Raw genomic sequence first — 72,089 nt, 5'->3', positions numbered from 1 at the left:
GCTTAAGTCTCCGCCGGTACTCGGCACCCTTGTCAGCGCCATTCCCGTCATCAACATCGTGCACAACCTATACGATGTGTGTTTTCCTTCAACACCGTGGTGTATTTTAAGAGAGACGTGCATAGACATAAGGGAGAACTTCAACAAGGTCCTTAACTCTCCCATCATAATTATTTTCGTTAAATGGGATCTCGCTTTTGTTAATGGATTAATGCATTTTTGAAAAAAACTGGTGACAAAGCAGTCAATGTGGATTGCTCATCCTGCTGTAAATTGGTACTTTGGACTGGACCGAGCAAAATGAAAACAAATGAATTGTATGCGAGGGTAGAAAATAGGATAGGACGGGGGCAACATAGCAAAGATGCCCCCTTACTCTAGGAAGATTTTTTACGCTGCAATGTATTAAAATGCTTATCTTAACACTTTTAAAGTCCTTATCGTTCGGCGGGAGGGGGCAGCCCCCTCGAACACGCTCCAAAGATCGGTCGCTCTGCTCACTCGCAATGTGTTCCCCACTTCCCGAACTTGTTGACGCACTTTCTTGTATATTGTAAAGAATAAAATACCTACTTGATCGTCATTTTAGATATACATTGTATCATGCTTAGTTTAAAATTGTATTATACTGTAAGCTCATAGCTTTTATGGAAAAGTTTTTCGGGGTCTTTCGACAAAAGGGATCATGTGTATATTCAGTCCATGAAATAAAACACCTAAAAGCATACTCAATATTAAAAGATTCGAGGTATAAAATGTCTTTATTTCGTATACTTGAAAGAATGTGGTTAAATGGAATGCAAAGACACTCAAATTTCACGCAACCTGAATGGAAAAAAATTCTTTCAATACCTGCAAGACGATGTTAATTATGTAGCTAATCAAATTATCTAATGAGAAGGATGAGAACAAGTCATACAATGTAAGCATGATTCATAGAAAATGTATTTTCCAATCAAAAGGGGGATGCCTTTGTTTCTAAGACATGGATATAATTATCGGCACCATCCTAGATCCGTAAAACAAGCGCTGGAATGACGGGAGTGTGCGAATTTCGTTCTTTTATGAAAAAGACCTGAAAGCCCCTCTAAAGTATTGTGTGCCCCAATTTACCAAAAATATGATGGCAAAATTTCACTCAAATTGTATCATAATGTGAAAGAGGATGTAATTTATGATACACTTCTGCAAAGATTCCTCCCCAAATGTGTTTAAAGACAAATATTGATATAAGAATATATAATTTGGGTTTTCTGTTGTACGCAGAAAACCTAAATGTTGTATTCATATTGTTACAGTATTCTTTCATCATATTCGACTTCAAACACATTTATTTTGAAAATCCTTGCAGAAATATGTCTTCAATGACATTCTCTTTCACATTATGATAGAAGGTTAAGTGACATTTTGCAATCAAATTTTTGGTGCTCTCCACAATTTAGAGCGACTTTAAAGATTATGTTTTGAACGAGTGATTACATTGTGAAAGAAGCTGTCCGGAAATAATAATTTGGAAACGGTTGGTTATGTAGGAGATAATATTTGATGTATACTATGGAGTTTGGGAATCTAAAACAACATTGGACATGCTCTTCCTGAGTATCACAGATATGGGTATATTACGGGACCACACACAAATGCGTGATCTAATCTTTTCCGATATGTCATATTCCTTGTAATAATTCAATTATTCGGGTCATTCATTACTACTTTGATATTCTCATCTCATAAGATTTGAAGTATACCATGAAGTTTTGGAATTAAAAAAGCAAATGGACATAGGCCTACTCTCCCTGAGAATCACAGATATGGGTATATGGGACCACACACAAATGCGTGATCTAAAGTTTTCCGATATTTCTTGTCATATTTAAAATACAAGGGTATTTTAAGAGATTTTTTTTTTGAAGGAGACATTACTTCTATGATATTCTTCCGATGTCATATACTCAGAATGACAAAGTTCACAAATTATTTTTCATTTTCACCATGACAGTGCTCAAACTTCCCTTTAAGCGGGGTACCGAAAGGTTGATTTTAACCCCTTCATCAATATTCTTCCGCGGCTCTAATCATTAGACCAATGATGAGTTCCCCTGTCTCCCGGCGAAATTAGCTGAACTAATTCATAAATTCCCCTGGAATTTAATTACTATTAATTTGGAAACAGAGTGCGTCACTTAAGTAATTTTCCTGGCCCGGTCGACCGGCTGGCCGGCCGGCCCGGCCCGGCAGTCTTACGCGTTTCTCCTTTCATTAAGCAGAATTGATGAAATAATAATAATGCCATTGGCGTTTACATGAGGATCCATCTCTCCCTCCCTATCTCAGTATCGTTATTCTAGTACGAGTCTACAGATATTTGCATGCAGGCACACCCACAGGCACACCCACATACGCACACGCACACGCACACATACATACACGAACACACGCGTGCGCACACACACGAACACAATTTGTAGTACGTTAAGTAGACGGATGGATAGCTTAAGTTCCTCCATCATTTTCATTTTCAAAAGTAGCTCCTTATTATAATAAAAACAAATATTATTTGTTTACCTTTTGAAATAGAGAAATTCCAGCATCCATTTAATATCACTGGATGAAATCAACTGTCATAAAGCTACGTTAAAGCAACTTATAAAAAAGGTAATAAGAATTTCAACATATATCATTCTAGACATGATATAGATGACACGGTTTTCATGTTATGGTTGCTGAAACCTATGAAAATATAACGAAATAATAAAATCTTGGTCGACATCACAAACAGACTTTAAAAAAAGACAACACAGATCTCTCACAGATCGATAATTGTGATGCTGTTAGACAAAATTGTGTAATTGTAATTTAATGGCATAATTCTGAATGGCTAATAATAAAAGTATTGAAGAAAAGAAACACAAAGAAAGAAAAGCATATATATAGACATATTTCCCCACAATCTTTAGTATAAGAAAAATATTGTTGAACTGATTACAGTATCGTCTTTAGTAAATGGTACATTTTCTCCAATCTTTGTTCATTTTGAAAATTGAACCACGGAGTAATACTGTCCCACGGCATGTTTAATTAATGTCCTGAAATCACGAAAAGGCCCTAAAAAGCTTTAGACTTAATTTCCCTTTGGATTTAAAATCGAGGGAGAATAGCGGACACTTATACGAAGAGAGAGAAAATGAGAGATAGAGAGAAAGAGAGGGAGAGAGAGAGAGAGAGAGAGAGATAAATAGAGAGAGAGAGAGAGAAAGAGAGAGAGAGACAACAAATTGGTAACCATCTTTGGAGATAAAAATAGTTATGACAAAATAACTGCAATTTCGTTTGTAAATACAACGACTTGTATGACAAGAGAAAGAGACAAATAGAGAAACAGAGAGAAGGCGGGAGGGAGAGAGGTAAAGAGAGAGAGAGAGAGGGATGGAGAGGGAGAGAGAGAGAGAGGGAGGGAGAGAGAGAGAGAGAGAGAGAGAGAGAGAGAGATGGAGAGACGAAAACAGGAAACCCCTTGGGAGAAATACACAATGCACATAATGGCTCAAATAACTGTACAATTTTGTTTGTAAATACAACGACTTGTAATACAAGAGAAAGTGAAAGAGACAGACAGACAGGCAGAGAGAGAGAGAGAGAGAGAGAGAGCAGGAGAGAGAGAGAGAGAGAGAGAGAGAGAAAGAGAGAGAGAGAGATAGTGAGAGAGAACAAAAAAGAGAGACATGGAGAGGAGAATATTGGAAACCCCCTTGGGAAACAAAAAAAAAATCACATTATGGGTCAAATGAACAGAGCAATTTGGTTTTAAATTTGCAACGGATGGTAATACAAATACTTAGATTTGCCTTATATAATATATATGTATATATATATAGAGAGAGAGAGAGAGAGAGAGGCAGACAGACAGAGACACAGAGAGGGACAGAGCGAGAGAGGGAGACAGGAAGAGGGTGAGAGAGAGAGAGAGAGAGAGAGAGAGAGAGAGAGAGAGAGAGGATGGTATCAGGATTAAGAAACCATTATCGTGAAGCGCGCAAATTGAGGTATGTTACCGAGTGATCAATAATGTAATCACAATCCTTACAATAGGAAGGGAATCAACCTACAAGAGGTGGAAAAAGGGACATGAGAAGCTCAACTCAAGATGAGATTTCGGCCATTCACTCCAGATATTTCCTTCCGCTCAGTACAATGATGGCAGTATGAATACCCAGTGGCGGATTAAGTTTGGAGGGAGGGGGGGGGGGGTGGGGGTGGGGGGATGCACAACCATCCCGTGCCCCGCTTTTAAGCCTAAATGGCATTCAGAAGGCCTTTACAAAATGTAAACATGTCTTATATGTTTGATGTTGATGATGATAGTTGCTTTACCTAACTGATAAGAAAGCACGTGTATGCTTGTAAGTAAGCGACCAGGGATCGACTACTTTAAGTCATCTCCGAGAGACTTGGCAATGAGGAATATTGCCTTACTAATTGGCACGAGCAAATTGACTAATGTATTTAATATATTTTAAATAGTCAATTAGCACCTAGAACTATAGAGCGTAATTTTTGAGGGGGGGGGGGGATTTGTTCAAGATTTTTCGGGAATGTGCCCCATCACCCCTCCCCCTTAAAAATAACCGCAGGTGTGAACTCCAATTAGGGAGAACAATAATGTATATTAGATGCACTCGTCAATTTAATAATATAGCAGGCTATACATAATATATATTTGTTTTTTTCTCTAATTAATAATATTATTCTATGGAAAGTACTGATAATGATAGAGTAGATTAATACTAAACTTTACAATCGTAAATGGAAAGAAACAACTTGAACAGGATCGAAATAGTACCTATCACCTAGAAGTCAAGCTTCATTTGAATGCAAATCAAGAAAACTAACCCACCATGGGACCGACAAAAGAGAGATGAAATGGCCCGAGATGATTATGACTTGCTACCATCTCGCTCTCTCGATCCACCACGTCTTTCGTGTCTTTTACACAAAAAAGTATCTTCACAGTTTTGTGTGAATATAGATCGAGAAGCGACGAGGTATTTTCTTACAACGAAACGCATGCATTTGCAATTGACCTGAATATTATATGCTCTTCCCTTTTGTCCTTCCTTGTTCCTGCTTATTTTCTTCTGGGGTTTATTTTTAGCATCTCCGTTCCCCCGCCGGGATATTTTTGGCACTTTCTTGTGGTTATTATGCAGATCGAACTGCGTGTCTTGCATGAGATCGAGATTCTACTGAAGGTCGCGGGCACACAGCCGTGACATCGCTTCACTATAGGGGCGGATCCAGGAGACTGAAAGGGGAGGGGCGCTCCCCCCCAATTCCACAATTTCAGGGGCAATTGTTTGTTCGTTGTTGTGTATATACTTGAAGTATACCTACTGGTTTTTAAGGGAGATGGCGCAGCCAGTATTGTCTCATTACATCTATACTCTTACAACCATCTAGTTGGTTTTTAAATTTAAAAACAACAGAACAAAAAAGTCTTAAAATCTTCCTAAAAATAACTGTAGTTGTCGATAGGCATATGGGTATGGGTTATGGGTGTGTGCGTCAATGTGTGTATGTTTGTTTGTTTGGTTTTATTTCCGCGTCCAAAAAGATTTGAATTCAACCTCAAATTACACAAATTCGAACAATAACAAATACAATGAATAAAATGTTTACAAAGTAATTGAATAGAAAATCATGAACAATAATATCATACCATAAACATTATACATATATGATACGAAATATAAAGTAAATATGTAAAGATGGGTGTGCGTTGGTAACCTGTCTCCGTGGGGTAGGGGGGGGGGGGTCACCCCCTCCCCTCCCCGTGTAGCGACACCCTGATGTCGCCATGACTATAGGGCATTAAAATCGGTCAGGGTCGAATTGTGTTCTTGCTCTGATCCCGGTGCCTTGTACGATATTAGTCACACTGAGCTGACCCCTTAATTATACCAACTTGGCCGAAGTGTCTACTTCCCTGATCATCAATAGTCATACGTGTAATTCAAGGTGGCGCGGATTTCTTTGGTGAATAGCATTCCCAAAATAGCCCGTGCCTTCACAAAATAAGGGCCTTAATAAAGAGAAATAATGCATTATAAAGTGTTGTCTTTTATACAAACTTTTTTTAACACTTTCTATAACTATAGAATCCTTTTAAAATTGCATAAGCCAAGTCATCTCTTTTAAGGTAATTGTCTTGACTTCAAACTCTAACACTAACTTATAAATTATCCAAGGTTTATATATTTTTGCAGGACACTGTAGCAATGGTAACTTATTAAAATAAGGGCTCGTAATAAACAGAGCAAAACAAAATCTGCCACCGCCTGCAGCATTGTCTTTCACATAACGCGTATTTCAATTAATTTCGGACGTTATCATTAATTTACAGATGATTCGAAGTGGCGGTATTGTTGGCGAAACCCTTCTAAATGGATTCATATCCCTTGACCCGATTGGGAGAGCTTTAATAACGTAATATTTTGGGATCGTCACCTCACTTGTTGTCCGTCATATTAAGTTTACTTCACACTTTACTACTCGTAGATGGACCTCGCAGCAGAGTGCATTGTGTGAAACAAGTTTATCTAAAAGTCTTATATTACTACTACTACTACTACTACCACTATAATACTACTTCTACTACTACTACTACTACTACTACTACTACTACTACTACTACTACTACTACTACTACTACTACTACTACTACTACTACTACTACTACTACTACTACTACTACTACTACTACTACTACTACTACTACTAGTAATACTACTACTACTACTACTACTACTACTACTACTACTACCACTGGCACCACTAGCACTGGGCATACTACTTCTACATGTCATGTTCTACTAACATGACTAATACTGGAGATTCTTCACCGAGATTTTCTTTTTAATACAGGGTTTACTCATCGGGATAGATCTACACCGTTCCTTCAACAATAAACTATACTCTTTACTTTGGAAGTAAAGGGGGAGAGGACCCAAAATACACATATAATGTTCTAATACATATGAATGGGAGTTGATATGTGTAAGTCATCGTGATTTATTAATTTTCTCCTTATTTCGTTTTTTTTTTTTACAGAATTATTGTCACTGTCCTAAATACATAAGTGTTGACAAACCAGCGTCACATTAAGTTGGGTCCCGTGTGGCCTCTCTAATAACTAATTCCCCATGACACATGAGCCCATTTTAAAAGATTTTTTTAGTAAAGGTTCTTAGAATTCATACTTTTTGCCGGAAAATATGAGGGACTATGAAATTTATTTACAATTTTATCGATCTCGTTATCAGGATATTATTCATAAGCACTTGGAACAAACTTGAAAATGGGGAAACCCATTCTTAGGACAATCGTAAGTCGTTTAAGTACTTTGTTCTATACATCCCTGTCATGATATCAGTCTCTTTCTTGTCAATCTGTCTGTCAGTATGTACGTTCTGTTGTTGTTGTTTGTTTGTTTTTCTACCACTGCGTAAACGTGCCAGGTATGGTTGTCCTTTTCGACAAATTTTGAACAACGAGATAATATATATATATATATACATGTATAACTATATATTTGTGAAGAAGAAATAATGAAACAACTAGCGCAGGAGTTACAAAATATACGAATTACTTGACAAAGGCCTAAAACCGAACATTCGTGTATTTTATATCTCCTATACGGTTGTTTTATTATTTCTTTTTCAGTTGTCTATTTTTCGTAAACCGCCTCAGGACTATTCTTATTCCTTTAACTAAATAAGGGCCTATATCTATATTTTTGGAATTTTGTTTAATCTTAAGCAACAACAAAACAACTTTAGAAATGAATACACTGAAAGAAGAAGACGGATAAAACTTAAGAAGACAAGAAGACAAAGAAAAGAAAAGAAAAACAAACATGGTCGAATAAATCATTGGGACAAACACTGCACATATCTATGAACAAGTGATGCACCTTGTTACGGATGTCAGTATACGTCCCATATATCATAAGACAATCATTTATTGTTATACTATATATTCAACCCTCATATAATTATCTTATAAACCCAAGGCCTATATGTAACGCATAATAATAATAATGATAACTCATACATGCATAACTTTAATTGGTATTGAATGGCCCATTAAGATTCCTGCGGGTATGGAATGTACTATGTTGAACAGTGGTGTATCCATGCAGGACGGGGCACAGGGTTCATGACATGTCCTACCGGTGAAATTCAAATCTGGCAACATTTTAAGTACACACTAATTAAAATGACGTCTCTTAATAGTGCTACAACCCCTCTAGCAATGAGGAATGTGGAGAAAACAATTGCCACTTTGCTTGTTACATTAGTTACATTTTCTTCTTTTTCTTTTGGACATGTGCCGCTACCAGCCAAAAGAATCCTTTTAAAACCGGTATAGATTAATCTTGCACTGGAAACACTTAAATAATCTTGAAAGCCTTAGCCATATATATATCCTATATATGTTAAATACAATTTGGCACAGTAAGGTCACTTGTGAGGGATAAAGAGTTAAGAATCAGGAGAACAGATGGCCCGCACTTTCTTTATACTCTTTCTTTAAATGCACTCTTTATAGGGTAAAAAGTAAAAACTTACGCTAATATTCGGACCACCTCATCGGATCAAGCAACCATGACGATTGCGAGTCGTGCGTAAAGACCTTATTATCAACTCAAGGATAAGTACGCGAGATAATAGATATGTCCTCATCACTTAAACGGTTGACCCACCCAACAAACAAAGTTTGGCAGGGGCGCATTTTGGTATAAATGAAGACAAGTGTGGATTCTAAGATGTCTTTGAAGTAATGGCCTCCAAGAGGATTTCTCTTGGGATAGTTGATCAGGTAAAATCCAGCTTAAAGGGATTGGGTATCCTTGCCTCAGATTCTAAACTAATCCTGAATTTAGCTCATGCAGCAATCATAATTATAAATCTTTAGGTCAGTCAGGAATCCCATGACTTATACAAGCCGATCGCCTATCTGATTAGCTATATATATATGATTGGAAATCGAAATTTCGAAAACCGTTTTCCCAACGGTTTTTACAACACTACAGTCTTTTGGGGAAATGTGTGTGTAAAACCGGTCACTTACTTATTTGAGGCACTGCATAATTATTTTGAGGCGCAATTTTGTTAGGGCTTCAATATTATTACACCATATCACAGACACTTATAACATGTAGGACCATGCATCTCCGAATTGTGAAACTGGAAAAATTGTTAAACGATTCCCATTAAATTCTGAAAGAGAAATGATCTCACAAAGAATACGTCACAATCGACAAGCAAGAAAAAAAATGGCATGATCAGACTGTTTGCGGATACCAAGGGACTATGGCAGAACAAACAAACATTACAATCAAACAAAAAAAACACAGTATATTTTCTTTTAAACAATTAACATGAGCATAAGAATACGCAATATCTAGTTTTCTTCCACTTTTCTTCGTAACGTAGTGTTTATATAGCTACTGTAGTCATGATATTGGCATTCCAAAATATATATTCTAACACTTCTACCACAACCATAACATTAACCCTTGCAAAGCTAATATTCATGTACGATCATTATATGCTACCATCATATAAATAACGCAAACCGCATTATGATTTTTTTTTTAAAACACGTCCCCATGCGCGTCTCATAATTTATTGGCAACAGTTATGACAGTGAATTTTAAGGATTGAATATCTATAATGGTACACGCTTGCTAGACTTGGGTTAAGAGAGGCAGTTTAGTGTAACGTCTTGTCAAACGCCAACAGTGCCATTTGGGGCTTGAACCCTCAACCCTCGGTGATTCAACCAAACATAGCATATTTATATCAGAACGAAAAGCTAGTGATCAACTGCACTACCACCCATCCCTCCAAAAACATGGGAGGGTGGGGGTGACCCGTAGCTTCTGAATGGAGGGCCTTACATGCGATACCCGACAGAAAGTTCCTTTAAAGGGCAATCCAACCCTTGTAATAAGTAGATTTCTATGAAAGCAAAAAAAATAACAGAAACAGAATGACAGTTTAAAATGAATCGGATCAATAGTAAGAAAGTTATAAATGTTTGAAATAGGAGATCACCAAGTCTATGCGAATCTCGGATTGGTAGTTTGGTTAGTGGATTGTGACGTAGGACGTAAATAACCCTCCCATTTGCCGTGTACACAAATATCCCTAATTTCTGTTTGTCTTGTAAGTTCCTTCTCCCTTGGGGCACTACTCAAGATATATTATAGATAGCATATTATCATAGGTCCTCTAAAAAGAATAGACCCTCCTGAGCCATGAATTTTTGAAAAATTTAAATATTAGTCATTTCATATGTTGGAATAGATGGGAAAGTAATCTGGAACTACATCACATTGAGATACCGCTTCAGCCAATTTGAAGTGCCCATACGTATAATGATTACAACTTTAAAAACTTCATAACTTTCTTATATTAAGTCAGATTTAATTGAACTTCTATCAGTGTGCTTCTCTGATTTTTCTGCTTTTTTGGGGGTAGTTGCCTATTTGGGTTGGATTTCCCTTTAACTGTAACGGACAGAAATAGAGAGGTATTGATCCGTCTCCCGTGGGATCCTAATCCCTTGATTACAGCTCTTTTGATCCGTGACGGAGATCGATTTAAGCCAGGGTTGGACACCGGTGTTCCAATTAATCGTAGCCACAACATCCATGTCAGACAACCAAAGATAGCAGTCAGACGTGTCGCCTTGAATCAGGAGAATAGAGGGTTGTGGATGAGATACCGTAACAGACATTTACACGGTAGCCTACTTGATAATAACAATAGTAATAGTTGCAATTTATATAGCGCATTTAGCACTGGATACAAAGTGCTTTGAGATGCCATTCGTGAATCAGTGTTGTTGTATATACCAGTTACCAAGTAGTGACATTGTGAGTCAATGCGTGCATATGGGGTCTGAATGGATATGTCTTCAAACTTTGTTTTCATTTTTCTACTGTAGGTGATGATGCATGCCAAATTACGACACTTGTTAAATTATAATCAAAGAGTATAGGAATTGATTAGATCAGTTTTTCCCAATTTGTATCATTAATAATTGTCTGTTTTCACTCAAACTTTCAGATTATCTTTAATTGCACATCTAGCATCGACGTCACTACCTAAGCACCATTTTATCTCATCTGAACAATGTTACCAAGTCCCTTTATTGAACTTTGAACTTTGAACTTTGAACTTTAAGGGCGCTTTATTACTTTTACGTTTATTTATATTATTTCCCCCGAGGTTTTTTCCAAGCTTGACAATGCAGTTTTATTTTACTTTAAAAAACACCCCTCAATTCTAATCTCGTCTTAGTGCAAAAAGTCATATTCTTCACCAATAATGGTGGAATCAACTTAAAATGCTCACTAATTGTTACGGAAAGAAAATGAAAAATGTGAAATTGGATCAGATATATATCTCTATAGCGATTCCCTATCTACCCCATGTCCACAGTACAACATGTGGAGTACATACTTAGCGTATAAAATGTATAAATTGCTTCATGTGGGGCCACTAATTTGCACCCAGTGTGCTATCTAGGGCAGTATGTCACTCGGTGGTGCACATCAGCATGTCTACATCTACCAAAGACATGCAAGACGACAGGTATCTCGCAAGGTCGGGAGAGTGAGTGGAGGGGAACGGGAGCAGGTTACATGGGAGAAGATGTTATTATATTTCGTACTGGAGGATAGTGGGAGGGGAGAGGGGGAGAATGGGGAAGACAAACGGAGAATTGAAGAGAAAGACAGAGAGAAAGGAGGAGAGGGGAAGAGAGAAAAAGAGAGAGACAGAGAGGGGAGGAAGAGAAAGAGAGAGTGGGAGAGTGGGGGAGAGGGATGAGGGAGATATATATATATATATATATATATAGAGAGAGAGAGAGGGGGGGGGGAGAGGGGGGAGGGATCGGGAGGGGGAAGGAGGAGAAGAATGACAAGGTTAGGGGAGAGGAATAAAGGGAAGGGATGAGGGGAGAGTTAGGGGATGAAATGAAGGAGAGGGAGGGAGGGAGGTGTAGGAGGAAAATAAGGGGTGGAGGTGAATAAGATTGGAGGAGAAGAAGAGGATGTGAGAAAGAAGAAGAGGTAGAAAAGAGGGGAACATGAAAGAGGAGAAGGAGAAGGAGAAAAAAGGGAGGGATATAAGAAGAGGGGAGGATAATGAAGAGGGGTGTCTGGGCCGAAGCGAAAGTAAAAGGAGACAAATTACATGTTTGAAGTACATGACATTGTTTGTTTACTTAGTTCGAAAATGCACATTGATGCCATGGAAAAGACAGGCTATGAAAAGTACTAAACAACAACTCTATTATGTTATCGCTATATAGAATTAGAGACTTTCCCAACTTTTGAAAAAGAAAAAAACTAACAGATTGGTGAAGTTAGACCAATGAGGTCAGCCTGCGTCACCTTCGCTATAAATGGACCACAATGCTGAAGTTGTTCAATGCAGAACTCAAACTAACGCCATATGGATTATAAAGAACTAAGCACATTCCCCACTGAATTAAAATCCGTTTTTTTAATCAGGTTCCAATCTGAATGCGATACAATTTTAAAATTCACCCGAGGTTAAATCTCTTATTTGTCGTTGAAAATTCTAAATTCTTTGACGTTGAGGGAAAGCCCCCTTTTCTGTCCGGCACGATGATGATGTCATTATATTGTTCCGATTGCGGACTCAGATGTCCCGTGTATCTATATTCATCGATCAGAAGGCTTCTGAAGCACGGTGATATGACAAGTTACTGTTAGCATAACCTATATCAGACTGATTTTACTTTGTTAACTTCTCAACATTAGCCCTAAAGCAGAATCCGCTTGCAGTCGGCTATATAATCATGGCATTGTGATTTTTTTAATTTTGTGAAGTATAATACGTCATGACAGATAATCATGACTTCTGCTTGACCTGCATTTCCACACATTCAGGGATTGCTTACTATGCGTTATATTGATTTATTTTTACCACAAAAAGAACGACACCTTGCTAAAAATAACAAGCACTGTAAAGAAATGCCAAACATAATCCTGCATCTTAGGAGATGCGGGTAGTCTGTCGGTATTGCATCGCTCAGGTGTTCTGCCAGAGGCGGGTCCAAACAACAGAGTCTTCTTTTATTAGTTCTTTCTCCATCCTCTCTATCTTTAGCCTTCTTCTTTATTATGTCGTATGATCTGTCACCTATACAACGTCTGACACCATTCCAAATCTTTGTCTTCATCCTCCCCGTTTATCATCCATCTTCCCTTCCAAGATGTCCCAGAGCATGTTATCCCACCCGTAAGAATTGATGTGGCATCTCCAGTTTTTCTTCCCTCTCCAGATTTTTTTTTCTTCAAGCTCCTTTGTTTATCCACTCTATCCGGTACTTTTTCATTGGTGATCCCATCCCTCCAACTAATTCCTTCCATTTTTCTCCATAGCCACATTTCCAAACTGTCAATCAACCTTTCATCTGCTCTCCTGCTCGTCCAAGTTTCAGAGTCATACACGTTAAAACAGAAATTTGACAAGTCTCTTCCCGAGATTTGCATACCAGGTCAAATTCACCATCTTTCAAAATCTTTGTACAATTTATTCTACAAGATAACGTGAACGGGATCTTGTTCTTGCTAAAAAAATTGGGAGAAAAAAAGTAAGAGAGAAAATCATGGGAGAACTGAGAATATTTTGCATTTTGGTAATGTACGATGTTTTGTAATTTTGGAAACATGGTGTAAATTCGGTTAAGTACTGTGAGCATTGTTTTGGTTATTGCTGAAACCAAGAATGCAGCCGTATGCCTGTGTTGAAATGGTATATCTGTTTCATCTCAGCTCGTAAGATGACGTGAATTCGATCTCCTTTTTGCTCCGATTCGGAGAAAGAAGGGAAACGATGCTAGAATTTATTTCCCTTCGACATCCGACTCATCTCAACTATCTCTCTTCTCTTTTCGCACCTTTGTGACTGATTAACATCAATCAAAACCGAGCTTTCCCCGATCGACGTCTCCGTTCGATTTCCAGCAGCTCAATGAAGGGTTAGGAGCAAAGGAGATGGACGATGGGGGAAGAAGGGGAGGGGGGAGGGAGGGATGGAGGAGGGAAAGAGATGGACGACTGGGAAAAAAGGGAGGAGTGAAATGGACGGAGGAGGGGTGGAGGAGGGGTGGAAGAGGGAAGGAGAGGGAAAGGGAAAATGGTAGAAGGAAAAGAGAAGGAGAAGGAAAAGATGAGAGCAGGGGGGGGGGGGGAGAACGGAGGAGGGGGAAGGAAGGGTGGTTAATGGATGGGGGAAGATGAGGGTATAGAGGGCAGGATTGGAGGGGCCAAGGGGAGGAGGAAAGGGGAGGAAGGGGAGGAGAATAGGGATGAGGAGGGGGAGGGTGGCGAGAGGGAGGAGGGGAGAAGGAGAAAGGGGTGAGATGGAGGAAGCGGAGGAAAGGGACGAGAAAAGGGGAGGAGGGAGGGGTGGAGGGAGGAGGAAGAGGAGAGGAAGGTGGTTAAGGGGGATGATATGAAGAGTTAGAAAACTTATTCTTTTTTATTCATCTGCTGACAAAAATCATTTCAGTGTGTCTCGCACACAACAACATGGGCCCTCTAACCTCTCAATTTCTTTAATCCCCCCCCCCCTTCCCATCCACCACCCTCAGCTTCTTCAACCCCCTACCCCTCACCCAAATTGAACATGCGCTTGATATGATTTAGTAGGAGTACAACCAGATAACGGCTCCAATCTAGTGCATCATTAAGGGTTGTAATTGGTGCCATTAGAACAGAGAGGAGAATATGCCGGGGCACCCCAGCGACAAAATTACTAGAATTTTCCTTAAAGTGACTCGGTAACATTGCCTCATGCAGATTCTGAAACAAAATCCTGGATTTAGCTCATGCTGCAATCATAATGATAAACCTTTAGGTTTTTATAACACTACACTCTCCTGGGGGAAATGAGTATGGTAAAACCGGTCACTCAATGATCATTTTGAATCGCAATGTTTATCACAGACACTGATAACACGTAGGGCCATGCATCTCAGATTTCAAATTGTTAAACGATGCCTTTAATATTTGGGGTAGGCCTATATGATAAGGACCATTATCTTACACACACAACCGACAATACGCAAAGCACATAAGTTGAGTAGACTCAGACGCAAATACAGATCATATTATTACAATCATGTAGTCTGTATATACTGGAAATTCATTTGCATTAATTTCCAAGTAACATTCGTTGCTCCTTTCAGCATAAACCATTCAAAATAAAATAAGAAGTCATCAATATCTGTCACTAACTGTTCTGAGAAAGCTTTGACTAAAAAGAGTGAAATATTAAACAAATGGAAAACAAAAGTGTGAAATCGAATAATAATATCTCGTAATAAAACTGGACCTTTCGAAAGAAACATTGAAATGCAATATTGACCATTAGAGAATCATAGTATTTGGACCAGAAAAATGTTTTAAAACATTGTTAAAACAATTAAAAAATAACAAATGACTTCTGAAAACCCCCATAAAAACACAACTAGTATTGTTTACGTATGGGGCACATACTGTACTATGTTGTATATAGTCCAAATGGACTTCTCTCATCTAACATCGCTTTATTACTCTGCTATCATACATTTTAAATAAATTCGTTCGAGAATTCATCGTGCAAGCAGTTTCAATATAAAAAAGTAAAGATATTCATTACCGCCCTCCACAATACCGTCGCCCTATTTCATGGTGGAGGTTCACCTAATATGATTGAAAAACCACCCAAATCTAATTGTCCTTTTAAGCCGTATAAGTGGCGTTTTCTTTGCAAATCCTAAACATCACACCTTCATGAATACCAAATAAGATTGACATCAAGAATAAGAAAGGGTCGTTTTGAAAGGGGGTTCTTGGGAAAATCCACTTATCTTTGGGGTGAATGATGTAGTTTCTTGGGCCGGGGCTTGGTTAAACAGATTACGTCAATTGTATTTACCCGCTTTTATTTGGTTTTCAATTTGAGGCATAATTAACGAGCCAACGCAAACCAAAATAGAGGCCATCAGCAAACATAACACTCCACGAACTGGCAACAGCCTGACAGCGACTATTATATTTTACAGGGAATATTCACAGTTTGAGCTCATATGAAAATAGCTTTAATATCGCTCCTTTGTTTTCAAACATAAAACACTTTGAATAGTAAATTATTTTTGTCTTCATATTGGAAAACAAAATCCTTGTTGATTCATACATTTTGCCTTTCGCCACCTTGATTCACTTGTACTATCCCAGGGAGTGTTTCACACATACTATGATCGACTTTAAGTTGGACTTAACTATGGCAGGCCATTCATGCCATTAGTTGCCCTCACCATTGGTCTCTCAATTATGATCTTTAGATTATATTTTCTCTTCAATAATGAACTATCAAAAAAGGTAAATTCTGTAGATTTGTGACCAAGATTTGTACGTCCAATGAGAAACCAATGGAATGGTTAGAGGAACTAGTGGCGTGAACAGCCTGCCATACTTAAGTCCAACTTAAAGTCAATCTTAGTCTTTGTGAAACACTCCCCCAGGGGAGTGTTACCATTATACAAGCATTTAACCTTAAAATTGATAATTCTTTCCATTTTCTTCGAGTCGTATCCCGCTTCTATTGTTGAATGTAAATTTCTAATATGAAAAGGATAAAGTTATTACTGAATTTTTCAGAATTATTCTCCAGCTTTGGAGGATAAACATTTAATATTTGAGAGTGAGTGAAAATCACAAGCAATGTCTCTGCTCGAGAGTTGGGCCCCTCCCCGCCGCACTCGGAATTCGTATCGTTACAACCACCAAAATCTGCCACGCTGTTGTAAAATTACGTTGAAGGCTAATGCGCCCCTACCCTAAAAAAAGAAATCTAAGCGGTAGTTGAAACTTGAAAAGTATTCACTAAGGAAGAAGGAGGAAAAACCTCGACAAAATTCTCAAGATTAAAAAAATGGATAATGACGCCCCTGGTACTTCAGTATAACTAGATGAAGATCCAACCCCCATCAAAAAATGAAACAGCTGATGATCAAAAAAGCATGCGGTTAGACAAATAAACTAACGTATTATGCGGCTGGAAAAGTAAACGGAGTATGCGAGAGTCGAATGCATTTACCTCTACATCATCCTACTAAGAATCGAGTGTGGTTACACATAAAGAAAAAAGAAAGAATCGCGTGTGGTTTAAGTGCCCGCTACTCTATCTTTCAACAGGGGCGTAGCTCTCGAGGGTTGTGGGAATGTACCCCCGCCCCCAACACAACTACACTCAAAAATATGTTGGTATATCAGTAACTGTTTTAGATGAATCTCTAAGATTTGATTAGTGTTTAAATTGTCTTGATAGCTCTTTTTTTCAAAGGTTGTCCTTTCTTTGCTTATGGGGCACGTTAAGTTTGGTTCGACGCCCCCACCCATACCAATTTCCTGGAGGGATGTGGGTGTATGATCCTTACACGTAAACTCGGCACGCGAGTAGTTCATTTTCACCCTTGGCGACAAATTTAAATCATGTTCCTTCTTTGCAACTATTTTTTTTTGGAGGGGGGGGGGGGGGTGAGGGGAAATTTGGTCTCGTGTGACTACCCCCTATCAAACAATTCTCAAGACGCCTCTGATTCGCTCCCGAGAACTTCATTTTAATCGCCGTAGTCGTAAAAGACAGAGCCATCAAGGGTTCATCATCAATACTGAGAAATAAAAAGTTCGTCAAGTCCGTGACATGCACGTGAAACTGACAGGGTTAGATAATCGCATTTTAAATATACCCATCATCTCGCTTTCGTGTCTATTTTTAGCCGTCCATCTTGGGTTTTACTCTCGATCAAACATCACAAATGAGACCGCAGGTCTCTGGATTGTGCGACAAAAAGAGAAACCGAGACTATAATAATATAAAGAATTACCTTGGATTATTCTTGGCAAACAGTGTGGTTTTGAGTTAAGAACAAAATGATAAGAGAGAAAATAAAACCGCAAACATGGCATAGTGTGTCTGCAATGAAATATATAGTATAGTGGAATGATGAAGTGATTTTGTGGCAAATGATATATTCAGGTTCAGGTACAAACACAGTACATATAAATATATATCACACTTAAAAATGAATTTTATGCCAACGTTGTAATTTACTACAATTTTTTTCGGGGACTCCCCCTTTCCCAGGGATGACAAAGGGGATGATGAAGGGGGAGACCCCCGAAAAATAAAATTACAAAGTTGGCATACAGTAAATTTCAAGTGCGATCTCTCACACTGCCAATACGTCGATGAATCAACATATATGATTAATTTTTGAGAAATCGACGCCATGTTATCCAAGCTGAGCCTTTTGCACTTTGCATGATAATGTATGAACCACTTCTGTTATTAAATTTCAAAAAATCCTATTTTCACGGTACTGTAGATCAAAGTGCTATGGATATTTTAACTGAATAGTATTATAATTATGTTGAAGCTGAAAGGTACTTTAATCATGTTGAAGCTGAATATTCACATTCCAATATTGTATCATCGTTCCTCAGTTCCCCTAGAAAATTGTTTTCTTTTACTAAACTCCACGTATATTATGATAATATTAGTTCAGTTTATGTCTTTATAGGTTACTGATTACAAAATATGAATATAAGTTGACATCGAAAGTGTTTTTTTCTTCTTGGATATTCTATTGGTGAGTTTAGAAATGTCAGGGTTTTCATTGGGCATCCAATCTAATTTTGTATCGTATCGTCTAGTATATAAAACTCGCTTTAATTGTATTGTATTTATCAACATCTCAAAATAGCGATATAATGGATATCACTAATCAAATAAAGAATATAACATAATGAAATATAAAAAAATAACAAAAATTGGGTGTTGCGTTTACTGTAAATAGTGACGCGGAATAAAAACGAATCGTTCCCCCAATACAAAAACGGGGGGGGGGGGGGGAGGAGAAGGAGGCTAAACATACACGGAAGAGCGGTGCTTTTCTTTTTCCATTGAATCTTCTCATATGACAACTGTTTTAAAATTAAACATCCTTATTTTCCGAGGTCAACCGAAACAAGTTATAATTATCATGTTCAAAGAATAACAATCTTACAAAATGTAATATGAACACTGCTCTCGTAAATTCCATGTCCACTTTTGAAATCACAATCAAGCGGCGTCGTATGTGCGCGGCGTCCTAAAATTTCACCAAACCATGTAGAGCCCAGCAGATCCAGGGACTGTGTACAATGAATTATCAACCCCAAGACTGTTTCCGTTTAGGGCCTAAAAATAGTCTAAAAACTGAAACCGAAGTCACTCGATGTGTATTATTATTTCCTGCTCATTTCCCATTATACTGCTCACAATATATATATATATATGATTCGAAATAGCTAGAGAGCCGCTCCCATGTGGACGACTGTTTTCTATGAACAATAACTTCGTCTGTAGAAGTAAGTGCCTGGGAGATGAGCGGTTCTATTTTTAGAACATATTTGATTGATATAAGCCTGGGGGATACATAATGCGTCTTAGTCGCTATATTATGGTTGGCATTTGACTGTCGAGTATTCAGTATGCAAACTCGCTATTTAATGTGATTATCTGTATGCGGAAGTATCCTACGCTTTTCTCGTGCCCTGCCCTGCCTAGAAATGGTGCTTATGATCCGTATATAACGCTCTTTGCTCTTCAAGACAATTTGAAGGTATCAGCTGTTGAGAGGCAGAAAGGGCGTTAACTCTGTGTTGAAGCATATGAATAGATGGACTAAAACGTCCTCCTGGTTCCGAGGATATTATGGATAACCTATATAGTTAGAAGAATCCATTGTTTAACAATGATCACATCATGCATGCTTCCTGGAAATCACTTAACATAATGCTCTTAGAGTACCTTTTAAATGAGTATAACTTATAATAAACTGCTAGGGATTCGGTATTTGACCTCCCATACACTTATTTAATTACATTGTTTTGTGTGTGTGTGTGATTAGCTTTATATGCCACATTTCATATGTGTTTGTTTATTCTATTTTCTTTTTAGCCGGACGGTATTTTTCATTGTGTTTCAAGGTACCAGGCTCGACTAGCATTCATGGTATTTTCTGGTCCCCTTTATCATTTTATGTTTAATTGTATAAAACTGTTTACGTGGTATGCGTTTATTATTGGATAATAAATTTCAAAATCAAGTTCAAATGTAAAGATCATGATGTTACGTGCATGGAATGTATGTTGTGGTGTTAGAATACACTAGTCACATCGGAGGTGAAGGGTCATTCATCCAAAATGTTGCCTAAATTAAATGGTGATGATATACAGCTCTTTTTTCTTGAATGCATGTCACGGATATGTTGATAGGAATCAGTAGTTACTATTTGAGCAATTCTGTAACAAAACCGTCCACGTTACAAATATAGGCCCGTATTATACTACAATTTTGTGCAATATCGGACTTAACAAAGGAAGTTTGTCTGAGGTTTAACAGTTCCTTTTGTTAAACGGGAATTTAGACTGACGGCCGGGTTTAAAGGCCCCATCCGATGAAAATACAACTAGATACAAATGGAAAACTGAATGAATGTAGAATGAATGAATGTACAGATATAAAGGAATACAAAGTATTTAACCTTTCATTATAGCACAAAATCAAATTAAAACCTTATTTTCGGCACCCCTCAAATTACGGGTTCAAATTTGCTGAAGTTACAGTGGCTACATAATATGTGTCCACCTATATAGTTGAGGCGATGAGCCGTGCTTGAGTAATACAAAGTCATTGCGTTTTTTGGTCAAAGCTTTTGATTTTGAGTTTTCAGAGAGCTGATACTCCTCTGACAGACACTAAAATGGCTAATATAACTGATATTTTTGTAATCTATGGATTATAAGCTTTCCGTTGATATATAATTCATCCATTTCATTTTCAGTTCGGATATGGTCTTTAACTAAATTAGGACAATGCGGACATTGGAGCTAGACGGTTTAGGATAAACAGAGAAAACCCATATCATGGATCAGAGATGGTCAAGATCTGGTAAAGATTACAAATGTGTGACCTTTCTCTATTTTCAAAGTCAATTCAGAAGGACATTGCAGTAGAAATTTCCCCTGAAATGGACTGCTCTTCAAATGCTATGATGTCGAAATAATTATGGCGCGAAGTAGCTGAAAAGTTTGGACATATATTTCCATGCCACAATCTGTAGTTCAACATGTTCTCAAATCGGTGTGAAGTACTACCGCGATTTTCAGCTAGATCAAGACAGTTTATTCTCATTTTCATCATTCTATAAACTCCCATAATCATTTTTATTTAGCTACAATTATCACCATTTCCTATTTGCTTCCAGACAGGTGTTTTCACAATGTCATCGTAGGACCAGTTATTGAACTTTATCTTTAACCTATAATTCTCGCTGAAAATACGTTATGCATTATGACATGCATATTGAATTCTATATTTAGATGCCATTATACATTAATGCATTGGTAAATTAAAAGACGGATAACAGGAAGAGAGAGATAAAAATAGAAAGAGTCCTCTACTGGTTATGATGCGATCGAAAGCAATATTACCAGTAAAGTTTCCAATTAGTTTTAAATGTCAGTAATTACGGTTAGACCCTTTTCCCCGTCTCTTCGTTACACGGAAATGTTCCGCGGTTAAAAAATAAAATGGCAAAATGCCTATACGGAAAAATTCCCATGGTATACTGTGGCAACTACTACGATAATAATAACATTAAATCATACTGGTATAAAGGTGCTGTGTATGTATATATCAGATTCAGTCTACGTGTTGACATAAGATGACGCAAAATATGATGAAGAACAGACGATTCATGCTTTAAATCCAACAGTTTCTATAAGGTCACGAATTGTCAAAGTACCTGACGTCTTTATGAGGTGATTGTGAGAAAAATGAGAATAATAAGCCTTAAATATATAAGGAATAACTGAGTCATTTAATCATTTTATGGGGATTGATGCGCTATTTTGATGCATAACATATCATTACTTGACAAAGCCCTAAGGGCGAAACTTTGTAAACAATTTTTTCGTCTACGGAGCATCATTATTTGTTGTATTTTTGTGCATTTTCTCGAACTCAAAGCAGAAATCTAGACTTTCTTCTCTACATACATACAGTAAAACCTGTATAATGAACACCGCTCAAGGAATACAAGAAAATCTTTACAGGCAGGGGGTCTTTAAGTACAGGTTTCTTTAGAGCACGTTTCAATGAGAACCACTGTTAAAGGGAAACATAAATTGTGGTCTAAAGCGGGTTCACTGTTTGTAAGTATATATACATATTTTATTCTCTATTCATGAATATATAAAATAAAGAAATTCAGAACTACCGTTTACTACCCCTTTACAATATCATTTACATCAACATATTTCCAAATAGACCGGAGTTATCGTAGTTAATAATACTGTAAACACACTGCAAAGGCATATTAATCATAATTGTTGATTTCTACTGGCATATGACATCTTTATGCTCCGCTTTATTCAATTCTACAGAACAAAGTCTAACCTTAATCTACCAGTATGATTTCAAGGAGACTTGTAAACGATCTGTTATGAATATTTTTATTGGTAATTTCTTTCCTTGAACATGTCGCTTCACCTATTATCAGTGGTACTTTCCTTAAGGATATGCAATTTCCAAGAATCAAACTTCGAAAGAGACCGGCAAAATGATGCAAAGTTATTCATTTAAACGTTGTATACAAACACACAGGATTTAATATGCATGGCAGACAATGAATAAAGGTTATCTATGTAGTGGCGAAGCGCCTGTCCCGTCGGGGGAGGGGGAGGGGTCGTAGGGGTGCTATGCCATCAAGGGGGGGGGGGGGGCTAGGAACAAATCAATCAGGACTGTGGAACAAAATGTTGATTTTGTTAATGCTACAGGGCCATTTAGAAGTGTAATGTAATATTTTCTATAGCATTCCACCCTCTCTCTCTCTCTCTCTCTCTCCCCCCTCTCTCTCTCTCTCTCTCTTCTTCTTCTCTCTTTCTCTTTCTCTTCCTCACTCCATCTCATTCTCCCCTTATTTTTGGCTCTTAGCGGAGATATAAAGGGGAGTGTGCCACACTAAAGATATGGACTGGGCGGGTACCTGTAATTTGTATTGTGATGGATAATTTTTATGTGAGTATAACAAAACAAGTGTATCGAGTCAGAGTTTTGTCAGCCGAAAAAATTCGACAAAAATTCATGATTAAGGCACGACTGAGTGGGGCAAATGATCATTACGATCATTATGACTCATGATGATTTTATATTCAGTCTGCCGTGATCTATACAGCTCACATAAAGTACTCATAACTCGGCTAAAGATGTACTTAATATTTACCATATTCACTATAAGATGCATTTAAACATTGTACAGTGTACAGTTATTGGTGAGGAATAAGATTTAACTTATACTGTCTGAATTATGACTTCAGTTTTAATCATAAGCGTTTCAAGATCTTGATTTTGATTTTGATTTTGATTTTGATTTTGATTTTGATTTTGATTTTTTTTTTTTTTTTTTTTTTTTTTTGGGGGGGGGGGGGGTCGTCAAGCATCCAAGCCAATTATAGTTTTAGCATGGAAATTACAGACTCTGGGTGTTGCGGCAAATGCAGCCTGCTTCTGTCGCTGCTGCTACTAATACTACTACTACTACTAATACTACAACTATCATTACTAATGCTACTACTACTACTACTACTACTACTACTACTACTACTACTAATAATAATAATAATAATACTGCTATCACTGTACCACCAATTAATACTACTGCGTCTACTAGTATATTCTTATGATGTGTAACGGTAAATGCAATATTCACTTTTAAAAAATACATAGAAATAACATGTGTATTAAGAGCATGATATTCAGTGTACGCCAACGTAGAAAGTTGTTACTATAATAGAAAATGGTATGAAAAATGAAATTGATGTCCATGCCCTATCCCAAAGCATTCATTTCCACACCTAAGTATACTGCATACTCAATGTATTGGGAATGCAACATTGTAATATTAGTATAATATGCTTACCTCTGTCACACCGCCAACCAGACCACAAATCGACCGATAACCGACAGAATATTGCCCATTTGGGGTAATGTAATATTTCAGTTCGCTCTACCATCTATCTGGAGTCGGTCTTGTCGGTGTGACCGGGTTACCGGCTAGAAATATGGCCTCATTTGCACCGGAAGGAAGGTACCGGCTCGGTACCCGATCTCCGGAAACCGTCATTCAAAAAAACACCTAAGAACAACAGTTTCTGTGGCTTCACTATTATCTCACCAATGCATGGTGAAATAAGACTCCCCGTAGCCATGACGGATTAAAATGTGGTTAAAAAAACGGAATCAAAATAAGACTTATAAGGTTTATAAGTTAATAGTCATATCCTGTGTTACAAAATGCCTCCATTCCTCCCCAAGTGTTTAAAAAAAAAGACATTACCGACTAAAATTATTATTAGTTTAGAGAAAAGAGAGAACAATCATTTCCTCATGCTGCGTGATTTGTTTAATGTTATCGCTGACATGTTAAGCGATGTACAGAGCTGATCCTGCATGTTTTACAAAATATATTGGGCAAAGCAGAATTGTTTTACCGAGGATTTTGTTTTAAGGATGACACGGTATATTGTTGCATACAATACTTTTTATTGATTTCGTTTTGACATGATAGCTTACATTTCAGAGAGTTAAGCAAATTGAAAGATGGGATTGCGTCGAGAACTCTAGTCAACAAAATCTCTGCGCCCGAGCACAATGTATATGACGAAGTATATCCGCATACACCCATGTCTAACTTTGACATCATCTTCTACAATCTACAGGAATTATATATAATAGCATGAGCAACAGTACTAATCATAACAAAACTTTGTTGCAAATGAGTAATCTTGCATTCATATCGTCTGTTTCTTTCTCAAAGTATTAGAATAGGTTTCAAACATTACTAACATAATTATTCTGACAAAAAAGGAGTTTAACTCTCCAACTTTTAGAAGACGTATACATGTCTACTCGGGGGTAGTTCTAACGAGGACACCCTAGACAAAAATAAGATAACAAAACTTGATAAGTGTTCTGTTCAGGTGTTCGTCATGAGAGAAGAACGTTCTTGAGCTTTGTCGAATTGTGTCCAATTACATCGATTATCGAGGTTCGGCGCACATTACTGCCTTCATAATATTATTATCACGGTTATGTCTCAAACACGACGGGAGACAAGCTTGTTTACATAAACTTGTTCTATAAATACGACACATTCGTGAAATATGTTCTGTACATGTTTGACAAATATAGATTATGCGAAGGCATCAAAAGATTATCACATTTATTGTGATAAATATATAAAGTCCAATCTCACATGCAGACAGTGAGACAGATACCCTGCCAAACAAAACACACATACCCATAAACATCACAAGTTCTGGCTTATCTTCACAATCCAGGCACTGTCTAAAACACACGTCAAACAATGTTTACTTCCCTCCTCACAAATCATTATGGACTTTGTTTCTATAAATAGTCGTAAACAGCTTAATCAAAGTAATAAGCCTTCACAGATGTCGGAAATAAAGCTATGAAAGATATTTGTGCACTTACTGTGTTTGTCCCATTGGGCTACGTGTTGCGAGCCCTTCCCCTTGGACATGTCGCCCGACTGGTCCCTGCTAAATCGAAGACGAATCTGAGAAACAAGACAGAGAAATCAAGCTATCCAAATTATGTATCACTTATTAGAAGAAGGGGATGAAAGAGCACGTCCAAGATGATTAGGTGACCAGTAGGGGTCCAGTCCTGGAGCTAGATCGTCTGAAGATAGTCGTCGTATTAATCCAAGGTTAGAAGATGTAGGACTGGTATATATCCAGGTATTAAAACCAAGAGGCCGCTCAGGTTGTGCTGGAATTCCTAGGGATGATATCAAACTGGGACATAGGAGGTAATCAGCTGTGATATGTTGTTATAAAGAAGAAATAAAGAATAAGAAGTTGCTGCGAAGCAACCTGCGGATCGACGAAGCTGTCCTCGCCCGAGCCGCTCCAAGCGATCACTCACGGTACCCGTTCTATTGTTCAGTCCTCGGTTGCATGGTCGAAAGAACTCGAATAAAGGCAATGCTCTCGAGCAAACCTCACTTAAATTATATCAACAATAGCTCAAAGGGCTTTTCCTTTACCAATAGAAGACGGTATCATGGAGAAAGTGAAAGGGAAGATAAAAGAATAGAATTATACAAACCATTATGTATCTGCTTGTGATTGTAGTCCAACGGGTAATAACTCCATTCGCTGGCTTCTTTTCGTGGAATGACCGCACTTCGATGCGAACGTTTCTCACACACACCAAAATAGATCAGCTCGCTCGGTACGTTTACTAGAGCAAGTTCTTATCTCTCGTTGGTACATCCGAGAGAAAAAATGATAACCGAAAATAGTATAACAAAACTGTGATTAAAAACAAACAACGCAATCACACGTTTTTCGTAGATAATAATTAATGTTCATGCATTTGAATGCAATGATGAATGATAAGATCGAATGATCTATAAGTGATATGATAACAATTATCAAATATTTTTCTTTATGAAATCATAATTTGTTTCTTAATGACCTTTACATCATGACAAATCGGCTTGCGTTTATTGTGGAGTAGTCGAAATAGATATATAAAAAAAAAAAAAAAAAAAAAAAAAAAAAATGATTCAACAAAATTGTCGTATGGGGTTTGGGGGAGTGGGGTGGTGGAGAGGGAGGGGAGGGGGGGGGGGGGGTAGGAATGGGGGAGAAGGCATTGAATTTAATCAAGATATGAATGAGAACACATAGCCTGGCCTGAATACTAAGCCAATGAGGCTTTCAATTCTTTATTTTATTGTATTTATCTTTTTGTATATTATTGATTTCTATGTGGAGGTGTCGTGGTATAGTGGTTCAATCGATTGACTCTCAATGTAAGGGTTTAAGGTTCAAAATTCCAGCCCGTCTAGCGTGTTTTCGCAAGATATATAAATACACACTATTTGCCTTTTTCCATCCAGGTGTAAAACAAAAGATACACGTCAATAATGCAAGGGTAATACTGATTGCAGGTCTGCAGGGCCCGCAGAAAAAGCAGTATCAATACTGATGTAGTTATCCTGGGTAAACAAGACCCAAATTAGTCTTAATTAGCATATCCATGCGCATTAAAGTGACTTTAACATATTTTCTCCAATACATGTCATGTATATAAAATTACCCATCGAATGCATAATCAATACCAATAAGATGAACATGTGAGGAAGGTAACAGCTATAGCATGAAGCCATAAGTTCAAATAAGAAGTACAAAAGGGGGAGAGTGGCTTGTCAAGAAAGGAAGAAAAGGGGGGGGGGAACGTTGGTATCATAACGACAACAATGTTGTGGAGAAGACGAAATGGGAAAACAACAAAAGAACTTTTTTTTTATAATTTGTGTAGAATTCCGGGAGGAGGGGGGGGGGGGGGGGGAGGAATTGGAGAATTCGGGTTCAATCGAGGTCGTGCTGATAGAGCGGCTGATCGATGCAATTATGGACCCGAATCTAAAAATAGCTAGACTCTGAACCTGAATTTATTATTAAATAAACAAAGATAAAGTTTTTAGCCCCCGTGTCAATTCCGGAGCTGATTTATGATGGCAAGTGTCGTATTATCATGTCTAGTACATTGCATGCTTAGTGACCGTTCAGTATATTATGTCTAGGGAAATGTATAATAATGTGACTTAATGTCCGTGTGTTTATAGGGACTGGAATACAAAATCGAAGAAAAGATGTAAGCCCAACAAGCATACACACTTAACTTTTCTTCCAGGTTAAAATATTTAGGGTCTAAAGAGAGAGAGAGAGAGAGAGAAAGAGAGGGAGGGAAAAAAAAAGGGGTGAGAGAGAGATAGAGAGAGAGGGGGAGAGAGGGAGAGAGAGAAAGAGAGAGAGAGAGAGAAAGAAAGAAAGAGAGGAAGAGAGAGAGAGAGAGAGAGAGAGAGATGGAGAGGGAGAGAGAGAGGGGGCGGGGTAGGAGGGGAGGAAAGGAAGCAAGCAGACACCGATATAGCTTCTTCTTTATAAAAAAAAAAGGGGGAGGCACTTCATTTGAAGAGAGCCATTATAAACTAAAATGTAGACATTGCAACAAAGAGTATTTAACTGAACAGACCGAGGTTGAAAAGATGAAATAAAAAGAAGATGAACGCATGAATAAATGCAATACGGGTGAAACATGTCCTCCCTTTCTTTCAACAAGTGGATGTATGATACGTGATAATGAAGCAAGAACCAAGACATGGGCGGTGAGAGCCAGGGAAACTCATCACTGCGGTTGAATTACTCGTCAGCCCCTTGTCGCTTTGACTCCAAGAAATCGGCTAAATTCACACTGTCAAGCGTTGTGGCTTCGAAGAATTTCCATGGTGACTACAAAGTGAGTCAAAACTTTAGGGGAGGATGTTTACAATTTGTTTGTAAGTTTAATTAATTGGTTGTGGTCAAAAAAATAGTTTCCATGGTAAAATAGAAAAGTTTTACGGAAGGCTTTTTATTATCCTTGACTTGGGTGAGATCATTCTTGTGTTTGTATTCGATAGATCACGTAAACATGTTCGCTCCTTTCTTCAATATTTTGCTATAAAACAAACAAAACACGACAACAAAATTTAACACTTTATCAGTAGCAAATATCAGGGGGAGGGGGTGGAGGCACATCTGGCCCGTTGGCATACGTTGACTGCACAAAACTACCCCCTATTTGTGTTTGTGTGCCCCTTTCAAATTCAAGGAGTTTCGAACATTTTTTGGTGTGTGTGTATTTCACTATTTGTCCATACAAAAAATATGAAGATAATAATGATAACTAGAAAAGATTGCATTAATGATGATGACGACGATACTGAGCTAGAATGATGATGATGGTACTGATGATGATGATGAAGATGAAGATGGTGATGATGATGAAGATGATGATGAAGATGATGATGATGATGGGGATGATGATGGTGATGATGATTTGACATTTTGTTCCGTTGGGGGGGGGGGGTAAGGTCACTTTTTTCTTCTTTTTTTTAAAGAAAAAATTAAGAGGGGGGGGGGGTCACAAAAAAACCATACACAAAACATATACATAAAAAAAAACTCAAGGGGGGGGGGGGGTTATGGGATGGGCGCTCGCATCCATAACATAAAAAGTGCATATTGAAAATACGTGTAAAAAAGGACAGTAATACTGAACATCAGTATTAGGCATGGCTAGAATACTTAAACACATGTTTCGTTGATATATTGTCGTAACCGACAATGACAAACGACATGCACACCTGTTTGGTAACGCTATTGCCTCATTGTAATGACGGCTTGTGATGACGTCATTTCCTCACAACGTCAAGCTCAAACCCAGTCTCTTGCTCTTCCACTGTCCTCTATGGAAAAGTATCTATCTATCGTTCTATCTGTCTATCTATTTATCTATTCATCGGTCTGTCTATCTATGTATTTATCGGTCTGTCTGTCAGTCTATCTCTCTATCGGTTTGTCTGTCTATCTATCGGTCTATTTATCGGTCTGTCTGTCGATATAATCTTCGATTATGTATCTGTATGTCTATCTATCTACCTATCTTTATATCTATATATCTCCCTGTCTGTCTGTATATATCTGCCTGTGTCTATTTTGTTGTATATATCCCTTGTCTTATCTTTCTGTCTCCATCATTTTTTCCTCATCATCTTACTTTATCTCCGTCTCTCACTTCCCTCTCATATTGATTCCTCTCTTCATGTATTTTCTTTTCTCTCTCACCCTCTCTCTTTTACCACCTTCTTTATGATACATTTCTCTTTATACTTCTTTCTCTTTATTTTTCTTCCTCTCTCTCTATCTCTACCCCCATCTCTATCATCCCTCTGTCCCCCTCCCCCTCTTTCTCTCACATTGTCTCCTAATGTGCCTGTAGCTGTGTCAGACTCTTACTCTTCTATACTTCTCTTATCTTCTATTTCCATCTTCTGAAATAACGATAACAGTCAATCAAACAAACTAGAGAAATAGAGCACGCGAAGAGGGACGACTGTCCATGTCAATAATGACGTCACGCATACATCATCGCGGTTTTGCCAATTGGAGATTCCCATGGTATCCCTGAAGAGACCACTGATCTGAATTTAACCAAATTGACGTCTTACTAATCACTATGAACATGGCAGACAATGAAATCGGACAAAATATACAGTTCCTCAGGTAGACAAAGGAAAATCCCTTCACTGCTATTATGTAAAAAAGTGTATAACAGGTGAATATGCATGTGACACCTGTTCTACACATTTTTACATAAAAGCAGTGAAGGGATGTCCCTTTGTAACCTGAGGAACTGTATATTTTGTCCGCTTTCATTGTCTGTCATGTTCATAGTGAATTCGAATACCTCGGCCAAAACCGCACCGGTGAGACCAACAACGCATAGAACAAGAATTTGCATTACAGGAGTCGCCAGGAATCGGCCATTTTGGGAGTCGGTCTGACCGAGGTATCACATTAACTTTATAGCCCCTTTTGATACCGCATTGATAACAATATCGTTGCCTTCCTATCCCAGAAGGGAGATTCAAATATTGACGTCGGCGTTTGCGTCGAAACCCACTTATTTTGCTCTTTGAGTCCCAAAATATCGACGTCGTCTAATTTCTTGTCTTTCAACCGCAAATAGTCACATCGGGCTTCAAGCCCTGAAAAATAAAAACGGCCTAAAAATCCCCTCAAACCACGTCAAAAATCCACCCAATCACTCGTATGATAGATATGCATTGCTCTTGATTGTTTTTTTTTGGAGGGGGTGTTATTTAGATTATCTTCATTTAAATATATATGACTGAATGAGAGTTATACAAATATTCAAATAATATAGTGAGTACAGAAACATTTCTGCCCACTCGTATGACAGATATGCGTTGCTCTAGGCTTTTTTTGTTTGTTTTTGGTATCAATACTATCATCTACATATAGATTTGATTGAATGAGTTATACAAATATTGTATTCAAATAATATGGTTGACACTGATTAATATGTAAATGCACATGCATATGTAATTCTAATGAGTAATGCAATTTGTATGAGTATATGTAATTCACACACACATGTAAAACTTTACAAATAGAAAAGAGAGAAGTTAAGACAGAGATGGATGAGAATAAAAGAATGAGAACATGAAAATGAAATCAAACCAAAAGTTAGGAAAGACAACACAGAGAGCAAGATCAAAATCTTAAACTGAAGCCCAGTGCACAATTCACGATCGACCTGCTTCGATTCGATTTCCATCCAACAGTTAAAGGGCAGTTATGTTTTAAATGAAAATCTAAAAACCACTTATCCTCTAGATTTAGCTTCTAAATAATGATAACAATATTTACTGTAATTTCAGTGCATTTCACTCTTCTAGTCAGAATAATAGCCAAATCATGGACAATCGCACTACTTCTGGTCTGACGTCACTACGATTCTGAGCCCATTTAGCTTTTTCCCCCTCTCCAAAGAAGCATGAAATAACTTTGATATCTAGATTTGATTATCTTCAGTCGTTAAGATTTTCAAATCTAATGCCATCACAAATTTATAAAAAATCGGATCGTAGTCAGACCATATAGTCTGCGATGGCTCTAAAGGTAATACAAGTTTTGGTAATGTTTTCAACAGGATTGGATTATGATATTTAAAATTTGCGTTACTATTGTGAATCCTAGTGTTAGAATAAGAAACTTTGCAAAAATTGGGCTCTAAAACGCTAGGGATTTCGAGAAATAAACATATCAAATGTATCGGTGTTCCCGATACAAGGATATATAGCTGCGACCATGAAAATCTCGGAATATGCAGTTGTGATATATAATTTCCAAACGGAAATAGAAAATCGTTCAAATTTAGTCAAGAAACATTGTTTTGAAGCTAATCTTGAGAGGGAGCTATAAAACATAAACAGATTATTTTTCACATTTTCATCAATTTAGACTCGATTTCAACCGCGACAACGATCATTGAATATTGTAAACTCGCATATGCTTCCGATATGTTCATTTGATCCAAATTTGTGACCCTATACCAAACTTTGTATTACCTTTAATGGAGCAGAAAAAACTCCTCTACCTTCTACCCGACATAAAGACACACAATCTACAAGAACACTTTGGTTGATATTTTTAGACACCATCGACCTTTTATCTTTCTGCATTTATTTCAACGTGGACTGCACATGAGACTAACGATATAAATAAATGAATATTACAATACAACACTTTTTTCTTTAATACTAACAGTTTAAAAGTATCAAATTATTACACATTAAAATACGACACGTTATCAAAGAGAGAGAGAGAGCAAAAATGTAATTAATAATAACTCAAAAATATATTAGAAATTTCTATAAGATAAACAATCAACAGCAAAATAATAGAAAAAAAGAAAGAAAAAACTGGATGCATCCTCAAATAGAATCGGAATAGGTTATATGGTTTGTGAGATGGGAATTTACAGACTCTTTTTTAAAACACGTTAGGGTATTTAGCACCACATTGAAGTCCAAAACCTGGATACTTAAAATAGCATTTAGCATTCTTGTAAAAGCCAAAGCTTCTACGATTATAAATATCTTGCACGGGGCCGGTTTCACAAGACTTGTTATCAATAATTTTATGGAACATGTGGGAGAGGGTCAAAATGGTGCATGAGATACAATGAATGCATCGGTTTGACGATATTAAGCTAGTTTCATACCAGGAAAACATATACATACAATGGTAAATTAATGCCATTAGCAAAAGACCTTCCTGCTAAACTGTTTTCTTGGATTTCTAGTATTCAAATTTAACCGACCATATACACGAACAGTTTTTTGGACACAAAAGAAACATATTCGACGGGGATGATATTGAAGTGCCCAAAAAGAGAGGACAATTAAACTCCACTCACTCCGACTACAAAATGATCGACAACTCCAAGGGGACTGTTTACACACAGAAGGAAATCAGATTTACGTACATAGTCTGAACCATCTCCATTGGTGACCACCTCTTTATAAAGACCACCTGTCTATAGTGGCCATGTACACCGTCTCCAATAACAGGAAGAAATATGAGTAGCAGAAGAAGCCGTTCAGAATGGCCATCTGTTGGAGATCCCATACTTTTGTTTAGTCATAATCAAATTTCGATTTCATCCTCTTAAACTTAAGTTGTTAATGGAACCAAGAGCCCTTAAAGCTTATCTGCCATAGTTTACAGGAGGGATTAGACTGCCCTGCAAGGTTACTGGACAGGTGGTTCTCTCATCAACTCAGCTCTCAGTTAACATAAGAAAAAGAGGATCATGGGGGACCAATGGTCACCGATTAGGCATTGTTTGTTATATAGAGGGCGCAAGTAGCTACAAGTAGTGCAGTAAGAAAAAGAGGATCATGGGGGACCAATGGTCACCGATTAGGCATTGTTTGTTATATAGAGGGCGCAAGTAGCTACAAGTAGTGCAGTGGGCCTTTAATGGAACCAAGAGCCCTTAATGAGTAATCCCCATCCCCTTTTAATATTTCATATGTATTTTTAGTGTATGTTATTTTCGTTTTGTATATATTTATGTTACCATTATTATGTTGAATTATGTTGTATATATGTTATTTTGATATTGTATGTTTTTATGTGTATGCACGGCCCTACAGAAGAACAGTCCGCGGGCTGAGGTAGGCCTCCGTGTTCAAATAAATAAATGAAATGAAATGAAGTTCACTTTTCTCGTAGTTCAACAACATTCATGCAGTATTGTATTTCTATGTTTTTTTTAACCAAATGTGGAAATAAACTTGAATTGAAATTGAAATGTTCAGGACTCGATAATTCATCTTCAGTGCACAAACTTAATGCATGCTGGAATGAATAATTTCATCCTGTGGATATAATGACTCTATTCTCAAAATACTGTTTGTGCATATTTCACTGTTTAACAAGCATTCCCTTTGATACCAAGGTGTTAAGCATTGTTTGGCAGTCTCCAAAATAAAAATACAAGTAAATTAAATGCTACTTGACAACTTATATAAAAAGTAGAAACAGTAAAAATGATGATTTCATGTCTGTGGCCCTGTGAATATTAAAATATTCACTTACTTCTTGAAATTGTAGATTACTCCCAAAATATGGCATGTAAACAAAATACCATAATCATAAAACACAGATAAATTTCAGTGCATGAAACAGAAGAATGTTGACAAATGCTGTGGTTTCTTTTAGAAGAGTCCTATAAATATTGCCATACATACCTGAATATTTCTTTTTGCAAGGAATATCACCTGATATTTTTTTCCTCAGTAAAACACGGAGGGTCAACTTTTTAACAATTTGGACTGATTTTAGCCCCTCAATCTATTTAAGCTCATGTATTTTTCTACTAATCCCCCCCCCCCCCCCCACCCAAATTTACCATTTTGAACTAGCCGACATACCCAACTATTACTGCTTTTGCATTCCGGAAGCGCTTTTCATGCCATTGTATTTTACTAAGCTACTGTCATTGAAGGTTTGTGGTAAAAAGATCTTTTTGAAAATTGTCTTCATTTAAAAGCTGAATAGGACCATTATTTTATTTCCTTCCTAGACTTGCCATTAATGTATAAGATGTTGAATGGTTTCATTAAAAGAGTACCGAGCTGTGACATCATACAAATCTATTTTTAGAAATTCTCAATTTTTTCTTCATTTTCCAAAAGAGCATCAAAAATAATGTCCAAATGTCAAAAACCTATTAAATATGTTAAGTATTGACTAAGATATGACCATCTGAATAAATATACGGTATGTCCTATGGGAACTCAGTGTTATAGTGCTCTGGTTCCTAATGTTATGAACAAAGAGCACTATAACACTGAGTTCCCAAAGGACATATATTTATTCAGATGGTCATATCTCAGCTAATACTTAACATATTCAATTTGTTTTCGACATTTGGACATTATTTTTGATGCTCTTTCGGAAAATGAAGAAAAAATTGAGAAATTCTACAAATAGATTTTTGATGACGTCACACTTCACCACTCTATACAGTACACTGGCCTTTTTAATAAATCACACAATTATGAGTTAAATCATTACAACATGAGTTTAAAAACCGAGTTAATTCTCAAAAACAAAAATCAGACAACAGCGAGATGCCATGGCTAACAGTGACTAGATCACAAAACATATGTCATTCTTTTAATTTTCGAGAAGATTGCAGCACTTACATTCTGGGAATGGTTTCTTTCTGGACAAAAAGTAAAACATTGCAATAGAAGAAGGGATATCAGAATCAAAGAATCGGTGGTTTGTTTCTGAAAGCAGTTTGCTTGGTTACGGGCATGAAAACAAACAGTTATTTGTGCACTTGGATGAGAAAAATGTGTTCTTACAATAAAGTTAAAATGTATGCCATTAAAACGTAATAAAATGAACAGTGAGATTGTAAAACTTGGAAAATGAGGGCTCAACATATTAAAAAACGAAAATCAAGACTTTCAAAATATTGAAATGTAGCGAACTGCCAACAGCGAGAGACTTTTGCAAATTCCCCCAAAAGTTGTGTCATGCCAATCGTAATTCAATTATTTTCGGGCATGAAGCTTTCTCAAAGAAATGGACCAATAGCGTAACTCCCGAGCATTTCTTTCAGTGTCCGGTCTGCAGATATCCTGAATATTGCCTCCTTTTAATACTTATCCGAGTTTTAGTTCTTCCTTAAAATGGACGTAAACACTGGTTCAGAAGAATACTACTATGATAAGATGGTGCGGCACTCCTCCCACTTTTATGTCACCGATCGCTCTTCTCCTCATTTGCATGGGCTGTGACAAAGATGGAGGGGGGCTTCTCGCAGGTGTGTGCGTTTCCACAAAACAAAACAATAACGTTGCATGAGATGAGAATGGAGTTTCTTTCTCTTAGCGTTCCTCTACGAATAAAGTCTCCTGTGGGCACAGGCCCAGCTCCTGGAGGTCTTGATGTCCATCCAAGCTGGTGAGCTGCATTCAAGAAGGGAAGGAAAACAGGAGAGGGGGAGGGGGATTAATATTAAATATACAGAGGAAAAAAAGTGAGGAGAAAGAGAGGGGGAAGGGGGGGGGGTGATAGAAGGAAAAAGAAGGTGATAGAAGGTGAGAGAGAGAGAGAGAGAGAGAGAGAGAGGGGGGGGGAGGGGGAGATATAGGGTGGGAGAGATAGAGAAGAGGGTGAGAGAGAGAGAGAGATAAGAAATACAAGGTAAAACTCTGAAAGAACTTCATAAACAGTAGTAGCATAATCTGTTTCTGCAATATGATATGAATAGTGTAAGCCCACCAAACCAGGTGAGACTAAAGATTTATACATTTTATGTGCATGGCTAAACCAAATACACCTCGCTTTGGCCACGTTGTAAGAATATTGTGCGTATCAGAGTTATTTCCCTTGGATATTAGGAAGACCAGAATGGCCTTGTGAATCATCTTTTGAAATGCGTAAACATTACATTGATACGTTATATATGATTTCTGCGGACGAGACAGTAGGGCACTGAAAGAATCCTTGAGCTGATTTCCTGACAGTCTCTGTGACCATACTAATCCTATTTCTTCCATCTCTCTTTGGTAAAGAAGCAAGAATCTTGTGCTTGTCTCAGTGTGATAGCCTTTGAACTCCACAAAGATTAGAAGTCTAGCTATGTCCATGTCTATGGCTAATTAAATAACATGTGCCTTTCTTTTATATCTCATCATTTAAATAGAAGTAGTCGCATTCCAATTGTTCCTCTATCTCTCTCTCTGTCTCCTGAAGCAAGTAAGTTTTTGTCATTTTTTTGCCTGTTTAAATTATCATACTTTGCTGTCGCTGTAATCCTGTAGACCTTGATGCACTTCAAGCGCAAGCTTATGCTGCAGCTCTTCTACCTTTGCTATGTCAATCCTTCCCAACCTTTTGTTTCATAAATTGTGCTATTCATCATGATTTGGAAAAATATTACCACTACGGGTATGTACAAAATGTTACTGATTATTAATGTATGAAAAATGCAGAAATCAAATAATTTAGAAGTCTACATATTATACGTTTATAGCTAGTCTATCTATAATTTCTCTACAGCTTACGTCTCTCTTTGGCCATGTCGTAAGAATCTTGTGTGTGTCGGAGTGATAGCCCTTAGAGCCTAGGAAGTCTAGCACCATCTGCACCTTCTCGGAAGCCAGGAACCTTCTCGTCATCATCTCTCCCGTTGGCAGCCTCATCCTCAACGTGCTGATCGGTAGGTCGGAATCCTCGTCGGGCTCAACGGCTAGCTGCTGCTCCAGGGATAACCTTATTGCCTGACGGAGAAGAGACACAGAGTAAACAATAATATCAAATATATTCAGTTCTTGTTTAGCGCATAATACATAATGAAATAACATCTCTATGCGCTTCCAAGGTAACCCGACACATGCTCCGGCGACGATTACTCCGGTGACAAATGCTCCGCAAAAAGCGACCATTGCTCTGCAACATTTGCTCCGCGACACTTGCTCCGATGTCAAATGCTCCGCCGACAGTTGCTCCGCCGGCATTTGCTCCGCCGACAATTGCTCCACTGACATTTGCTCCGCAGACAATTGCTCCGTCGACATTTCCTCCGCCGACAATTGCCCCGCCGACATTTCCTCCGCCGACAATATTTCTTTCATGTGTTATTGTTTTTGTTTTGTTGTTGTTATTGAGGACCGTAGTAGGCATTTTGAGAAGGGGGGTGCATTTTAATTCCCTATCAGAGACACTGATGGAAAAAAGTGATAAACCTTTGTGAAAGACGCAATTCTTTTTTTTGGGGGGGGGGGGGGGAGGTGAAGAAGCTTATAAGTAATATACAGTTTTCATCCTTTTCATAATAACACAAAGTTGTTGGCCAATGCAAAAATATGGAAATTAAAGGGATCGTTTAACAATGCTAAATCTGAGATACAGGGTTCTACATGTTACCAGTGTCTGTGATATGGTGTAATATTGAAGCCCTAAATAAATCGCGCTTCAAAATCATCAAGAAGTGCCTCAAAAAAGTAAAAATCTTTGAGTGACCGGTTTTTACCATACTCGTTTTCCCCAATAGACTGTAGTGTTATGAAAACCGTTCAGCGAACGGTTTTCAAAATTTGTTATTCCAATCATTAATATCTTGATAATCAGACAGGCGATCGGCTTGTAAAAGTCATGGAGTTCCTGACTGACCTAAAGGTTTGTAATTATCATTGCAGCATGAGCTAACTCGAGGATTATTTTTAAAGGATCTAAGACAAAGTTACCGGATCCCTTTAAATCTTGCTCTATCTATTTTGTGTCCCTTTTCCCTTGTCTTTAGCATTTTCTTTTCTTGACCTTTTCTTTCCATGTTTTCTTGTCCTCTTCTTTTCTTTTCTTTTCCTTTCTTCCTATCTTTTTTTCGCTGCAAAAGGGAGCATTTGTCTTTTACAGGGCACTCCTGTTACATCGGCAGAACATTTGTCTTCAACGGGGTACTTTGAGGAAGGAGTATTGTTGGAGCATTTGAATTTTACAGGGCACTTTTTTGGCGGAGCTGTCGAAGGAGCAAATTACGGGGAGCAATTGTCGGCGGAGCAACTGTCTGAGGGGGAATTTGAAGTCGGAGCAAATGTCGCAGAGCAATTGTCACTTTTTGCAGGGCATTTGTCGGCGGAGCAAACGTCGGCAGAGCAATCGTCGGGGGAGCATGTGTCATGGATTTGCTTCCAAAGAACTTAGGGAATTATTACCTAGTTTTAGCTCCGGCAGCGGTTATCAGCGCACAGTGCATTTCAAGGAATAATCCTACTAGGTACCCGATTACCTCACCTGGGTTGAGTGTGGCAAATGTAGATTAATGTCTTGCCAAAAGGCATGAGTGCCGCGACGGGACTTGAACCACAGACCTTGTGATCCACAGTCCAGTGACATATCCACTCGGCCACGGCACCTCTACAATCGACTAGCACTTGCGCTAACTTGTAGTTCCCCATAACAACTTCACCTGATTATTAGTAATCCCTACATTTATTTGTATATCTTGTACATTAAAGATAAAGTTGAGTTCTGGTCATGGGATTGCATTGTGAAAGAAACGTTGTGGAATTGATCAGAAAAAGTTGATCCTGTAGCATATAAGTATTGGGTATATTGCAAGGTTCTGGAGTCATCAAAATGATAAGAAATTTGGCCCAGTCTTGGTAAGTAACAAGCACTGTACACAGAAAGATGTATATGGGACTACACAAACTTGTGGCATAAAAATCAGGCCTCATTTTTAAGGTGTTACTTGTCATATTTAGAATATGGAGGCATTTGAAGAGCCATTTCAGGGAACATTTTATCTCTCATTTACATTTTTTCTCTGATTAAACTTACTCTTCTTTTATGAATTCATGTATCATTATTATTCTTTAAATTGTATGATTTTTTTTATATACTGTCATTATTGTTATGTTTTGTTGTTGTTAATAAAGTCAATTCAATTAAATTCGATATTACTGATAAATATTCTTATTTGTATTGTGAATAGTTTTTGGAGGTTTGATATGTGTATGAAGGATTCAGATACAAATTGTAGAACTTCAAATGAAATAATTACAATGCATGTGGTAAAGGGGACACCCTGCTTTCTTATCTTACAAACTATTTTCTAAATCCGCATACCGGTACATATTTACATTTGGAAAAAAGGAAAAGAGACAGAATCATTATGTACTTTCACAAGAAGACATCATCATAATGACAGAGAGATATATGCCATACCTCTTCTTCTTCTTTCTTCATCTGTTCATCTTGTTGTTCTTTCATGATCCTTGCTCCTTCTTCTCTCTCTTGTCGTTCCTTCTCTTCTTGCTGAAGAAAAAAATCAAAGAAAATCAAAGAAAATATTCAAGACTCGAAATATTGAACAAAGGTTGTTCCCTCTTGACCCTCTGTCCTTCTTCTCTCTTTCGTCTTTCCTTCTCTTCTTGCTAAAAAAAAATCAACAAAAAAAAATCAAAAAAATATTCAAGACTAGAAATATTGAACAAAAGTTGTTCTCTCTTGACCCTCTGTCCTTCTTCTCTCTTTTGTCTTTCCTTCTCTTCTTGCTAAAAATAAAATCAAAGAAAATATTCAAGACAAGAAATATTGAACAAAGGTTGAGACTGTTGAGTGGTGCCAACACATGTACGAGGGCAGCGTCACTCCTTTTTATTTTGTTTGAAACAGGATGTTGTCATAAGCTCTCACAGTTTCCTCCGTTTATAATCCAGGGCCCCGTTTCATAAAATTTGTTATTAATAACGCTTAGAGACTTCGGTGGAAAGCGCTTTATAAGCACCCTTTTTATTATTATATTATTACTATTATTTTATTTTTTGATAACAAATGTTAAGATACTATGACAACGTTGATGGAAAGTGCTTTATAAGCACCCTTTTTAACAATTATTATTATATTATTATTATTATTATTATTATAATTTTTACTAGACGAAAGCTAAGATACTATGACAAATTTGCTCTCAGCCAACCGATTGCCAAGATTTCAGTAGCTTATAACTTGTTGGAGCTCGTTACTGACAAGTTTTTTGAAACGGGGCCCTAGTGTCACTTACCAAATCCTCCTCGAATCATTGGCTTTCTTTGATCTGACCACAAGATTAATCATATTCATAAAAATGTATAAAAACTTTCTAGGTCAAAGACCTGCTCTTCAAACACACCATGCTGCTTTTCGAAACCGGATCTAAAGAGTTTCACATCGCCTGCATTTACTTCCCTCCTCTGACAACATGAATCCAGGTCTTCACATTTCCTGGCTCAATTTTTGTTATACTTCTCTCACATCGTCTCCTTTTACAGTACGGTAAATGAAGTAACCACTCTGATCATATCCACTTTCCTTTTTTTGTCCTTTCTATCCAAATACGGGTCTTGTTTCACAAAGCCTGGTAACAATCATTTGACCAACCATGATGTCATAATGCCAAGAACTGGTATTTCCCCAATAGGGTATAACGCACCTTCTGCTCAAACAAAACATGCCACTATTCAAAACAGGATCTAAAGAGTTTCACTCTCACTGTTTCTCCTTCCTGCAGTTGGAAAATATTAATTCAGAGCCTTGTTTTATAAACAGCTGCGATCGATTCCAATATATTGCAACTCTGTATTAAAAGAAATACAACTTTGAGTTTGCGATTGACTGGAAGACTAGCAAGGTCTTGTTTTTAAAACCCTTAGCTGATCATTTTTCCTCTCGTATCAACATGGACGTTGGGAGTAAGGAATAAATACAGCTGCGTTCGATTTCCAATATATTGCAACTCTGCACTGAAAGAAATACAACTTTTAGTCTGCGATTGCAAGGCCTTGTTTTTAAGACTCTTAGCTGATCATTTTTTCATTCATATCAACATGGATGTTGGGAGTAAGGAATTGGTTACTTTTTCTCAGTCTGAGACCAATTTCATGGTTGGTCAAATTATTGTGACCAGTGTTTAATAGTGAAATACGGAAAGGAGATGGTACGTAAGAAGAGTGGCCTTCAACTTTACAGTACTTGAAAAAGTCTTTGACGATGTGTGATGGTGACAAGACTCTGTCGGGGCTTCTAGAATGAGACCAGAATTCATATCCTTTTCAATAAAGAGGACGGGAGTCTACGTAGGAAGAGTGAACCCGCGAGTAGATCCTGTTTAAGCACAGCAGCATCCATCCTCTGGAACACAAATGCAGGTTGTCTTATTCTTAGGCTTCCTGGATACATCATTCCTGGAACTCTCATAGGCAACGAGGCAGTTTGCAGTAAGGAAGATACAGTGAAACCTGTCTATAAAGACCACCCAAAGGAGACAAGAAAAGTGGTCTTAACAGACAGGTGGTCTTTATGTACATGTGGTCACTGAAGCAGGTTTGACTGTATTACCTTTGCTCTGTCTACTATTAACGATTCTTGGTACGCCTGGTCTTGTTCCATCTTCAACATCTCTGATGCTCTCCTCCCCTCCTGAAACCCAAGAGAAAAAGGAGACGAGTTCAGAAGAGATAATCAGACAATATTCATTGGACTTTGAGATTGACGATACTGGATACAGGTGAGGAATGTTATTGTATTATATTGTAATAATGGTTTTCAAGATAATCTTCAGTTATAGTTGTGACAAAAAAAAAAGAAAGGGTTCAATGAGAAAAAGAAGAGAAAAACATGGTATGTCTTGGAGTATCATCAAGAAAATATCTAATATTGGTGAGGACTGTAAAGAGTATTATTATGTTATGGATGGATTAAATATAACCTAACTGATACTTACTCACAAACATAGCATGAGAGGTCTTTATTGAAAGTTTGATGATAAAAAATATGCTTCAGCAGTTGACTTGTGTTGTGTCTGTCATTGTGAATATCCTTAGATTGATCACTTCAGAAATGCTGGTACGCATGTTGACAGGGTATGGAGTGATGTGAGTGAAGTGACGCAAGTGAAGTGGTATGAAGTGACATGAATATCTTATTTTGCCCACAGTGTGTGTGGGCAAGCACTGAATCCAATGACCGGGGTAATAGTATATTTGTAAAGCGCTTAGAGACATTTGTATTAAGCGCTATATAAAAATTAAATATTATTATTATTATTATTATGAATTTGGGCAATGGACTTGGCATGTTTATTTGATTCTTGCACATACACAACAATTTTACACCTAGTCTTACACTACTTATTTTTATTACTGCAGAGAGAGAGAGAGAGGTAAGGTGGGGGGGGGGGGCAGACAGAGAAAAGGAGCTAGAGAGAATAGGGAGATAGAGTGGTATAGTCAAGAGAAGGGAGAGAAGGATTGAGGGAGAGAAGGATAGAGGGAGAGAAAGAGAGTGGGCAAGAGAAAGAGAGATAAAGGATTGAAAAATAGATTGAGTGAGAAATTCATCACAAAGAAGCAAGTTGACAGAGTACCAGAGAAAGAAAGAGAGAGAGAGAGAGAGAGAGAGAGAGAGTGTGAAAAGGAGAGAGCAAGAGAGAATGGATACATACCTCTTGGACCACATCTGCATGTTGCTGTGTTTCGAAGAATTCCACAGCTTGCATTAGACTAGTCAAGAGTTCACCATGTGATAGGTTACCTGTTGGAAACACATAGAAATGGAAAAATAGATGACCCCTCACAAAAATTGACATAATTATGCTTCATGTTTGCTCCACTGATTTAATGCCACATATTGTATTTGCCGACAACCCAATAAACTCAAATGCACTTCTTGACATCTGCTACATAGCTATAAAAATGGGGAAAAAATGGGGGGAAAAAATGGGGGGAAAAAAAAAAAAGAAAAAGAAAGACAGAAAGACAGAAAGAAAGAAAAAAAAAATGACATTTTAAAACTTGTATTTCAATAACAAGTTACAATAACTGTTAAAAGCTACTGAAATTGTTGCATTTGATTGGCTGAGAACAAATTTGTCAATGAAATTTAGCATTTGTTATTGATAACAAGTTTTTATGTAAAAGGGCCTAGAAACATCATGTTCACTAAGATCTACATCAGCCCACCCCCTTTGATTTTTCCTTCCCAAATCCAAAAAAATAAACTGGGTTTAATTCTGTGGGATCGGTTGCCTCACACCTCTGAGGATTAATTTTTCTGCATTTTGTCTGTTCGGAGCCAGAACGACGTTAGCTCTGTGTAAACGTGTGTGAGTCAACGCCCATCTGGCTCCTAACAGACGCACTATGAACATGCCTGACAAAGAAAGCGGACAAAATATACAGTTCCTCAGGTAGACAAAGGAACATCCCTTCACTGCTATTATGTAAAAAGGTGTAGAACAGGTGTCACATGCACATTCACCATTTTACATAATAGCAGTGAAGGGATGTTCCTTTGTCTACCTGAGGAACTGTATATTTTGTCAGCTTTCTTTGTCTGTCATGTTTATAGTGACGATTTCTATGATACAGCACTTCACTTGACTTCTTAAAAGCATTTTCAAACAAACCCACACCAATTCACATAGGTAAGGGCAGCTTCTCACAAAACTGTTAAACTTAATACACGCATTTCAATGGGATGTCGGTGAACTTGTATGACGATTTGTGAGAAGCTGCCCTGGACATCATATCCTATGGAAAAGGGACTGTATGCATCCAATTTACTTTCATTTTCATTATAATACATTATGTTGAAATACGATCATATCAAATCAAAGTCCACTTTAATTCATCTCACCTTGTAATACCGAGAAGACTTCTGTGCTGGATCGTATCCTCATCGCCAACAGTAACAATGGAAACTTATCCTGCTGTAAATTCTTTAACGTCGAGGCTGTTACACTGCCAAATATTCTAGTGCATACTGCTAATAACCTGTGAGATAGAGATTAAAAAAGAGTACATGAAATACATTAGAGAGACTGGAATAATACTTGAATTAAAGTGAAATGCATTCTTGAAGTTCCATACAGTGATAATTAAAAACAAAAAACAGATTTAATACAAAAAATTTTCAGAAATAGACAAAAATTGTAGATTTTTTTGTGAAAAAGAGAAATTACTAACTTTTTAAACCTTAAAAGAAGAAGGAAGAATTAAATGAAAGTTGATCAAATGACTAAAGAGGATTACTAATATGTCATTATAAAATACACAAGCATCTGTTTTCACAACCAATTTGTTTATCCCTAAGTATCTCCAAACTATTTATGATGATACAATTCACAGATCAAGTATCATTCTGATTCTAAATAAAAATTTAAATATCTCAAAGTGAGGAATAATTTGGAGTCCCTGATGGGAAAAACAATTTGTCCAGCCACACAGAAATCTTAAAATTGAAGCTGTTTTGTGATCTAGACCAATGAGTTAATAAAAAAATGTTACTACTTAAAGATGCATAGTAGTGGGCTCTCATGGGGAATTTGTTACCATTTGAGTGCTCACCCAATAACAGGGTGTTGTCAAATCACCAAGATTATCCTTCAGTTTTATAAACAACGGGCCTTATGTAATGCTTTGCATTATCCACTCATTCCCAAGTATGGTACAGTCATTATCTTACGGTTCCCTCACCCTAAGACTCTAACAAGAGACTAAAAGCATATTTCTTGATAGGACTCCTGATTTGCTGTGTGCAGACTTGAACACCCATTAATGGTATTTCCATCAAGTCTGGGGTCAGCAAATTCTGGCCTTCTGCAACATGGATGCTGAGTATTACTGATGACCCTCACCCTTTGAAAGCATCGGCAGTACATGCTTACCTTTCTCTATTCTTCGGACTGGTCATGTCCCATGCCCATGTGACAAAGTTGTGATTGAGATAGTCTATTACACTCTCTGTACACATTAATTGGCTGCAGAAGATATTGCTGTATACACTCTTGTCGTGGTGGACGTATACAGCCAGAAGTCTCCTCTACAAAGAAGAAAATTAAACAAAATGATAGTAAGGTAATATCTAAAATAACTTAATTCTATTCTCTTTGAAGGGTTTGTTCCTCTATTTGTTTCTGAGGGATATATTAAACAAATATTGACTGCTTTGAGGGGCACGGTTATAACTATTGCCCAAGGTAATCTCATTACTGGAATACGTAGAGCAGTCTCAGGATCACAGAGGAGCTATAGTTGTAACCGTGACCCCCAATTTAAGCAGTCACTATTTGTTTTATATACCGCATCCCCAATGTCAATTCTCAAAAAGATATTTATTATAAATAAATTATGCCTGTCAAAGTGTATTATTTGTAAAGTCGAAGAGAATTCACCAGTCTAAGAACATTGCGTGTGTCTCACTGTGCATATCCATTGCTAACTTCAAGCGCAACCATTGCATCCATACAAATTTCCATTGAATTGGTACCTATGATAATCCTCAATTATTTGCTATTTCATCATTATCATTTTAATCAGCATTTTCCCTCTTACAAATTTACAAGCTACATAGCTGTTACTGACTTTCATCCCGTGATGACATTCTCTCGATTTCTTCCCATTCTGCACATTATTTCCTCCTCATTATTCAGAGCAACCTTTACATTTTTTCTTTACTTAGCGATTCTGTTTTTGGTGCTTTTTTGTACAGGCACGGATCCACGGGCCAATTCTAACGACCCGGCCCCCCCCCCCCCCCCCACCCTCCTAAACCGGTGATAAAATAGGATAATAAAGTAAATTTAACCTTAAAAACCCCCTGACCTGCCAGTGACATAAAATGCGGCATCAAAATATTTGTGCTTCTCTGACCGTAATTAAAGGCCTAAAACCCCTGAGCTTCCGGGGCTCAACCCCCTGAACCCCCCACACCAATTTACGCTCGCTACCCTCTACCTGATCGTAAATACTTTAGCCCCCCCCCCCCACTTTGATAATCAATTTTGGCACAAAAGTCCTACGGGAGCTGTTTCAGTGACATACCGTACCACACTATGACACATCTTCTTCTCCCCTTGAAAACGAGAATGTGGTATCGGCACAGTAAGATCGGGTATTTGTATAGAGGTATTCCAAAATGACATTCTGATAATCAACATTTTGTTCTGTTATCATAACATATACGCATAATACAACTGATCTTTGTGATTTCTTAACGTGACATAGCTTCTTCTCCCCCTGCAAACAAAAAAGAAAACAAGGTCATTAAAAGGGATTAAGCGACAAATAATGATTGTGATTCAAATTGATGCCAATATTTGTTTGAATAAGCACTGCTATTCACCAGAATCTTCTTTGTAAAAACAACTTTTACAAATCTCAGCCATGCTTTACTGAGTTGAGACGTTCCATTCAATTTAAAATACTCAATAAAGAATACACTTCTCCAAATGTGAAAGTGATCTTACAACACAGTGGCAGAATTGCATGGCTGAGATTTTTAAAAGTCATTTTTACAAAGAAGATTCTGGTGAAAAGCATTGCTTAATATTAAAAAAAAAATCCTTGCATCAATTTGAATCACAATGATCATTTTGTCCCATGATCCTTTTATTAAATAACCTTGTTTTCTTTTTTGTTTGCAGGGGGAGAAGAAGCTATGTCACGTTAAGAAATCACAAAGATCAGTTGTATTATGCGTATATGTTATGATAACAGAACAAAATGTTGATTATCAGAATGTCATTTTGGAATACCTCTATACAAATACCCGATCTTACTGTGCCGATACCACATTGTATTTAGCCCGTATCAGTATTAGTATGAGCCAATATAAAGTTATTATTCTTTATTCAGTTCAGTATAATGCCTTTCCTCAAAAATAGTTTCGCTATTTTTTTAGGGTTGAGACGCTAAGAAATGGTTTCAAACGTACATTACACAAACCCTGAACCATTGCATAATGATGGTGGTTCTCTCTCTCTCTCTCTCTCTATCTATATTTATTGTAATCTTTCATTATCATCTACTAGTGCTGTAGTCAAACGTTTAACCGTCCGGTATCCGACCGCCCGCCCATGGCGGATTCCGTTTTCAATTGGACGGTTTCGTTTTCCCGTTTTTTTTGTGTTTTTTTAATTTTTTTTTAAAGTTTCGATTTAAGCCCCTCCACCTGGCACTATGCCTGGCAATGTCTCCCAGCTCAGTAATTGGTGTGATGACTTACCACTTGGAAACTAGAACAACACTCCAATTTATCTGTCATCTTGGTTTGAAAGTAATCTTTGTAATAGATCTCAATATATATTCATCCAAGTTTAACACATGGTGTACCACAAGGTTCTATCCTAGGTCCTCTACTGTTTTTAATTTACTTACACATTACACATTATTCTAAAACGACATTGTTACTATTATTTGGGACTAGTTCACAAGCACATATCGGCGCCTTCAGTTAAATCACCTTCCTGCTTTTTCACAAGGCCAAAAAAAAAAAAAAAAAAAATTTTTTTTTTTTTTTTTTTTTTAATAAATCGTTTAACCGAAAACCGTCCGGTTTTGACAGGCGGTTAAACGGAATTGGAGATATCCGTGATGTTACAGCACTATCATCTACATATAAAGCAGCAACACAAAACTTAGGGTTATCTGGGATAGGTGAAAGTGAGAGTTAAAAAAAAAAAAAAAAAAAAATTAGTGGTCCTCCTCTCCAGCATCCTCCCGCTTTAATATTCACCGGCCGCCTGAGTCGGCTCAAAAATGTTAAACCCCCCAACCCCCCAACCCCCCGCCCCCCCCCCCCCCGTGTTACGTCCTTTTAAGGCACTGGCAGTCACAATCATGTGACGTCCTTTTAAGCACTGGCAGTGCCTTAATAGGAGGTCACACTTTGCAGTCCACATTCTCGTCGTGCAAATCTAAAAGTCCCTAATTTTGATTTACTGATCGAGGTTCACTATTTGCTGGTCATTTGAAATCACCAGATTTCAGCGGGTTTACGCTTTTCACGACGAAAAACTTCTCCATGACCATGTTTCTGCCCTTGCGTGATCGCCTCCAGCAGATGTGGGGCGGCAGCGTGAACACGTACCGTTACTAACGGCGCAGTAGGCCTATAACCACTGCTGACGGCGGCACTGCACTGCGAGCTGAATCGGTAATACTCATAGAACGAGAAATCTTGCACGCTAATCTAAGTTCCATTTCATTGGTCTAAGGTTTGAAAATTGAAACTCAATATTGTGTTAAAGTTATAACAGAAAAGATAATCTTTATTTTATAATTCCACGGGGGCGATTTTTAATTTTTCAATCGCCCCCGTGAGCAAACTGACAGGGGCGATTATGTAGCTCACGGGGGCCCCCGTGTATTTTTTGAGCGCTGAATACATTATATCATAGGTCTATATACTTTCAGCAAATTAACATTTTCCTTATTCCTCTCCAAACAACTGAAGACAGAGCTGAGTTTCCCTTTTAAAAGCAAGTGTAAAATATTAGGTTTGTACCATAGGTTGGTAGATTACTGTATTTGCCGGCGTAAAGGCCGCAGTATTTTTGGAAGAGAAAATATCAAAAAGTCGGGGTGCGGCGAAAGAGTAAAATTTTTTTTAAAAAGCAAGTCAAAACCAGCACGAATTTGCACATATGGGACTAGATCTACGAACGGTACAATAACTATACATTTCCACACATCTTACCGACAATTTTATCTTGCATTGTTGACAGGAAGATGAAAATAAACTTCCAAAAACAACATCTGCCGATAGATCTTGATCTAAGTTCGTGCCAATGCATTGCAAAAGTAAAAGAAGGGCCAGTTTAACGGAGCTGCTGCGAAGCATCCAGCACGCGAAGTCGCTATTTTGAATCCATTTCAATACACAAGACGGCTCGCCGTATGCACGCGCGTCTCGACATTACCAGGGCGCTGACATTTTGCGCACTAAATTTCACATTTCTGTGCGTGGATACGTTCTTTTTCTCTTCTCATCTCATGCATATTCATTCCCCCCTGAACAACTGTCGAATCGATAACCAGGATTTTTGATTGTACCTCTAGGTTCAGTTAATCAAGCTCGTTCCAAAACTATATTATTTGTCCATATTTGTTTTTGCCAAAATATTCTAAATGCGATCTGAAAATGACCTTATTTGTCACTTTACGACACTTAAAATTCAAGGTTTTTTTTAAGTTGTCATGGCAATAAAATACAATTTTTTTAATGATCTCATGTATATATTTTGATTGCTCATCATTTTCTCCTCAAATTGATCATTTGATTTTACAAGTCTCGTTGGGCAGATTTTAAGCTACGAGTCCTCAAAGATAAGGTAATTTTTTCCAATTTCTCCTAATTTCACACCTTTCACCCGAAATCGTAGTACATTATTGAATATGGAGCAAGATACGAGAATTGATAGTTATCATACAATTTATTATGATATTTCTGATGATTTAATTACCTAGTTTTGCAGATTTATAACGTGAAACAAATACTAAACTGAGTTTGAAAATACAACAAAAGCAGCTGATTTATATATTTAGCGTGTACGCCAACACGTGTAGCCCGCTTCGGTCAGGGTAGTGTAACGCCACCCTACCGTTGTGTGAACAATCCCACATGCAGATAAATGTGTCTTGCGCACATTTGGAAGCATAAACACAAGTTAAAAAAAATATTAAAAATCGCTCGAATTGAATTTTATCATGACATTTTTAGATTATGTTTCTTTAGAATGTTGTTTTTAGATATGCACATGTCACAAGATTTTTTTTCTATTAGATTAAAAGAAAATCAAATATTTCTTGGGCATGGTCAGGGGAAATTTTTTATCGCCTGATGAGTGATGTGTGTTATGTTATTAACTGAAGCTGAGCCAGGTGTAGACCGAAAGCTTCAGTCTCTATAATCGTCGGTTGTTCCACTGAGACTACGTCTGGCTCCACTAGACCTCCGGTTATAGCAATATAGGTCTAGTGGAGCCAGACGTAGTCTCAGTGGAACAACCGACGATTATAGAGACTGAAGCTTTCGGTCTACACCTGGCTCAGCTTCAGTTAATAACATAACACACATCACTCATCGACATCAGGCGATAAAAAATTTCCCCTGACCATGCTCAAGAAATATTTGATTTTCTTTTAATCTAATAGAAAAAAAATCTTGTGACATGTGCATATCTAAAAACAACATTCTAAAGAAACATAATCTAAAAATGTCATGATAAAATTCAATTCGAGCGGTTTTTAATATTTTTTTAAACTTGTGTTTATGGTTCCAAATGTGCGCAAGACTCATTTATCTGCATGTGGGATTGTTCACACAACGGTAGGGTGGCGTTACACTACACTGACCGAAGCGGGCTACACGTGTTCGCGTACACGCTAAATATATAAATCAGCTGCTTTTGTTGTATTTTCAAACTCAGTTTAGTATTTGTTTCACGTTATAAATCTGCAAAACTAGGTAATTAAATCATCAGAAATATCATTATAAATTGTATGATAACTATCAATTCTCGTATCTTGCTCCATATTCAATAATGTACTACGATTTCGGGTGAAAGGTGTGAAATTAGGAGAAATTGGAAAAAATTACCTTATCTTTGAGGACTCGTAGCTTAAAATCTGCCCAACGAGACTTGTAAAACCAAATGATCAATTTGAGGAGAAAATGATGAGCAATCAAAATATATACATGAGATCATTAAAAAAAATTGTATTTTATTGCCATGACAACTTAAAAAAATCCTTGAATTTTAAGTGTCGTAAAGTGACAAATAAGGTCATTTTCAGATCGCATTTAGAATATTTTGGCAAAAACAAATATGGACAAATAATATAGTTTTGGAACGAGCTTGATTAACTGAACCTAGAGGTACAATCAAAAATCCTGGTTATCGATTCGACAGTTGTTCAGGGGGGAATGAATATGCATGAGATGAGAAGAGAAAAAGAACGTATCCACGCACAGAAATGTGAAATTTAGTGCGCAAAATGTCAGCGCCCATCTAATACCGGCCGTGCCGATACGTGAGAGAGGCGCAATGTATACATCACAAACAAGGGAAACGCTCTCGGCGGTGTCGCCTGCATAACGCTATTCAATATGATAAACCAGAACGTCAATGACGTAGCGCTCATCCGCATCTCGCAACAACAAATATCGTAAATTTTGTGTGGTACACTTTTGAACTGGTCAAAAAATAAAAATTTAATGCCCTGGAAAGGACATAATTAGGTGGTCTGTCGATGACAGATCACCCATTGATTTTGTTATAATTTTCTTTATTCTTTATTCTTTATTTATTTTATTTCTTTCGTACACTTTTTTGTGCACACGTTTACTAGAAATCGACATGGTCAATTTCCTTTAAATTTCTGTCAGTCATTAAGCCCTATGATTCCAAGTCTAATCAACTTTTTCAAGGTCATTAGGTCGTGTCGTCATCCAGGCGCCATTTTGTAAAAATCAGGTCATTATCATATCTCAATAATGAGTCATCAAAAATCAACCATATTTAGTATACATCAACTTCAGGTCAAAGGTCAACTAAAAAATTCAACAAATTCCGCGCGTGCACCTCAACGCACACGTACGCGCGCATCAAAATTTTAAAATGCTCCAATTAGTTTTTTTTTGCACACGTTTCAGGCCATTGTAAGCATTTTCAAAATTTGCGCGAGAGCACTTATTTTTTGCGCGTTTCCGCGCGTAATTGCGCATACTGACATTTTACGATATAGAAACGCCAAATTTTCTCTATCATATCAACCACATTTTTCCAAGCATTTTGATACCTTGTTCACCTTTTTCTGACCAGTGATAACGCAATGGGCATTCGTCAAAGTTAACAGCACGCGCGGATCTGTGCTATCCTTATCCACATTACATGTGCAAAAACAAGCCTATACAAAATTCATTTTAACTCTTCAGAATGGATAGATAACCCCAATTTTTTTTATATTTAGATAGATTACGAGTCGGAGATATGATTTCATGTCTAATTTGACCCTCAATTAACTCATGACGTCATCATAATGGCCTTCGAACTCAAAATTTCAATTTGTATATTATGACGTTAGCAGATTTTTTTTTGATATGTTTTAGCTGAGAATATTCTCTACAAATGCAGTAATCACGATATTTCATTTTGACAATGGCATCATGGCGTATTTTTGTGAATAAAGGAGGCATGTCAATTTTTCACATTTTGCGTGTATTCTCTAAGGGACATGACTTTTTCTCAAAACTGGATTCTACATTCTTGTCTTTCGCGAGCAATATCTCCGTCGTTTTATCTTCGTTTACGCTGAGCTTTGAGTATGTTGTAGCTGAGACAATATGCTATCATAAGTGTGCCCTTTTTTTTTGGATCAGATTCCGGGATCATGCTCATATTTCACTTGCAAAGTTGGATTTGCGAATTCCATTTTCCGTTTACGTGTCATCTCTATGGGAAATGTTTTGGTATATCGGTAACGCACTTGACTTCCGACCTCGAGGTCCCTGGTTCGAGTGCGGGCGTCTCCAACAATTTTTTTTTTTCAATTTTTTTTCTTTTTGACCTTTCACTCTACCATCTCCTTTGAATATTAAAGCACGTAGAATCGCAAATAATGTAATAAACAAACATATTTACTTTATTATTACCCTATTATCAATTGATCCTTTACTTTTTGCGTGTAATCCTTATGAGAGATGACTTTTTCTCAAATCTGGATTCTACATTCATGTCTTTTGAGAGCAATATCGCCGTTATTTCAGCTTGATTTTTGTTGATTTTTGAGTATGTTGTAGCTGAGACTATATACTATCTAAATGTTCTCTCATTTTTTTCAGTCTGATGTCATCATGGTCTGTTGATGATGATCATCATCAACATGATCATGATCATCATCAACATGATCATGATCATCATCGTTATCATCATTAACATTACCATTAATATCATCATCTAACATTATCATTATCATCATGATCATCATCATCGTCATCATCCTTATCATCATTAGTATCAAGATCATCATCATCATCATCATCATCATAATCATTATGATCATCATTGTTACATGTACATGTCTATACAATTTCTCTCTTTCTCATATATGGGAGATGACTTCTTCTCAAATCTGGATTCTATATTCCTGTCTTTTGTGAGCAATATCGCCGTTATTTCCGTTTGGTTTTAGTTGATTTTTGAGTATGTTGTAGCTGAGACTATATGCTATCTAAATGTCTCCCTCATTTTTTCAATCAGATGTCAGCATGATCATGATCATCATCAATATCATCATGATGATCATCATCATGGTCTGATGATGATCATCATCATCATCAACATCATCATCATCATTATCATCAACATTATCATTATCATCGTAATCACCATTACTATCAAGATCATCATCATCATCATCATCATTAACATTATCATTATAATCATCATCATCATCATCATCATCACCATTACTATCAAGATCATCATCATCATCATCATCATTGTTTACATGTCTATATAACTTCTACCTTTCTCAATATAGTAAATATTATCATCTACCATCAGACATGAAGACAGACCACCTTAAATTAAATTCTAGTTTCATTTCATTTGCATAAAGTACCATAAATAATCAATGGAGCAAAATCTCACAATTCTGTGTAGAAGTTTAGTGTTCCAAATTTAGCTCTACCAGATAAGGCAAACCAAATCAAAATCGGTCTAGAAATGAGGGAAAAGAAGCAATTTTTGTTATTTTTGGAATAAATTTGCATAAATTACCATAATTAATCAATGGAGAACAATTTCAAAATTCTGTGTAGAAGTTTAGTGTACCAAAGTTAGCTCTACGATATAAAGCAAACCAAATAAAAATCAGTCGAGAAATGAAGAAGAAGCCTTTTTTGTGATTTCGAATAAATTTGCGTAAATTAGCATAGATAATGAATTTCACGATTCTGTGTAGAAATTTTAAATCCCCCTCCTAGCCCTATCATATGAAACAATCAGAATCAAAATCAGTTGAAAAATAACGAAGAAGAAGCATCTTGAAAATCTTGATGTTGATGCCACAACAAAGTCTAAGTTTGTTGACCTTAACTTAGTGACCTGAAATTCTACTCACATGATTGGGGAGACTTGATAACCCTATAGTCCAAGTTTCATTGACTAAGAAATTATACTTTCAAAATTATATCAAATAATTCAAAAACTTAACCTTAGGTTAAGTTTTCGATGATGATGCTACTACATAGTCCAAGTCTCTTGACCTGGAATGACCTTTGATCTTTACTTTGTCATCTGAAATTCTACTCACATGATTGGGGATACTTGATTACCCTATAGTCAAAGTTTCATTGACTAAGAACTTATACTTTCAAAATTATATCAAAAATTCAAAAACTTAAGTTTTTGATGTTGACGCTGCCGTCGCCGCTGTCGCCGCGGGAAAAGCGGCGCCTATGTCTCGCTTTTTGCTACGCAGGCGAGAAATTACATAAGCTAGCATCAGTGCGGGATGGCCGAGCGGTCTAAGGCAGTGATTTTAGTCAAATCAACATTTGGACGCAAGAGATCAAATCCCGACTTCGACAAAAAGTTTTTTTTTTTTTTTTTTTTTAAATGTCAAAATCGGGGGTGCGGCCTTATCACCGGCAAATACGGTACAAAAAAAAAGTTTGTAAAATCATAGTTTGTTTCGTATAAAGCAATGAAACTATGAGATGAATACTCACATCTTTTGCTGGTACATTGAAGGCTTCTTCAATTGCATTATCTAACGGCCCCAAATAAAAAGCGGGATGTAAGTCGCCATAGCGACTCGAAAATTCTTGTGAGAAATGTATTAATGATTCTGTCACGTTGTCTAGGTTATCGGGTACTGCAAGAGAGAGAGAGAGAGAAAAAGAAACTTATTCACAGGTTGAAAGGAAATCTCAACAATTCAATTCATATTTACATTAGAGCTGCAAATTTATCTTGACTAATAACAATTTTTTATACCAGTATCTCAATCTCAATTCATCTCACTCAAAATATATATGCATACAATCTGCTTTCAATGGCCTAAGTCAATGCACCTGTAACAAACACAATGCATGGAAGTGATCTCCCAGTCAACTTCAATATGGGGCTTGAAATCAAATCACTTTTTCCAAACATTAAAAACAAAAATTCTTAACCTTTCATTTGTCTCATATAGTGTTTAGAAAAAATATATCTTCCAATGATAAACATACTGTTGAGGGGTAACTGGTCCCCCATTAAAGGGATTGGGTAAAATTGTCTCAGATTCTGAAACAATTTCCTGTATTTAGCTCATGCTGCAATAATAATCATAATCATTTGGTTCAGTAGGAACCCCATCAGTTTTACAAGCCGATCGCCTGTCTGATTATCAAGATATTTATGATTGGAAATCAAAATCAATTTTTGCGTTTTCCTAACGGTTTTCATAACACTAGTCTATTGGGGAAAATGAGTATGGTAAAACTGGTCACTCAAAGTTTTACATTTTAGAGGCATTTCATGATCATTTTGAAGTGCAATTTTTTCAGGGCTTCAATATTACACCATATCACAGACACTGATCACACACAGAGCCATGCTACTCAAATTTAACATTGTTAAACGATAGGTTTAAGGGGTAACTGGTCCCTTTAAATATAAAACTCCACAATGCTACTCACTTAGAGGCCCGAATCTATAAGCTGAGCTATCTGTACCAAACATTGCGTGATCATCGAGGTCCATGACTTCCTGAGCGTCATCGTACTCGTCGCTATCGCTGCTATCGTTCCCGGCACCGGCGCTGGCTGCTGCCTATATGGTGAGGGTAGAAATGGAATTATTGATTTGTTTACATCGGATTCATAGAAGAGTTGGAGAGAGAAAGAAGAAGTAGATGACAATGACAGATGGAGAGAGAGAGAGAGAGAGAGAGAGCGATGGAAGGGGGCAAAGAGAGAGAGAGAGAGAGAGAAAGGGGAGGGGGAACAGAGGGAGAGAGAGGGATAAAGGGGCAGAGAGAAGAGGTAGATGTCATATGACAGAGAACAAGATAGAGAAGAAGTAAGAGATGAAGAGAAGGGGGTAGATCAAAGATCAGAGAGAGAGAGAGAGAGAGAGAGATGAAGGGGGTAAAAGAGCAAGAGACAGACAGACAGAAGAAAGAAGGAGAGAGAAGGGGCCTTTTAAAAGTGTTTATCTTCAAATCTAAGATAACAGACTCAAATTGGGATAAAGAGAGTTATTGGAGCAGAACTAAAAGTGAAACTTTTAGTTCTTATACTAACAAGTATTCAAAAAAACATTTAAAGTTAGACCTTAAACCTAATCACTTCTAATGCATATGTTTCCCTCCAAGCCTTTCTCAGAAAAAGTTGTCTAGAAAACCTCTCAAGATATCTTAAAGATAAACTTGAGTTCTGGTAATGCGATTGCATTGTGAAAGAAAAGGTGTGGAATGGATCAGAAATGTTGATCATATAGCATGTAAGTAATGGTGTGTAATGCAAGGTTCTGGAGTCATCAAAATCATCATAAATTTGGCAGAGTCTTGGTAAAGTAACTATCACTTACACAGAAAGATGTATATGGGACAACACACATGGTGTCGGGGCTAGTACTACCCTGATTTCCTTATCTTTCTATGCTCATTACTCAGCCAGTATACATGTTCTTCCAAAATTGTTTGGCACATGACATTTATTTGTAATCTTGAACATTCAGTGTAAGTTTCGTTAGATTATGTGAGAATTCATTTTCTTTTTTTACTAGAACTCAAGTTTATCTTTAATAACTATCTAAGTAATGACAAGGAAAATGGTTTTGATATGACATCCAATTATGGTTAGTACTAGAGAAGATTGACAAATTCTTAACCCTTTGCTTACTGGAACCTAGTGGTCCCTGTGTTAAGCCTATAGGAATAAGATAATTCAGTAGTCAACGGGTTAAGATGGGATACTGGGCTTACCTGCGACCTATTATTCTGAGGTTGATCGACTGGTATTCTCTTGAAAGAAAGTCTGTGTCGAGGGAAATCTATACCTGAAGCTGCCAATGTTAGCTGAAAAACAAGAGATATAAAGTTGATGTACATTATGCATTAATCTTATATGAAAATATTTTGTGCTCTGCTCAATTTAAATATTGTTACATTGTTACAGGTTGATCTACTGGTATTCTCTTGAAAGAAAGTCTGTGTCGAGGGAAATCTATACCTGAAGCTGCCAATGTTAGCTGAAAAACAAGAGATATAAAGTTGATGTACATTATGCATTAATCTTATATGAAAATATTTTGTGCTCTGCTCAATTTAAATATTGTTACATTGTTACAGGTTGATCTACTGGTATTCTCTTGAAAGAAAGTCTGTGTCGAGGGAAATCTATACCTGAAGCTGCCAATGTTAGCTGAAAAACAAGAGATATAAAGTTGATGTACATTGTGCATTAATTTTATACGAAAATATTTTGTGCTCTGCTCAATTTAAATATTGTTACATAAATGATAATTGCTACAAAAGTTTTACAATTTCCCTGTCTTTATAAATGATGTTAATTTCATACATTCAAATGAACCTTGTCAAACTTTCATGCTCTGATAGTCAATATATAAATATGATCTGAATTTGAAAGATTAGTTTCGTGGACCGATGAGTAAAACAAAGCTTGGAGGTTTTGTCGAGCATCAATGCCACATAAAAATCGAAAGAACTAACACATTTTTACTAAAAAAAAGATGTTTGTTTAAATCTTCACATTTCTAAAATACCATGGGCCAAATCTTGGACTTCTAGTACTCTTTTCACACTGGTTTTGCTTAACCCCGTACTTTGCTTAGCCCCATACTATCCTTAACCCCGGACTATTTTTTTTGGCTTTTCACACACGCTGTTTTTAGTCCCGTACTAGCGCCTATTCCGGAATAAGAAAATTCCCACTGTTCTCACTGCATTTCGTTAACCCCGGATATCTTGAATGTTATTATTGGACATACTTCGCATCTGGCCAGCTGCGATATGCTCCATTGCGTAGTACCAGACTATTTTTCGTTTCTGTTCTCATTCATTTGCAGGAGTTAGCACCACAATTGCGGAGTTAGCCCTGCTATTTTGCAGGGTTAGTTAACCCCGTACTATAGGTGGGGTTAGCCAACTTAAGCCCACTTTGGTAAAAACCAGTCTGAACAGAAAGTGGAATAGGCTTAACACCGTACTATAGGTGGGGCTAAGACCCCCCCTTAACCCAGAGCTGCCAACCTCTGAAACCAAAATCAGTAATCTGAAAGCTAAAAATCAGTAATTTTGGATGGAAATCAGTAATTTCAAGCGCGGCGCTTTCAACATCAAGAAGACTGCATTTGCACGTACATTGTAGAGCTGCACACAACACCACAACACAAACTACTAGTACCATGGTAATAGCATCACTCTGAATGACAGGACTTGAAGTAAAAACAAGAACATTCTGTTTATAACATCATTTTAAGTGCTATAAAAAAAACAATGGTTATTAGAGGATTGATGTATCATTACCCTGTTTCACTTACGTGTGTATATTCAATTCAGGTTTTTACAATTAACATAGAGGCTCTACAAACATAATGGAACAACTCTTACCTAAGTAACATAACTGTCCAGTCACACTGTATGCTTGCTTGCTTGCTTTCTCACTGTTTGCAGAAACACAATGCAGCTCCCTTACATTTGGTCAAGAGTTTATCACTGAATTGCATGTCATAATATGTGCAAATCATAAATGTCCAGTCACACTGTAGCTTGCTTGCTTGCTTTCTCACTGTTTGCAGAAACACATTGCAGCTCCCTTACATTTGGTTAAGAGTTTATCACTGAATTGCATGTAATAATATGTGCAAATCATAAATGTCCAGTCACACTGTAGCTTGCTTGTTTGCAGAAACACATTGCAGCTCCCTTACATTTGGTTATAATAGTTTATCACTGTTTTCAGAAAGCCATTGCAGCTCCCTTACATTTGGTTAGCAGTTGATCGCTGAATTTCATGTCATGACAGTTTTGTCCTTTGGACTGGCATGTTGCCTTCTGAGTGAGAACATCACTCAATGTTGCAGTACTCAAACTGGCCCTAAACTCGGTCTTGTTCTTCCTCACCAAGCTGAACAGCCTCTCATCCGAAGCATTACTGTGTGATATCGAAAGAATCAGCATCATGACTTGCACTAGATGAGCATAGCGAAACTGCCCACTGGTGGGATCTTTGAGCTGAGATACTGCCACCCATGCCAAGTCTGCTTTTGAAGCATCAATCTTGTCCACGGAAGGATCACTCTGGTAGGAGGCATATTCCAGTTCAAGTGTGTCAATATCATCTTCCATGAAGTGGAATCTCCGAACAAAATCCTGGCTTTCATTCCCATTATGTACTTCACATGTTCAATTTAAAGGGAAATTACTGTCGTGGTCGTGAAATTTAATTGTGGAAGAAACTCTCTGAGTGATTGGGAAAGGTTGATTACACTTCAACTAAGAATTGTTGTATGCTATAAGGTTTTGGAATGACCAAAATAATAAGAAATTAACTCAATTATGATGAGAGTCACATGCACTGCACACAGAAATGCATGTATGGGACTACATTCAACTGTGCGGCCCGCACATTTCAGCTGTTTATTGTCATATTATTATTACGACTACATGTACATCATCATGTATGAGAACAATTTAAGAGCAATCATTGACAGTGGGCCTTTTTATTATAATATTCTTCCTAAATAGCATGCCATGATATTAATCTGGAAGCTCACAATAACTTTTGTCACTTTTCCCACGACAGTAGATTCCCTTTAAATCTAAAATGCAATTTTCAATATTTATTTACCTTTAGTTTCCTGTCCCAAAGTTCTTGCGATTGCTGTAGCCTTGGAGCGACGGCACGCGTATTTACTTGCAATTTTACTGTCAGGGAAGGCATTTTTGACAAGTTGTGAAAGGTGGTCTGCTGCTGAAAACGCGATGTTGTGCTCTATCAAAAATTGAGTAAACTTCACTTCGGCATTCGTGACAGAATTGTCCTTTGCGACGAAAAACTGGGCGATGTCATGACTGCGGGAATTGGAACTTGCCTCCGCCGCTGCAGTCCGGTGCTTCACCGACTTCAGATGTACCTGGATATCGTTCGAACCGCCATGACCAATTCCAAAATCGGATGAGCAATGTGTACAACAGGCACTGTTTGTATTCCTTTTCGACGGAACAATGCATGACCATTTCTTGGTGTAATCACCTGAGAAGGTTTGCAGTTTTTTAGAACGCTTCTTCGATGAAGTTGAAGTCATTTTTCTCCGTCGGTTACTCGAAGTTTGACGCGACCACGGCCGACCTGCTGCACATGCGGTAGTGTAACACTCGGCCAATGCATATTTCGCCCAGATAAATATTGTGCCACTTGTTTCAGCACATCCACCATGCATGCGCTTTCGTATCGGTCAAAACTTTGTGTGTCAGCTCATTCAAAATTTATTCGTGTATCATATTTTGTTATCAACAATGAAAAGGGGTATATGAATAAAATGAAATGAATAAACATGATCCAACAAATAATGTGAAATAAAACACAATGACAATAATTGTTGAATATAAATTCAAGTTTAATCAAGGAAGTACATTCATTTTCCTTATGACAATTATCATCATCATCATCATCATCATCATCATCATCATCATCATCTTCATCATTAGTCGAGTCGTACTTTTATTATCATAACAATGAGAACCCATCACTAAGGGGAAAAAAATTGTAGACCTGCTATAAACTACACATGGACATGGTACCGTACGGGTTGGTTTGCAAGGTGGCTAAATGGACTTGGGACGAGTTTGCCGTCTCCCCGATATATATTGCATGCTGAAAGCTAGCACACGCAGCCCATATAGGCAGGGCGGTGTGCATATCTTTCGATGGTAGCTACATGTGTGTGCAGTGGTCGTGGCTGAGGCGCGGATGATATTTCCGTGCGCTCAAAAGTTAACCACCGGGCCGAGGCTCGGGAAGTATCGCGATCATTACCGCTAAAACACTCGCATATGCATAATGCATGTGTTAATACATAGGCATGTCCAGAAATCGGGGAATCCGTAATTTTTGAAGGGGTTTCCGTGCTTCCGTAATTGCCGTTGATTTCCGTACCAATTACGGAAAATCCGTACTAGTTGGCAGCTCTGTTAACCCCACCTATAGTACGGGGTTAAGCAAAATATTGCCAGTGTGAAAACAGTATAAGCCACATTGAATTGATGTCAAAGCTACCAACATTTGGTTTTTGTAATCAAAGAGATTTGTGTGAAGCGAGCGTTCAAAACTGAGTGAGCGAAGAGAGTGAGCCATTGCGGGTGGGGTCCAGAAGGCAGAGCCCTCTTGAAGCTCCTGGTTTTTAGCCAATCTGACATCCCTTTTTGTGCATAAATTTGTAATGATATTTGAATATTGTAACAATAAATTTGGGCATGATTTATAAGGAATCAGTGAGGTTTCTGAATCCCAAGGTGTTTTTATTGTTGAAAAAAATTATGGATTTACCCGGACAAATCTGGGAGTATTGTCATTTCTGTGATGTACATCCAAGCTGACACAAAACTATAAAAGACTGAAGCACTAACAAAAAGTAATTCTTCAAAGCTCTAGCTGGGAGCTATTGGCTATCGTATTCCACGTTACGCAGAACGCTTACCGTGTCTGTGTCATTTGGCCACCCCGTCCACTCCTGCCGTCTAGGCTGGACGTTGGTCAGCGCAAAGATGCCCTGCTTGACGTCCACTATGGTCTTGCAGCCCTCGTATCTGAGATTATAAGTCGTGTCCTCATCGGTGTCCGTGATAACGAGCTCTGTATTCCGCGACAGTCTGGACATGAAATGAAATCATAAGGGATAGTACGAGACTAGATTGTTAACCTGCCATAGTGGCCACCTCTCTACAAAGGCCATCTATCTTTAAGCAGGGGTTGACGTTAAAGGGCGCATGGAAAAACATTCCTTCCCTGTAGTCCGTTTGGTGAACATTACTCATGTAATATGTAAAGAGTCATGCATTAGCTATTCGTCTGCAAAGACCAGCCACAGGCAAGAATTTTGAGTCGTCTAAGTGCTTGCTATTATGTTATGAGACCGGCACACTCTAAATCTGTGATGACTGCCAATAGCTATCATACTTATCATACCATCATATGATAATCATACTTCAATCTCATTTTTCAACTGCTAATACAGCTATCGTACTCTCCCTTTTCTAATTCTGGTACCGGTAGTCAATTCTACTGCCAAGTAGCAGGAATTAATTCCTTGAAATGCTGGAGCACTGTAATGGCAGCTAGGCTAAAGCCATGGTAATAATTAGTGGGCCTCGGAATAGAAGTTCTAGATAGACGGCACTATAGAAATGCCTATTATTATTTGTTCAAATTCATATGAAATCTGCATTTCCAATGGTCAATATTTATCTTCTCTATACCCTTGCCCCACATGTGCACATCCCCGTCATGCAAAGAACCTACAACCCTAAGAAGAAAAAATTAATATATACTCTTCTCCATTGGAGGGGCAAGGCTGGTGCGCTTCTCCTTCCATAGTAGGTGTGCTTAGGGTCAGAGTTACTTCAGCAGCTAGATTGAGAGTGGAGAGAGTTGTCTGCGGCAAACAAAAAATGAAATGACAGAAACATATGAATTAATGTGAACTTTGACCTTTTAAAGATCCCTAAATGTCAACATGTAACCTCTACATTAATCTTAACCTATTGGGTCCTGGAAGCGGGTGGGTCCTGTATTAAAGCCTCTGGTAATCAAACTATTCCGTCATCAACGGCTTAATAATTTTATTTACACAGGGCAACCTCATTAGTATCAATACTGTTCTTCCTAAAGCCCCTCTAGTCTAATGAGTATTACACCGTATTTGCCTGGTACCCATTTGATGCACCTGGTTGGAGTGGGACAAATTTTGGAAAAATGCAATTCACATTCTGACTATCAAAATACGATTATTTGTAAAAACAGGTGAATGAAATAATTTGTATCGAGGCAATTCCCAAAGATAGTGAATTATATATGGTTGCATTACGAAAATGGCCTACTGGAAAAAATGGTGAAGCAAGTTTGCGTAGATCTTACCTCATCACTAGGTACAGGCGCTCTTGTATCCCAACCCGAGAGATACAGGGCAGTCTTTGGTATATTCAGCTGCTTAGAAAGTAGGTCTTTTAAGTGATCTGTTGGAGAACATGAAAATAAGAAGGAAAGGAAATGAATACAAATGAACACCGGTGGGACATTTACTTAATGAAAATGAAATTACTGGACCAAGAAAATTTACCTGTGCTCCTGGTAAATTTCAAATATTTCAAATAGCACCTGAGGCCATTTCATGGTAGCTGCGACCATGAAAATCTCAGAATATGCAGTTCTGATATGTAATTTCCAAACAGGAATGGCAAATCGGTCAACTATAGTCAAGAAAAATTGTTTTAAAGCAAAGTAATATTAGTCTAGAGAGGGAACTATACAACATAAAAAGTTTATTTTATACAATTTCATGACTTTAAACTCAATTTCAACCGTAACAAGGATCATTGAATATTGTAAAATCGCATATGCTTCCAATATGTTCATTTGAACCAAATTCATGACCCCATACCAAAACTTTGTATTACCTTAAAAGCATTTTCAAAAATAGCAAGAATAAATATAGTCTTACCAACTTGGTGTTCGTCTGTGACCGAGAGTGTGATGACCTTGCCCCTGTGCTTGATGCTAAAGTGGATGAAGCGAGGTCTTCGAACGGAGGACGAGGAGGAGGAGGAAAGGGGAACTGGAGATGAGATGAAAGAGGAAAAGGAGGGGCCAGGGGTGTCAGAGAAGGTGGGCTGTACCGTGGCATCAACATCTCGTACCAAGGGCCTTTATTGAATGAAACAAGCAGGGATACTATTAATAATGATCAAATATAGTGCATAAAAACAAATTATCATTTTCTTTTGTCTAGAACCTCCAAAATACATCAGCAATATTATTTAACTAAATTAAATTACTGATGCACATTTAGAATTGCAGGTTCAAGTTGCATTTCTAATTTGTCTTTCGACTTTAAGTCTCGACTGTTCAAGTTCATTTTAACTGACATTTGTATGTACTGTTATTTGTGCATGTTTTCTTTAAAAAAAGTTTTTTTAATTAAACCATCACAATTCTGCCACCCAGAGCTCTGTGAAGATATGTTGCAATAATTCTTAGATCTTGAATCAGCATTATTAACCCGTCGACAACTGCATTGTATAGGTCCCATAGGCTTGACACAGGGACCACCAGGTTTCCGTATGAAAAGGGTTAAGAAGAACACCTACTCTTGCGCCTCCACGGGGATCTCCATGGGGATCTCCCGGAAAGCAGATCGTCCCCGGATACCGCTCTCATCCTGCCCGCCGCCTAAGCCTCCGCCCCCACCACCACCGCTGCCGCCGCCACTGCTGCTCTCTCCCTGTGCGCCGAACACCGAGTTGATAGCCCCCGTAAGATTCCAGTTGTTCTGCTCCAGGTGGGCAAGGCACTCCTCAAAGTTCTCGATACCCGTGCAGGCCTGTAGGAACAAGAGAGGGATGATGGAGAGGATGTTTACGGTGGATAATGGAACTGAGCTGATTAGTAGTGTGGCATCTGTGTACTTGTATTCTTTATAGAGGACTTTGCCACTGAAGGGCAATTCAACCTCGGACATGACCCCCATTCTCGCATGGGTAGGTTAACTTTAAATTTTAAAAAAATTCAGATCGATAAAAGTTTGAAGATCTGACACTACTTTTTGAAAGTGAAACTTATAACTACTAAAAGCAGGGTGGTCCATAAGGGGTCTAAACATGCTGTGGTGACAGGTTTGAATTTTGATCATACAAGTTAATATCAATTCTCAACCAAAAATGATGTATAAAATGTTCATTATAAAATTTGTTTGAGAAAGCTTCAAAATAGGATTGCATCCAGGGCCCCATTTCACATAACTTGTCATCAGTGACAAATGTCAATTTTTGTTAAAAGCTACTGAAATTCTTGCTTCTGATTGGTTATTCGCAGATTTGTCACTGATTTTTTGTCATTGAAAAAAATGCTTTATGAAACAGGTCCCAGATTGCACTCAAAAGCAATGAGCTCCTGACCTCTGAAAGGCAAATATTTGTTGGTGTCGTTTCTTATGTCTTTGTTTGTAAATTTGACATTGGAGGCACTCTCTCAATGTGGGAGAGTCTAATCCATGGTCCTCTCCTCTCTAATACTAATAGTCTAATTAAAAATGACTAATCATGGTTCATGGAATGAATATCCCATTCCAATTTTTGTTTAAATGTGCTAAACCTTAGGCATCCCATCATTAGTTCAAAGCAGATAAGAAAGAATTTCAATTCATAATATGAACAGAAAAACAGAATGGCAATGTTTGAAAGCAGTCTAACAAGAAAAGAAAGTTATGAACAGTTTTACAGTCAAGCAACAGGGCACTACAATCTAGCCTTGGCAAGTAAAATTTGATAGATCTACTTACCTTACGATAATAGCGATAAGTGTAAAAAGGCGTGCACAGGGAGTTTGCTAAGTTCAGCGCATTTCGTATGTGCCTTCCTCCAGCTCACCTTACTTTTTTTTAGTATACATAACTAATTGCTTTTACAGCAATGTAAGTTTCAAATTGGCAACACGCACACAAACGCAAAAACTTTTTTTTTTGTAGACTACACCGGGTGTAGACTATTTTCATTTCAGGCGGAACGAATGTCACGAGCTCTCGTTCAGCGTTTTTGTAAATCGCACTTCAGCTCATTATCTTATAGACCCTAAACAAGTAAGCAAATCCCTCACCCCTGTATCAGAATCGCACATTTTTATCAAATTCTTGAATGATTTCAAGGTGCTTTGTATGAGCAGATGAGAAGAACGAAGAGCCTGTGTGCAATGTTCGATGGGAAATGGGAAGGGGCAAAATTTTTAGGTTTTGTTTACCTCCCTCTCTATGCAGGGATATGGGTGCCAATTAAAGCTAGGTGATATCAATATCATTCATATTTCATATTATCACCTAGCCCTAAAGGCTACTCCAATCATAATTCGAAATGTTTCCTTTCACCAAGCGGAGCCCTAGCACAGGGCGAGGCCGAGAGAGTTCGCTTATTTCTGCCAGTCACAAACACCACCGCGCGACAGCGACGACCGATACACTATACACAGCATAGCTATAGGCATGCACGATAACCGGAATGCATGATTAGCAAATAATTCTGGTCATGTTCACTAAACTTGAGAAAAATTACACTTAACTAACCCATAATTGGATTCAAGACTTTTTTCTTACATATGAACATAATACAGAATAGCATCAACTTGTTGAAATCATGAAATAATGTTGATGAGGACATAAAATCAAGTAGTTTTGTACCTGAAAATTCGCCAGGATTTCTTCTCTGTTCGCCGCCATTGTTGTTGATGTCATAATTCTGAGCATGCGCTGTAGCGCGATTTGCCAGCTGATTATATATGATGAGTACGAGTCACAACAGGGACATATAAAGTGACGTCATACCCCTATTGTTACCATATTTATTCCCCAAATCCAACTTTGATAATAAACAGTATCATATGGAGACATTTAATACTTTACATAGTTAATTTATTACTTCCTGAGCTAATCACATTTTGAAGACTATACTGCTGAGTGTACATCGAAATTTACATGGACTCAAAATACATGAGTGCATTGCAAAATGGACAAGATCGAGTAAGACAAAATTCTGCGGTGAAACAAAACCCCGCCCACATTAATATGCGTCACGAAAAAAAGATCTATAAATAAAAAAGAAATACTTCTGCAAGTTTCGACATGCACCCACAATTTTTTGATCAAAACAACTGACTGGGGAATTTCAGCGGACATTTAAATACCCTGGATGCATGATTATGTACATGGCATTTAAAGATACCTCATAATTATTGAAATTTTGTCTCGGGACGTGTGCAAGTTAAAAGTTCCGTAGGCCTACAGCTTGGCGGGAAAAGTTTGCAAAGTATATTTGACATTTCGGAATCGAGTAGAAAGTGTCTCTCAGGTCTGAAGGTAAGTTCTGTGAAGAGTGATTTTTAACCATCATCTCAGTTAAAGTATCTTAGAAATTATACTCGAATAGTAGATCTAGACGGTTATAACTATAATGCAAATTGAGATTAATATGATCAGTCATATCACACCTCTGCATGCCGTATATACTCGGCTTCCCGTGTGCCACTAGTTCCCTCTAGTTTTATGCCTAGGCTTGATAATGACTGTAAATCTGTAATCCTATATCATCTTATGATCCTGAATCAGTTGTTGAACAATGTACCCTTAAAATGTGCAAAAATGGAAGATCCACTATAGTACGGGTCGATCATAGCTTTTCATTATTCTGTGACAATAATTGTTTACACATCAGTAAACGGCCTTACACCCATCGCACAATCTACGACTCTGCGTCTGATTATATTATGATCCGATATTGGAAGAATTTGCAAAAGCCGATAGAATTTTATGCGAACATTCAAACTTTTAACATCTTAATGATCGAAGATCTGAATAGCCATAATAATTAGTAATGGAATTAAATTGTCAATAGATTCCAAGCTTACTTGGAGGATGGAAAGCTAAATCGGCTCAGAATCGGCGTAGGGATGTCATATACCAGTATATAGTGCGATATTGATTACGATGAAGCCGATTTAGCCTTTATTCTGACTATATTGAAGGCTTAACTGCAATAAACTTCCTGTTAGTATTATCTTATGATTTTTTTAGAAGCTAAATCAGGAAGATGATGTTTGTTTAGATTTCCTTATCTAATATAATTGCCATTTCTTCTAAAATCGGATACCAGGAAGATCGTATAGTAGTTTGTACACAGTCATGTTGTTATTTTTGTTGGTGACTGAAAATCAATCAATCAATCAATCAATCATTGAAGTGGGAATCATGTTAAAATAAGTGGAAGCCTTTCTCAAAAAGATGAAGTCAAACCTCCTCATGACATTTTGAAATATCTATGATTACATTTTATTATAACTCTGTTTATATAAAATATGTTACGGTGACCGTTTATCTTGCATTATTTCTCATATTGTATTTACAATCTGTTATGATGTGATCTGACATTGTTATTACTTTATAACTTGACCGGCCTTATACCTGAGACGCTCGACACTCTTTATACAGGAAACAAATTAAATTAAATCAAAATTGCATTTAATCTGATTTCTTTGAAGCATTTGGATGGGAATCAAGTCCAAAATGAAGTGATTTCGAATATGACTCAAATTTCAATTAAAGACCCACCCCCTGCAAAAAGAGGGTATACGATACGGGAGCACCTTTTTGATAACCTCGATCGCCCCAGTTGTTTAATTGTGAAGCAGTAAGACATAAAAACAAAACACATTCCAGGTTCGAGTGATTCAAAGGTATGTAACATCTCGTAAACATGGAACAACAATGCTTTCAATTTCGAATGCGGGGGTCACGGTGACAGAACTCATTATGCTAATTAAACACAGATTTGTTTGGGACAAAATAGCGCTGTTTCAAAACAAGAGAATCGCAGCCAAACACCTATGCGTCTAATTTTTGAAAGCAAATATTATGCTGCATTTCTTAATTATATAGAACTTTGCGCATACAATCATGGCAACTCAAACATAATTCGCATGCTGTAGAGAGTTTTGGTAATGATAGCCTATAGTCATGATAGTATAACGAATCAGTGGTTCTTGCATTCATTTTCTACACGTGTCTCGCTTAAATTAATTCATATTTAAGAATTTTCGTAATCGTAATCTGATCGTTGTACACTTGCAATTTGATTCTTGATTTGTTAGTATTTGCCATAGTACTAACCTTGTGAAAACTTATTCCGTTGGGTGGGGGGGGGGGGGGGGGACTAAGTGAAATGGTGGAGGGGATGCTATAAAAGTTTGTTCAATCTTGATACCTGTACAATCATGTAAATAACTATCTTTCTTTGATTATAATCTCATAACCCCCCCCCCCCGTGTCAATAAAATCTTATTACACCCTATCTTATCTAGGAACGTATTGCATGTGCCAACAACATTTTGCCGACAGAATGACAATATCTATTTAAAAATAATAATGATAAGGACTGTCCTGCCCCTTCCTCTCCCATCTGCTGTCATTGCCCATAATCCCCCAAGTGCAAAATAAAGGACGAATAATTCATGTTCCAAGTTTTTAATGAAATAACTTTAATAATCATGACTCTGCCAAGTTCGATTTAAAAAGTGTCGATAATCCCCTTCAGTTTCATCCGTTGCATGGAATCGGGACTTTTTATCAGTTGAATTTCTTCCTCTTTCATGTAACTTCCTTGTCTGTAAAAGGTTACCTGGTATGAAGCTTTACTAGACTTCCTCTCTTAATTACCTCTTACACGATCTCTTTCCGTCCTCTCCCTCTCTCTCTCTCTCTCTCTCTCCCTCTCTCTCCTCTCTCCCATCTCCCTCTCCCTCTCTCTCTCTCTCTCTCTCTCTCTCTTCTCTCCCATCTCCCTCTCTCTCTCTTCTCTCCCATCTCCCTCTCTCTCTCTCCCCCTCTCTCTCTCCCCCTCTCTATTCCCCCCTCTCTCTCTCTCTCTCGTATTATCTGCCCCGCAATAATTGCCCAAGTTCATTCCTGTCTGTTTGTGCTTTCATTTACTGGGCCTACTTATTATACATACAAAATATATGCACTGCAATACTGTCAATATATATTTCATAGTCTTCAAGTATTGCGAAATCGAAAAGAACAGTTTGAAACGATTGCTTTCCATACACAGTTGTCCTAGGGGTTAGTTGTCAGGGATAGTTGTCTCGAGGGGTAGTTGTCCTAGGGGTAGTTGACTGGGGATGGTTATCCGGGGATGGATGTCCAGGGGGTAGGTGTCCTGGAATCGGGGGGGGGGGTGGTCGTCCATGCACCTGGAAGCGTCTTATCCACTTCAAAAATGTATGACAATTAAAAACAGGCAAGTAAACAAAGAAACAAACAAATTACAAACAATCACCACCACCACCACTAACAACACCACCAACAACAACACCACCACCAACAACGACAACACCACCACGAACAACACCACCACCACCACTAACAACACCACCAACAACAACACCACCACCAACAACGACAACACCACCACCAACAACACCACCACCAACAACAACAACAACACCACCAACAACAACAACACCACCACCACTAACAACAACACCACCACCAACGACAACACCACCACGAACAACACCACCACCACCACACTAACAACAACACCACCACCAACGACAACACCACCACCAACAACACCACCACCACCAACAACAACAACAACAACACCACCAACAACAACAAAAAAACCACCAACAAAAACAAGGTGATGACTGGCCTTTTTCCCCTTCTGAAAGGAACACTGGCACTATCATAGTTTCATTGACATGTTCTAACATGAACAGATGACATTTAATAATAATAATAATAATATTGGATTCTTATATAGCGCACGTATCGACCTTGCAAGGTCCTCAATATTCAATTTCGACAGCATATTCTGTCCATCCGAAAATTTCCTTGTTCTGTTGTTTCCTCATCGATCGATAGCTATTATGAACTTTCTTGTCGATATGACCTATAATGACCTTGTTATCTCCGCGTTTTTAGTATGCATAATTATACACATTGAGAAGAAATTGATTCGTTTTACCTTAACTTCTTGAAAGTTGGAAGTTGTCTCTGCATGCCTGTTACGGGGAAAACCACTTATATAAGTTTCGCAATGAAAAGGAAAGCATGCTTTTCTCTCCTATGAGGTTATTATTTGTATTGGCAATAGCAAAAAAAGGAAATCCAAGTGTACATATATCCAGGTTTTTCAAAGAAAAAGAAAGTGAGGTTTCTATATACAAATGTTATGTTATGATGTATGTGTGTGTATGGTGGTGGTGGTGGTGGGGGGGGGGTGTGGTGGAGGGGAGGGGTGTCAATATATAAAAATCGCTACATTTGATTTTGTCAGTCTGCCTGACTTCAACCCTTCTCTCTCTCTCTCTCTCTCTCTCTATATATATATATATATATATAAACTATATCTTTGTTCCCTCCTTCATGAAATTTCTCTCACTCTTCTCCACCTCTCCTCTGTTTAATTTATACTCCATGCACCTGGAAGCGTCCAATCCCCTTAAAATGTGCGACAGTTAAAAACAGGCAAGCAAACAAACAAACAAGTTACAAACAACCACCACCACCATCATCAACAACACCAACAACAACAAGGTGATGAATGGCCTTTTATCTTTTCTGGGTTTTTTCCCTTCTGATATGAACACTGGCATTGTTACAGTTTCAATAACATTTTCTAACATGAAGAAATGACAATTGCGCAATATTCAATTTCGACAGCATTCTGTCCACCCGAAATTTCCTCGTACTGTTTCCTCGTGGATCGATCGCAACCTTCTTGTCGATATGACCTAATAACCTTGCTATCTCCGC

General features: G+C 37.7%; 1 protein-coding gene and 1 long non-coding RNA gene across 2 annotated transcripts; both read right to left on the bottom strand.

Annotated features, from left to right (window-relative positions):
• Positions 1-23,616: 23,616 nt before the first annotated feature.
• Positions 23,617-26,697, bottom strand: LOC115928891. The gene is made up of 2 exons (XR_004066274.1): positions 26,334-26,697; positions 23,617-25,779 (listed from the first exon to the last, which is right to left on the bottom strand). It is a non-coding gene; the product is annotated as an uncharacterized LOC115928891 (long non-coding RNA).
• Positions 26,698-35,299: 8,602 nt separating this feature from the next.
• LOC580948 (FAS-associated factor 1) lies at positions 35,300-67,066 on the bottom strand. Its single transcript, XM_030995814.1, has 17 exons — positions 66,957-67,066; positions 64,879-65,111; positions 64,233-64,435; positions 63,650-63,747; positions 63,064-63,167; positions 62,214-62,385; positions 57,834-57,916; positions 57,478-57,601; positions 56,189-56,321; positions 55,235-55,380; positions 45,384-45,538; positions 44,354-44,490; positions 43,161-43,249; positions 42,056-42,136; positions 39,905-39,994; positions 37,240-37,455; positions 35,300-36,138 (listed from the first exon to the last, which is right to left on the bottom strand). The coding sequence occupies exons 1-17, from the start codon at positions 67,020-67,022 to the stop codon at positions 36,058-36,060; spliced, it is 2,211 nt and encodes a 736-aa protein (XP_030851674.1). The 5' UTR covers positions 67,023-67,066; the 3' UTR covers positions 35,300-36,057.
• Positions 67,067-72,089: the final 5,023 nt, after the last annotated feature.

Source organism: Strongylocentrotus purpuratus, unplaced genomic scaffold (assembly GCF_000002235.5).
Source record: "Strongylocentrotus purpuratus isolate Spur 01 unplaced genomic scaffold, Spur_5.0 spur5_scaffold_3, whole genome shotgun sequence".
In the NCBI taxonomy this organism is placed as follows: Eukaryota; Metazoa; Echinodermata; class Echinoidea; order Camarodonta; family Strongylocentrotidae; genus Strongylocentrotus; species Strongylocentrotus purpuratus.
The sequence above is the reverse complement of the archived record's forward strand: the minus strand, read 5'-3'. Positions and strand labels throughout refer to the sequence as shown.

What these genes read in the sequence shown, in the direction of transcription:
- LOC580948 (XM_030995814.1), bottom strand. Translation starts at nt 67,022, where the DNA reads ATGCTCAGAATTATGACATCAACAACAATGGCGGCGAACAGAGAAGAA. An exon ending in GGCCAAATGACACAGACACG is followed by an intron (nt 57,917 to 62,213) that starts GTAAGCGTTCTG and finishes CTTGTTTTTCAG; the next exon opens with CTAACATTGGCAGCTTCAGG. An exon ending in CTCAGAATAATAGGTCGCAG is followed by an intron (nt 56,322 to 57,477) that starts GTAAGCCCAGTA and finishes CTCACCATATAG; the next exon opens with GCAGCAGCCAGCGCCGGTGC.